The 71728-nt window shown below is 34.5% G+C and overlaps 7 protein-coding genes and 2 pseudogenes across 8 annotated transcripts in view; 4 read left to right on the top strand and 5 right to left on the bottom strand.

The window, feature by feature from the left end:
* LOC120165782 (triosephosphate isomerase, cytosolic-like) overlaps positions 1 to 1455 on the top strand; it is a 2115-nt gene extending 660 nt beyond the window's left edge. The window contains exons 4-9 of the mRNA XM_039175228.1: positions 29 to 113; positions 259 to 391; positions 484 to 578; positions 833 to 911; positions 996 to 1078; positions 1160 to 1455. Of these exons, the coding sequence (XP_039031159.1) occupies positions 29 to 113; positions 259 to 391; positions 484 to 578; positions 833 to 911; positions 996 to 1078; positions 1160 to 1207 (523 nt within the window). The 3' untranslated portion in view covers positions 1208 to 1455. The remainder of the gene's footprint in view (positions 1 to 28; positions 114 to 258; positions 392 to 483; positions 579 to 832; positions 912 to 995; positions 1079 to 1159) is intronic.
* A 977-nt stretch (positions 1456 to 2432) lies between these two features.
* LOC120165797 (flowering-promoting factor 1-like) lies at positions 2433 to 2864 on the bottom strand. Its single transcript, XM_039175238.1, has one exon. It carries the CDS (start codon positions 2862 to 2864, stop codon positions 2433 to 2435), a length of 432 nt encoding a protein of 143 aa, XP_039031169.1.
* A 1119-nt stretch (positions 2865 to 3983) lies between these two features.
* On the top strand, positions 3984 to 5776 carry LOC120165796 (annotated as a pseudogene).
* LOC120165837 (uncharacterized protein C24B11.05-like) lies at positions 5545 to 7536 on the bottom strand. Its single transcript, XM_039175276.1, has 9 exons — positions 7474 to 7536; positions 7148 to 7243; positions 6958 to 7023; positions 6773 to 6870; positions 6654 to 6691; positions 6480 to 6568; positions 6113 to 6387; positions 5946 to 6011; positions 5545 to 5800 (listed from the first exon to the last, which is right to left on the bottom strand). Exons 2-9 carry the CDS (start codon positions 7203 to 7205, stop codon positions 5642 to 5644), a joined length of 849 nt encoding a protein of 282 aa, XP_039031207.1. The 5' UTR covers positions 7206 to 7243; positions 7474 to 7536; the 3' UTR covers positions 5545 to 5641.
* A 15543-nt stretch (positions 7537 to 23079) lies between these two features.
* On the bottom strand, positions 23080 to 24046 carry LOC120165795 (annotated as a pseudogene).
* A 3460-nt stretch (positions 24047 to 27506) lies between these two features.
* On the top strand, positions 27507 to 51254 carry LOC120165774 (dnaJ homolog subfamily B member 8-like). Of its 2 annotated transcripts, XM_039175218.1 has the most exons (7): positions 27507 to 27520; positions 29848 to 29857; positions 49148 to 49503; positions 49930 to 50107; positions 50463 to 50495; positions 50644 to 50735; positions 50855 to 51254. In XM_039175218.1, the coding sequence occupies exons 3-7, from the start codon at positions 49153 to 49155 to the stop codon at positions 51062 to 51064; spliced, it is 864 nt and encodes a 287-aa protein (XP_039031149.1). In that variant the 5' UTR covers positions 27507 to 27520; positions 29848 to 29857; positions 49148 to 49152; the 3' UTR covers positions 51065 to 51254. The 2 variants fall into 2 exon arrangements, with proteins under 2 accessions (XP_039031149.1, XP_039031150.1); XM_039175219.1 differs by lacking the exons at positions 27507 to 27520; positions 29848 to 29857; positions 50463 to 50495 and having other exon boundaries at positions 48974 to 49503.
* LOC120165773 (pumilio homolog 2-like) lies at positions 42115 to 48201 on the top strand. The gene is made up of 9 exons (XM_039175217.1): positions 42115 to 43146; positions 43674 to 45181; positions 45256 to 45397; positions 45496 to 45603; positions 46110 to 46322; positions 46414 to 46524; positions 46613 to 46807; positions 47280 to 47454; positions 47862 to 48201. The coding sequence occupies exons 1-9, from the start codon at positions 42490 to 42492 to the stop codon at positions 47900 to 47902; spliced, it is 3150 nt and encodes a 1049-aa protein (XP_039031148.1). The 5' UTR covers positions 42115 to 42489; the 3' UTR covers positions 47903 to 48201.
* Positions 51255 to 52319: 1065 nt separating the features above from the next.
* LOC120165777 (DNA-directed RNA polymerase II subunit RPB7-like) lies at positions 52320 to 59685 on the bottom strand. Its single transcript, XM_039175221.1, has 6 exons — positions 59483 to 59685; positions 59145 to 59310; positions 59008 to 59058; positions 53410 to 53475; positions 53260 to 53328; positions 52320 to 52595 (listed from the first exon to the last, which is right to left on the bottom strand). The coding sequence occupies exons 1-6, from the start codon at positions 59596 to 59598 to the stop codon at positions 52533 to 52535; spliced, it is 531 nt and encodes a 176-aa protein (XP_039031152.1). The 5' UTR covers positions 59599 to 59685; the 3' UTR covers positions 52320 to 52532.
* A 1000-nt stretch (positions 59686 to 60685) lies between these two features.
* On the bottom strand, positions 60686 to 62677 carry LOC120165775 (ras-related protein Rab11C-like). The gene is made up of 3 exons (XM_039175220.1): positions 62558 to 62677; positions 62275 to 62471; positions 60686 to 61403 (listed from the first exon to the last, which is right to left on the bottom strand). The coding sequence occupies exons 2-3, from the start codon at positions 62437 to 62439 to the stop codon at positions 60918 to 60920; spliced, it is 651 nt and encodes a 216-aa protein (XP_039031151.1). The 5' UTR covers positions 62440 to 62471; positions 62558 to 62677; the 3' UTR covers positions 60686 to 60917.
* Between the last annotated feature and the right edge of the window lie 9051 nt (positions 62678 to 71728).

The raw sequence follows: 71728 nt of genomic DNA, 5'->3' as shown, positions 1-71728 counted from the left end.
TAGCAACTTATTGCTACTCTTTTGACAGTGCTGAGATGCTTGTTAATTTGGGGATTCCATGGGTTATTATTGGTCACTCTGAGAGGAGGGCTCTCTTGAATGAGTCCAATGAGGTAAACAATGCGATTAGATTCCTATCATTTCATTAGTTTCAAGGCTTGTTTTTGTTATTTGTTTTAGTGACTCGAAATAGTTATTATGATTATTACTAGTAAATTCATGTCTGCTTGTTTATGTTTTAAATGCTTGTCTCTGCAGTTTGTCGGAGACAAAGTAGCTTATGCACTTTCTCGAGGCTTGAAAGTGATTGCTTGCATTGGAGAGACTCTTGAACAGCGAGAATCAGGCTCAACCATGGCCGTTGTTGCTGCACAAACCAAAGCAATTACCGGTACTTTCTTTTGAAAAGCAATTAACCGAGTTGGATTAGAATTTTGCATTTTCTTCATTTTGATTTATTTAACTGTTAATGCTCTTTTGCAGAGAAAGTAACAAACTGGGAAAATGTTGTTCTGGCTTATGAACCTGTTTGGGCCATTGGTACCGGGAAGGTTGCGACCCCTGCTCAGGCTCAGGAAGTAAGTTGGGAGTCTATTGCAAATATCGTTTGGGACGAGTCTTCATCTTTGCATTGCATGCCTGTTAATTGTTCTGTCCTCTCATAAATGCTGATTGATTGCTATTATATAACGGTACCGATTGTAGCATATGGATTTGGGATTCATGTATCTAAGCTCTTGTCATTGTCTCTGATTGATTGCTCTTTTACTTGTGTAAAGGGTAATCGTGTCCTCTATTGTTTTACTCAGAAAACTGTGATTGTATATTCCAGGTTCATTGTGAGTTGAGGAAATGGCTTCATGACAATGTCGGTGCTGAAGTAGCTGCATCTACTAGAATCATATATGGAGGTATTTTACTTTACTGCCTATTGATCTTATCATGGTGCTATGATGATTTAATGTGATTTTGCATCCGTTGGAAAATAAATGAAGGTTCGGTTAATGGGGCTAACTGCAAGGAATTGGCTGCACAACCAGATGTCGACGGCTTTTTAGTTGGTGGAGCTTCTCTAAAGGTTAGTGATCTTTTATTTCTCCCATTATTCCACTGATTGATTCATTTATTTGATGCCTCGTCTTGACCGTGCCCACTGCAGCCCGAGTTCATCGATATCATCGAGGCAGCCGCTGTGAAAAAGAACTGAACTTGGCATCCTACTGGGAACTTATGACCTTTCTTTAGGATCGGATAACCGAGTTGCGAGTGCAATAAGCCAAAATTTAACATTTGTTTTGAAGCATAGATCCTCATTTTGGATTTTGAACCCTATATTTTCAGTTGGCCCTGATTGTCGTGGGATGAAGCGACTGCACCATCTTTGTTTTTGTAATAACCCAGTGGTCTAAGTGATTGAATCGTTTGCTCAATAAGCTACAAACAACCTTTCAAGAATAGTTGTGATGATGTTTCACTACATTTGAACTTCAAAACAACTATATGGATGGAAATGGTAATGATTTAAAACTACAAAATTTAGTACCCCATGTCATACGGATTCAACCAGTTTTTTTAAGTAATTTTGAGTGCCGCAGAATGAACACATCCATCAATTTATACATTATCATGCAACAGATCGCAAAGCAAAAAGGGATAGCAGATCAGATTAGAGAAAAAAATCTCAAACTTAAGTGCAGAAGAATACAATCAAACTCACAACGTTCCACTGATTTAGTGTGATCGCGTTAGTAGGATAAATTTAGAATAAGTCATAGTTTTAGGATAAATTTGGAATGTTCAAAACCATGAACCAAGTAATGGACAAGAACGAACATACAATTTCATGTTATGGGGGAGGGTTATATAGAAATTTTGAAATGTAAAATTATAAAATTTTTGAGATAAGAAATTAGATTATCAATTAAAATATTTAAATTATATAAAAATTGAAAATTTTGCCGGGGTAGGATTGTTGATCCATACCTGGTCTTGGGTTCATAATTAACTTTGATGGTTGAAATCCAAACAAATTTGAACCAACATAACAGTAAACATTTACTATAGCTAAGGTCCAATGAAACCATGTTCATTCCAATCGAACTACATGATCCATCGCGTGAATCTAAATGCAAAAAAGGACAAAGAATGTCAAACAGAATCGAAATAGGATAAAGAAGATTTGGGCTGCCCCTTGCAGCAATGCGGCAGCATGCATGACAAGTTTCAGCTCTGATCAGAACACACGTCTATGACTATAGACCCTTAGCATCGTAGGTCAAGGTTGACGGAAACATATCTAACGCTGACTACATATATAAGCCAACGGTCGACTAGCTGCCTGCATTGCAACAACGCTACTAAAATATAATATATCATAAAAGAGAAATAGAGACCAACTGGAAATGAGAAAGCAAAACGAATGAGATAATAACTCAAAACCCAGCATCAGTCCTTGAATCAACAACTTCAACATGAGAAGAAAGCATTTTGTAAAAGGTTTCACGTACTTCAAAGAAGGACCGGTTTTTGACGACAATGTCGTACATATGGAAGGACCTGAAATGGGCGAAGTTTGTGGGGAGTGAAATGAGGTGAGCCGAGATCTCTGATTTGTGGAATTGGAGAAGGTGAGGTTGGCTGGAGTTATTATATCGAGTCCAGCCGAGTTCAGCCAGCCGCTGCTCGAGCTCGGTATAGGATTTGATGACATGATTGGTTGGGAGGTAGACCAGGACCCGTGGTCGAGTCCCGGGTGCGGTTGAGGTCCCGGGATATATCGGATCTCTTTGCTCGAAGGATTCTCTGGTAGGATTGGATATCAAGCGAGCCACACCTTTCTTATCGAACAGCCACACACCAGACATACTTGGAGAGGCAACGTCGGGGCTGGGAGATGGCCGATGGCAGTGAAATGGGTGTCACCTTTATAGGACTATTAGGAGAACAAGTGTAAACAAGGGTATAGAGTGCGATGGATGAGTATTCTTATACTAGACTAAGCAAGGTGTACGTTGATTCCAACTCCCCCACCCAACTTCCCCAATTAAATTACATCATTTTCAACACAGCACCATAAATATATATATAGCAGGTTTAGCAGTACAGAGGTAGGCTCATGTCGGGATAGTTGATTGAACCATACACAAAAATGGATGTTTTGCTGCTTGTTAATGGATATTATATTTATTTATACGTAAAGTTAAAGGTATGTTGGTATGGATCAAAATCAGGTGTTAAGTACCCTGGTTGGCTGGTTGCACAAGCCCCATTCCAGCTTACAATCGGCTACTTAACTCACCCAACTTTTTACATGACAACATCCAATGCATGTCAAGAAGCCCACCACCGACAGGGATAGGCTAACTAAATACCAGGCTAATTAATGATATTTTAAAAAGTAAAGACCAAATCAAAGTATAGAAACTAAATCTCAATTTTGAGCATTGTAAAGGGATCGAAAAGATTAAATTTTCCTTCCAGCTGAGACAAATATATTGTGCCCCAAGCTACTTTTGCTAACGATCTAAGCTTGCCCTCCATAAAAGTCAACTTCCCCAGAAGCTTCACTTTGAAACCTCAAAGCTTGAACATTATAATTGAAGACCCACCTTCATGTTTGATTCTAGCAAAATTCTTTCAGTTTTAGCTTCTTTCATGAATTTGGCCATCAACAAGAGTTCTTTTAAGTTTCTATGGATACCCTTTTCCAAGATTTTCCTAGTTCCATGTATGGATTCAAATTTGATCGTGGTGTGTATCCAAATCACAACCTTGATAATGGATCTAAAGAGAGTCCGGAGTCTCCCGTCGATTCATCTTCGCCAATGAAATGTTCAAATACATAAGTGAGATGCTAATGGAGGAAGATCTTGAAGAAAAGGTCTGCATGTTATATAGGATTGCTTGGCTCTCCAAGCAGCTTAAAGATCCTTCTATGAAGTCGTAGGCCATGATTCTAATCTCACCCATTGCAGTAAAAAAAAAAGGTGAATTCAACTCCTTTTACAGTTGAACTTCTCTTGTTGGTTCTCTTGAAAGAACCTCTGTTTCCAGATTTACAAAGAAAAGCCATTAAAAAGCTTGGGGAAGCTAGTAAATCATCATCTGTCAATGTTGATGAGGTGTTTTCAGCTTCTAAAAGTGACCCATCAAAGTCTTCAGGGTCAAGGGGAAGGAAAAGAATATGAGCGTGAGGATGTGGAAGAAGGTAGGATCAACAACCAATCTGCACTTTCTCTTGAGGGTTCGGAGCAGTCGCAGTTGAAGATGTTCGATAATGTACTGCTTTGCAAAAGTGAAAATGAGGATTCTCCAGAGTGTTCTCTTAATTGGAACTGCAGCAGGATGGGCGGGTAAAAGGGTCTAATGACAGAGAAACGATTTGTCAGAAGAAGAAATCCGACAAGAAAAGTGAAGTGGTGGATTTATAGTCTTCTTACTCAATGTGCACAATCGTAGCCATAAATGACCAAAGGACTGCCAAAGAGCTTTTAAAACAAATAAGCCAGAACTCTTCTGATTCTGGAGATGGAACACAAAGATTGGCATAGTACTTTGCTGATGCCCTTAAGATACGTTTGGATGTCATGGGGGCACCATTTTATGCACATCTGCTGAGCGACAGGACATTGGCTGCTAATGTCTCAAAAGCTTACGGAGTTTATATTTTAGCATGCCCCTTTAAGATGTCAGATTTGTATGCAAATAAGACGATAATGGAAATGGCTGAAAAGGCAACCACCCTTCATATTGTTGGTTTTGGCATTTGCAACGGGTCTTAATGGCCTTGTTTTATCCAGCGCAGGCTGGAGAACTTTAACATCTTCGTATTACTAGTAACAAGTTTCCGCAACCAGGTTCCCAACCTGCAGAAAGGGTGGAAGAGACAGCATCGATTGAAAAGGCACCATGAGAGATTCAATGTTCCATTCGAGTACAACGTGATAGCATATAAATGGGAGACCTTCCAACTTGAGGAACTAAAGATTAAGAAAGATGAAGTGGTGGTTGTTAACTGCTTGCAATGGCTAAAGAACCTCCCAGATTACACAGTGAGACAAACCAGTGCTAGTTCTGAAACTGATCAGAGGAATGGAATAAATCCAGAGTTATTCATCCATGGGGTCACAAACGGGATATACAATGTTCCACTCTTTGTCACAAGGTTTCGAGAGGTACTCTTCCTTTTCTCTGCTCAGTTCGATATATTTGAAGGTACTGTTGGCCGGGATGATCCTTAAAGGATGATGTTCGAGAGGAAAGTACATGGGCAGGGCTCAAACAGGTTACATTGAATCAGGAGCTCATAAGAAAGTGACAGATATGGTTCGATCTAGTTATCATAGGGATTTTGTTGTAAATGTGGATGGCCACGGGACTTTACACGGACGGAAGAGGAGAGTTATCAATGCCTTTTCAGGTTGGAAACCGGTTAGAAATCAACTTCGGTGACGAGTAACAGTTCCGGCCATGAATTGCAGAATAGTCTAGAATTTGTTTTTTCATATATTCATAGATCAAATATCATATCACGATGTTTGAATATGTATCGAAATTCAGATATCATAACTAATAAAACTCCACTCTACATGTTACAAAGAGTGGTGAAAACACACCAAATGTAAGCTTTATGGTCTAAGAGCTAAGCTATAACTGTTGCCTCAACAGGTACCTCCCCAGCATGCAGAATGTTCTCAACCTTCTCATCTGCTGCTTCCCAGAGCTCCGGCAATGCTTCCCTGATATTGTGAATGCTCTCTAGTGCATAATCCACACCTTCGGTTCGTTGAGAAGTTCCCACCTATATTGGTATATTGGGAAACTGGTGAGCAAACCCTATAGTGCTTGAACTTGAATGTGAGTGTAGAATACGGACATGCCGAACACAGGCATGTTAAATAAAGCAACGCAACAAAAAAATTGCAGTTAGATAATTGGTAGCTTACCCATACGGTGTGAAGGCCCATACGTTTACCAGTCTGAATATTGCGGATGCTGTCATCGAAGAACAACTGCAAAACAAGACAATGAAACAATGATAGAAGTTCTTCAATTCACATTCCAATGGCTTGAATGCAGTCCGAAAAGTAAAGGGATCTATCAATTGATTTACCGTTTTCTTGGGGTTGATGCTGACCATCTCAAAGACTTGTTCATACGCTTTTTCTAAAGGTTTGCACACAACTTTAGGACTTGGAAGTTCAAGCTCTGAATCGGGACAAGTACTGTATGTAAGAAAGTCAAAGATTTCGGTGGAAGCATTTTCCGAAGAATCGTCTTTGTTTGTGGGATTCAGGGTCTCAAAGCATATAATCACTTCAAAACAACCCTCCAATCCCAACCTGTTAAGCACCGTGACAGCATGATTCTTGTCCGCATTCGTGAAAAATCTGTATACAAATTACAGTAACAAAAGTCACAAGGAAACCTATAAATGATCATCACGAACAATAAGTCATAGAGAAGAATCGAGATTCTTACAACTTTCCGAACAGACAGGCTAAGCAAGAGATTCCTCAAAAAAGGGTCAGGTTTTAGCAATTCATAAGGCAATCTCCCATGAACAAAACTGTATGGAAAGGAAAATGTTAGAACCTTATACCACATACAGAATCATCATTGTTCAAAAACATGAATTGGAAAAAAACCAGTACCTATGAAAATCATCGTAATCGATGTTGTAACCAATAGCCTGTAAGAAAAGGAAAGTCATAAGAATTGATCTAATTTCGTAGTTTAAACATTCTTACAAGGATGTGATGATAGGCTTTACCTTTAAGCCAGCCATTGTCGTGCCATACTGCCTGTATAAGGAAACACATAATTCAGGAACTTTTTCCTCCTCCATTCCAAGCTTCTGAATCATGTATTCTAGAAAATGGTATAAAAAAAAGGTTATGAATTTCAAGAGAAAGCAAACATTTTCACAATGTGAATGGACAAAGGTAAAAACAAAACCTTGAATGTTCTTGATAACTTCCTTGGACAAACCAGATGTCAGAGGGTAAAGCGTGTCATCTAAATCTGTAAAAAAGAAATTATTTAACGGATCAAGTAGAAATAAGTAAAACACAGGTTAGCTTAAAAGGTTCACATTTTTCATGTAATGAATTAACAACACAGATGAAGCTTCTTTAACGAAAATTACCAAACAATAGACAATCGTATGTTGGGTCAGCTCGATTGATATGATCTTCACACTCCATGTTTTATCTTCAGAAAAATACAAAAAGCACTGTCGATTCTGGAATAATCCAACAACAATGAATTAGAAACAGACAAAGATTTCATAGTCATAATCAGCATTGTCTTAAAATCCTGAGAGAGACAACACATTGCAGATCTTAGCTGAAATTAACCCAGGTAGAAGAAAAGCCGTAATCGACATGAAATAGCAAACGCAGTATTAACAGAATTTGAAGGGGGGAAAAAGGACAAAATAAAGAACAGAACAGGAAAATAATCGGACATTACCAGATCCAAAGTAATCAAACAATGCAAGGGGGAAGGAGAAGCGTTCAAGAAGGCATTAAATAGATAGCTGGATTAAAGGAGCTTTTTGGAGAAAGAAAAAGGAGGGGATTCGCGATCTACGATGGCGCATCATGTGCCGTAAGTAGGGAGATGACGTGGTCCAACCAATTTACGAAACGTTTTGACTTCGATCCCTCCTAAACGAAATATGCGCTGGTGGCGATACGTGTTAAAGAATTGTACATGCTTGGCCACATAAATCAGCATATGCTTTTTTTCAATTAATAATTTTAGTAGGACTAAAATAAAGTATTATTGGTTTTATTATTATTTAAATAATAAAATTAGTAAAAAAATTATTTAAAATATTATTATTTTTACTTAAAACATTAATTTTTTAACATTTCTGATAAAAATATTTAACAATAATAAAATTGGTAGCGTCTAATAATGTTTCCGGTCATTTTTATTAAATCCGCTAAAACGCCAATAATAACAAAATCAGTAGCGCCTAATAATGTTTCTGGTCATATTTTATCGGTTTTGTTATTTAAACAATAACAAAATCGATAACATCTTATATAACATTATATTAATATTGTCGCACGTGAGCATTTCTCGTGAACTCTTTGTTTAGTCAATCATTTATTATTACGTCTATGTTTGGTCACTTAATTATTTTTTTCAATATCGTACTCAAACCATTTTTGACTTTTTCTTTAATTATTTTTATTCGATCAATAAGATGATAACACGTATCATTATCTTATGAGAATAGTATCAAAGAAAATTTTATATGTATAGGTAAAGAGAATAGAACATGAGAAATTTCACAAAATAGTCAAAATAGTCAAAATATAATTACTCATAAAAAATAATGTGTCATCATCTTATTAATAAAGTAATTTTTTTTAAAAAAATTTGTTATTGATAATAAAAAATAACATAAAATTTTAATAAAAATAAAAATATCATGTTAAAATCATCATTAATTTTCTAACAGAGTCTGATCAAAATAATAGCGAAGCATTGGCTATGATTTAGAAAAGGGTAAACTATACCAGTAGTCTCTAATATTTTCAATTTGCCCAATTTTGAGCATTGGTTAAAAAATAGTTTTGATATCTTATATTATCAATTCGATCGATTTTAATCTCTTAATCATTAACTCCCTTTGGTTTATTAACGAATATCTAAATTGATAATTAAAATATAAAAAATTCACGTGTTTTGTTTTGACAATTAGAAAAATTGACCATGATAATCCCTTCTTCTTCGGTCCTCACTGTTCATTTTCATTAACACCTTTAGGGGTGTTTGGTTCAAATCACATAATCCCATGTTTGGTTGGTCGGAAATCTCATTCCCGGTAATGTTTTATTACTAATAGTAGATTTTTTTGGTATATTACCGGGAATGTCATTACCTCCCTTCTCTTAGGTATTGTAACATTACCGGCGTTTTAGACTAAAATGCCTTTAAATTTTTATTTTTTTTTCAAAAATATCCTTCTTCTGTGATTGAATAATAAAAATTCTACGAAGGTTAAATTACAAATTTATCCTTAAATTATTTTAGATTTACAAAAAAAAAAATCTATAATTAAAATTTTATATGAAGTTCAGGGGTTAAAATTTTTTTTTCTCTTTCATTAAACCTTTTTTATATTTTTTATTTTGTAAAAAAAAAATTATATAAATATTATGAATTTAATTTTTTAAATAAAATATATAAATATTTTACAATTTGTAATATTATACAAATATATAATAAGGGCAATTTGGTCAAATATACATTCTAATGATCTTTTATTCCTTTAACCAAATACAGTAATCTTACATTCCTGCTAAACCAACCAAACACAAAATACAACATTCACAATAATCTTATTCCCTGATAATATTTTATTCTCACTGATAATCTTACATTCAGTGAACCAAACACACTCTTAATCTTCTCTCTCTTCCGCCATTCTATAAAACAAGGTGGATGTATTAAATCCCCATGATAAGTCAAATATGTCTTATTATTTTGAAAAAAAAGATTAAATTAAATTTAATGTATTAAAGATAAAAAAAAAATTGAGACAATAATTGCTTTATGCGTTAATGCTTCGTGTTTTGCATTGATTAGTACTTAAATTATACAGTACTTTATGATCAATTACTCATTGATTAGCTATTTTAAATTGTTAACTTAGCCCTTTTCGTTCAATTTTAATGTAGAATAGTAGATTCTAAAAATGTTGTTAAAATTGATAAAATTGTATAGTTTTTTATTTTTTTTTATTCATGGTTAGATTAGTGAGCATGACTTTGGATATGACGTCGCTGACGTTACATCCAGCCAGTAACTTCTAGAAGATCCAGTCATCAGATTGCATGGAGAATGAGACTTAGCCGCATTTTTCAAATTCAAATTCGGATTTATTTTATTTTTATTTTTTAGGAATTATCTCTTTCATTTTAAATATAATTTCTTAGGGGTTTTAGAAGGCTATAAATACCCCTTGTGGTAAGCCTAAATGAATCATCCTTTTTCCTTTCTTTAGTTTAATAAAAATTATTTTCTTTTATTTTCGTTTTCTTTAATTTTCTTTCAAGTCGAGGGCAACGTGAGAATTGAAAAGCACTTAAATAACTTCGGAATAGCTCACTCAATCTGTGTGTTTATTTTCAAAATCAAAACAATTTTCAAAATTAAAGATTAACTTTGGTCAAGATGTTGTTGCGATTAAATGTGTGAGAGGAATGATCGGCTTATTGAAAGCACATTCGACTTCTTGGGAACACACTTGCCAAGATTGCCTTGCTAAGAGGCAATTGAAATCGGAATTAGTAGTTATTGAAACAACAATCCAAGTCGGTCTTCACGAACTTAAACGGTTATTTATCTATGACAATTGATGTTGATCAGATCAATTTCTGAAGTCGGAATCAAAGATTGTATTGGGTATTCAATATACAAAGAAGAGTCACGAGGATTGTCCTTGTAGACAAAGTAACCATCGTGAATCCCAAAGAGAAAATCTAATTTGATGATCCGAAGTAAATTGAGTCAAATCGAAAGCTTAAAATTGATTTTATCCTATTGAATTTTCTTTTAAAATTTCTTTTTAATCTTCTTTGAAATGTTTTTATTTTTCTTTCTTTTATTTTATTTCTCTTCATCTGTAAATCACACCATTACTCAAATTCTACTCTATCAACTTCTTGGCTCAGAGATTAAACAAAACACGAATAAATTAGGAAGTTTCTTTAGTCTCTGTGAGATCGACGCTTACTTCTCTTTTATTATGTTAATTTTCCTTTATTTATTAATTGAGAAGAATGAATTATTTTAATGCGAAAAACGACCCTCGTGCATACACTTAAAAGTCCCTTAGTTCTCCATGTCTCATTTAAAAATCTCAGGTTCTCAGCATCGGAGAGTAAAATATGTTTCACTAACCACACTTCTTGATTTTTGTTCTCTTTATTTGTTATCATGAGTTCTTTACCTGGTCTTGGAGATGATCACTCCACAGAATTATGTGTTTATTATTTTGGATTCGTGGTGCAAATAAAAAGTGATTTCAAGTCACTTCAGTACTCGTATCAGTGTGGTTACTTTGGGACTGTCGTGAAGCTCTAACCTATTTATACAGCAGGAAAAGGCTCATATTAATCAATTCGTCTGCTGTTTTCTTTATTCATAGCTCTTTCCTTTCAATTTCTTGTTCTTAGTTATGCTGAGGAAAAGGTCCAGAGTTTGAGAGTAGTGACCAACAACCAAACTTTAACGGTTGATCAGAGCTTTAATGATAGAAGAAGAACAATGACTAGTGTATCTTCCTTAATTATCAATCCATACTTTTGTTAACGAGGTGATAAAATTAATGATTAAGGAATCAAAATCGAACGGATCGATAATACAAAGAAAAGAATAAAAATGTGTAATTTTTTAAACTATCAACTCAAACCTTCGTTAGTAATAATTATCGATCGATGGGCTAAAATTAAACAGATCAATAACGTAAAAAATTAAAATCATTTTTTTAACAAATAACCAAAATTGGATGGATAAAAAATTATAAAAAAATCATCCATGTAGTTTATCTTTTAAAATAAGAGTTAAACAACCGAAATAGAAATGCAATAATAGGTAGATGACCAATTAAACAGGTTATCCTAATTTTTAAAATATATAAACAATTTGATAAAATCGAAATCTTAGCATGTGGTTGAGATGTTTCTTTTATTTAATACGAGGTTTTGTAGCCGCTACGCAGGGCTTAAGACAATTAATTATTCAGATTTTAAAAGTAGAAACGTGGGAGATTTATTGAGAAATAAGTAATATTTCATAGTGAAATTTGGAGGCAAACGCTAAGCTGTGATCGTACCCATGAATTCATCATCATTGGCCATGGCTTCCAAGGTTTGAAGCAAAAGGCCGGCTTCAACATCAATGTCCCCTTCTTCTGCTCCACAAAACACAGTAAGCTTCCCATCTACTTCGTTCCCCAACCCACTCTGTAGACACTAATTTTTCAATTTCATTTAAATTATTTTTAATTATTATTATTATTATTATTAAATAAAAATAAATAAATAATACAAACCCAAATATATTACAAAATCCGAAGCCCAATAACCAAGCCCGTTTACAACCCAGAACCCTAAACTCAACTAGGGTTTCATCCTCAGCTCCCAGCCGCCACATCTCTCAGCCGTTGGATCTCTAACGGTACACAGAAAGAACAACAAGAAGCCCTAGGGTTTCCTAACCCTAGGTTATCATCTCTCGCCGCCGCTGCTTCAAGCTCCAGCCGCCTTTGTTGCCGACGCTTCCACTACCAGGTGACCCAATCAGTTGTTGCTGACGCCGCCGCTTCAATGCTGCTGCCATGATGTTCGCAGAAGTCTCCAGAAGCACCAGGTGGATGCACACGTCACCCCCAACGGTGAGTCACCACTGGAAGTTCGGTGACTCACCAAAGTTCCCCCTCTGGACCGGTCAGAGAAGGGCTCCGTGGTGGTTATAAATGCCACCGGATCCTGCAAAAAAAAGAGGAGAGCAAGGGGACAGACAGCAACAGAAGAGAGGAAGAATCCAAGAGAGAACACACCAAGAAGAACGAGGCAACCAACAGCAAACACGAACCCACAACCAGCAGTAAACCAAAATAGATAGAAAAGAAAAGAGAGAGTGCTTACCGAGGAGACCACCGAAGACGCTAAGTGCCGCCAAAACCTTCGAAATACCGAAGGTATTACTGTAGATCTACTCCGATTAGGAGCTTTTTAGAAAAAAAACTAAGGCCGGATTTGGCCTTGGAAAGTTCAAGGCTTTATTTTGAGAGTATTTGTAATTTTTCGGCCACCGTAGGTGGTGGCCGGCGGCTGCGATCGGCGCCGGAAACGGTAGCCAACGACGACCAGTTTTCTCTTCCGGCGAGAGAAAACAAGAGCTTCTCTCTCTGTTGAGAGAGAAGCTAAATCAGAAATGAGGAAAGAATGGCTCTTAGGAGCCTGTTTTTGGGTTTATATATCATCTCCCAAACGACGTCGTTTTGGGAAGGGCATATGTGTAATTTCTTTTAGGGATAAACCCTTCCCGTAGTCCTTTTAATTTTATATCCTTACAAATTAGTCACCGAAATCAATTCTTATAAGTTTTAATTCGGTATTCAAATTTATATTTATTATAATTTAGTCCCTGACCTAATTATATATTTTAGGATAAATAATATATTTAGTCCTTGTAATTTTGTTAATTAATATTTTAATCTCAAATAGCATGTTTTACTTTATTTTAATTTGATATTCGAATTTTATATAATTTTATTTTAGTCACTATATTAATAAATGGGTAAAATAGCATGTTTAGCCACTGTAACTTTAAATAATTAAATTACGAATTAGGTATTTAACTTTAATATGTTATAATTTAGTCACTAGTTTTAATACTTTTATTTAATTACAAGTTTTATTACTTTTTATATTTAGTTTTAATATATTTTAACTTTATATGTTTAATACTTTAATTAGTATTATTATTTTATTTTTATTAATATATATATTATTTGATTAATTTTATAAATTAATAATATTTGTTTATTTTTAATATCAAAGAAAATGGCAGTCTTAAAGCAACTAGATGTCCTATTATGATCTTTTAAAAATGAATAAATATCTTACTTATAAAAACCAGAAAACACATTGTTTTATTAAGGAAAATTATTATTTTTAATATTTAAATATTAAGAAAGAACAGTCTTAAAGCAACTGGATGTCTATTTTCTGATATTTTAAATAAATATTTTTTATCAATTATATATATTAATATATTATTTTTAGATAAATGCTTTATTAATATTTATTTATTTTTTAATATTAAGAAAAGAGTTGTCTTAAAGCACCTAGAAGCCCTTTATGATATTTCTAAATAAATAAATATCTTATTTAAAAATATAGTTATATTAATAAATGTAAAATAACAAGATTATAAATTAAATATATTTTTAAATTTTTAAATTTCCAATAATATAGACAATTTACAATTAATGAGTACTAATTTTGGGCGTTGTGGGGGTGCTAATCTTTCCCCAAACGTAATCGACCACGAATCCTTTTTTATTATTAAAAAGAACGAATTTTTGGTTAAAATGCATATCAGTTTATCTTTTAACTGATGTTTTCTTAAAAACTCTTTTAAAAGATAATTTTTAGGTATTCGACCTACCTGATCCAAAAGGCCGATGGCGACTCCTTAAACATTTTAAAAATCATTTATTCACATCATTTTTTCCCGCCAAGTAAAAATTTCGTGCCCGGGCGAAAACTGGTTACGACAGCTTGGCGACTCCACTAAGGACTGGTCAAGCTTTTAAAATCAATTATAAATTGTCTCTATTAATTAGAAATTAAAAATTCATATATTTAATTTATAATTCATTCTTTTCAAAAATTTTATATATACTTATTATTGTCATAATATTTATATGTATATTATTTTTTTATATTTTTTATTTTTATTTTCAAGTATTAAATTTCATTATTTATTTGTTTGTCAAAGGTTTGAACATTTCTTCTCACACACATTACTTGCATTGCATAACATAAGTTTTATAATCAAGCTTGTCCCTTTTAAGTGGGAGTGAAAGCGACGTCTTCGTGAGAATTTATTCTCCGTGTCAGGCCTAGCAAGTAGCTTTCAGGATTCATATGCTTTATGTCTTCGTGAGAATTTATTCTCCGTGTCAGGCATAGAGAAGTGTATCCCCTCGAATTGAAATCGATCCACTTTAGTTTGTGATGGACTAGGATAGAGGTTAGCAGCCCAATGGGGCACTAACAAGGACAATTCGGGTACCTTTACTCCTAAAACTAAAACCCTGCATATAATAAACCCTAGCACTTCACCTGATCTAAGAAGTACTGAAACCCTGTCCATAGGTGTACACAAAAGAGAAATAAGCTCTAGCTTTTAATTTCTTAATTTTTTTTCTTCATAAATGCATGTGAACTAGTAATCATGCGGTTAGGTTAATTTTTCCAAACAAAGCATGGAACTAGAAAGCATGAGGTTAGGATATATTATATACCATGATAGGTAGAATATTTTCTTTTCATTAATTGGTACTTACCAATTTATTTTTCCTTTCTCATTTTTATTTTTCATACATTTTTTTTGCTTTAACTTGTATATATTGATTTCTTTTGTCTGCATTACATGATCATGACATAACCAAAGGGTGTTGACTTGAAAGACTGTTCATCAAATTGGAAAGAAATCGTAAATGAACAAAAAAATTTATGATCAAACAAAATATGATGCGGCCAAGGAAAGACATCTTGAGGAAACTCCGAGGATAGAAGCAAGCAATGCACACAGAGATCATGTTATATTAATACCAAAAGTACTCCACAAAGATCCTGCCAGATTGATACCAAAAGCAGTCTATGGAAAGAGTCTCAGTCAGGGCATTCAGAGTAGAGAAGGTTTTTATGAAGCTCAAGCATGTTATTTGATGAACTTGAATGACCAAAACAAGAAATTGAGCACAGAAGTGGAAACCATGCATGAAGATTTCCAAAAGATCAGTCAAGCTTTTCAAAATGCTGGCATAGGAGATACCCAAGAAGAGTGGATAACAGGGGTTACCAACCTGAAAAAGAACTGCAACATATATGAAGATCTAATCCAAGAACTTATTGAACAAAAAAGTTCTCTTACAAGGGAAAATGAGCAACTCTGAGAAGTGACACAGAAGATGAAGAAACACCAGAATGTCATGGAAGAAGCTGCATTCCAGACAAGCAATATGACTCATAAACTAATAAACCAAGCTGGCTTTACGAGGAATTGAAGCAGACTGATAATTCAATTGTTGAGCATGAATAGAAACTAACTTGGCTTTAGAGAAGTTAGGAGGGAAAGTTATCCCCTATATGTAAATTTTTTATAGGACTGAAAGATGTCCCCTACATATAAAAGTTTTGTTTTATGCACGGAAACTTTTGTATTCAATGAAATATGTTCTAAGATGATCACTCTTGAGTGACACCTTTTCATACATGCATTTGCATTTTGTATCTTTACATTTTCTTTTATACTTTTATGTTTGCTTTTGTATTGCATAATTTGCATTTTTATATTTACATTTGCATTTACATTTTGCATTTTTTTTCATTTTTACGTTTATATTTATATTTTCATTTTTGCATTTGCATATTTGCATAATTACATTTTATTTCAAACTATTCCACATGCATTTAATCATGACAACGTGGAATAATTCGTAGAGAATTCCATGACAGAATCAAAGTGGAGTTAACTTGGTCTTCCTAAAGAAGGATAATAGCCATGAATGAGATTTTAGCAAGGGTTGGTAGAATCGAGAAACTACAAGAGCAATTTATCGAGACACAACAAAAGATGACTGATCAAGTGAAAAAGTTCCAGGAGGATTCAAAGGAACAACTGACCAAATTGATGGACCGGGTGAATATTGTAATCCATGGAGAGAAACCCTTAGAGGATCCTGTTGTGAAAGATTTGAATGGGATTATGAATAATGTAGATGATACAATGGAAACAAATGACCAGAACTTTGCCAGGGAATGTAGAAATTCGATAAATCTCCAAAAATCGGGTATGACCCAGAAGATGAGACAAAGATCAAGTTGAATAGAAGCATAGAATAAATTTCAGTACCATTGAAGAAAGCTAAACAAAGTAAACATCTAGATCGTCAGTCACAAGGTCTTCAAGAAAGAAAAGAAAACAATTGTAATGTGACAGTGATGTCAGAGGAAATTCTACCCAAGTTTCCTTTAGTTTCATGCAGCAAGTTATATCCTGAGTTACTCAAAGCCCATCTTATTGGCCCATTTCAGGCTAAGCCTTTGTTGCCTCCTTACCCGAGATGGTATAATGAGAAAGTCTTTTGTGAATATCATGCTGGAATCCGAGGACACTCCATTGAGAATTGCGGTAACTTCAAAAGACAAGTTCAAGACCTTTTGGTTCATAAAATCATAAGAGTGGATGTTAACAGTCAATCCATTTTGATCAAACAATCGGGATTCAAACCCCAAAATGAAGTTAACACGGTCAAGGCAAATGAAGATCATACAGCAGAAGATATTGAAAAGAAAAAAAGGCAAAATTGAGGAATATGAAGTATGTATGACAAATTCAACTCCTGACACTTCTCTGATACTAAAGAATAAGAAAGAAATGAAAAGAAAGGTAATTCGAGATTGGCCCACCGGTTTAAGAACGAATGAGAAAAATATAACTCTGAAGAAACCTCAAACATTTGTATCAGATGTTCGGAGGACAAGTGAAGAAGTGGGCAATATAAAGAGTCTGATGAATACTACTCCAATCACAACTGCAAGATGCATTCAGAATCAAAACAAAACTGTCATACCAAAGGAAGATGTTCTGAATATAGAATTGAGCCCAATTTACTCGGGGAAGAAAAAGATGATGATAGAGACTGATCAGGAGGAATGAGAGATTTGTGCATCTGAAAGTTTATCCAAAGAAGTTAACACAAAAGATGATCAAGAAATGGGGGGAAAGTGAGGACAAGAACCCTGGTCCAATCACATACCCAACATTATAGGAGTAATGAGGCATGATAAATAAACAAGTGGAAGTTGATATCTACAACTGTAGTACCTTTCTACTTTCAGCATCTTGTTTGAACATGTTTTTTGTTCCTTTTTCTGCCTTTTGTACAATAAATAAATGTGTGTTGCTTTTATGGTTATGAGCAAGGAATTAAGTTTTAATCTTGAAATTCTTGAGTATCAAGTAGATTAAATATTCTTTTAATTTTTCAAGAGTTATAGATCTGTGGCAAGTGGTAAAGTTATATATTCCATATCCCATCCAATGCCAATTACTTGATCCTTACAAAACCAAATCCTGACACTACGATTATCTAAGACTATGAAGAAATATCTCTACCTATTTTTGAGAGACCAAATCCAGATGTTTACTAGTTTATGATACTATCTTCCAACACATACACGACTTCAAAAGTCACACTTTTGTCCTTCCAAATACAAAACCATCATAAACCAAATAACCTCAAAAGAACCAAGCTTTCAATTATCCGTGAATCTTCCTACAAGAAGAGACGAGATGAGGCATTATGGACCAGCTTATCAAAGATAATTTCGAGTGATTGGAGTATACTCAAAGAAGAAGAAAATGATTGATTTAAGTAAAATATATCATGCATTAATTACATTGTTTTTATGTAAATGAAAGTTAATCTTGAATATTCATCCCCCTGGAGATACATCTTTTCACAAAGACTTCTATGTATGAGACGACTGAACTTTGTGCACAGTTTAAGCATGCAAACTCATTAACATATCGCCCAAAGATGAATGATGTAACACCCCCAACCCGTATCCGATCCGGATACGAGTCCGAAGTGACACATTGACTTTTTAAACATTTATTCGTATAAAATAGTGGGTAATTTAAAAACTTTGATAACATTTAAATTATTTCCAAACGTTTACGACAGATATCAGAGTTCATACCATTTATATCTTTAGACTACATGCCAACTACACTCTGTAAACAGTACATACATTTTCTGATCTGACATTTGGTAAGGAAAACTGACCTGTCTTGCTCCGCATTACTCTTTACTCTTCTCGAAACCTACGTGTGAAACAATCACACGCTAAGTCGAAGACTTAGTGAGGCATAACGACTTATAATGCACTTCATAACATATATCAATACATGCATGTTCTGTTCTATCATGTTATACCAATTTCATGCATTCTTCGTATCATATAAGATCATATCAGATTAATTACAGTAAATACATACAGACATATAATTCATCATTAACAGTTTATCATGTAATCACATACTCTTATTGTTAACAATTTTCAATCAAACACTATACACACACAACATCATATGATTCACGTAACACATTTCAAACCACTTATAAACCCATCGTATACATATCACATTCAGTATGCTTGTTTAATCACTTTATTAGCCCATGTACACTAGTGAGAACTTAAGGTATGTGAGTACATTGAGGTTGTGCACACATATGCTGTCACCACAGCTCGATCAATGTCCCGAAGGACCAGTCCATAGAATCCGAAGAACCTAGGTAATCAGTCCATATGTCCCGAAGGACATAGGTAAACAGTCCATATGTTCCGAAGAACATAGGTAAACAGTCCATATGTCCCGAAGAACATAGGTAAACAGTCCATATGTTCTGAAGAACATAGGTAAACCCTCGACCTTGGCATGCCAACTATACCCCTAGCTCTCATATCACATAACATGGGCATTATCATTTATAACAGTTCACATTACTTATTCATATTCTTTCTCTTATAACCACATATCTTTTCTTTTCAGTCACGTATCACATGTACGTGTAATCATTGATCTCATAACATATACTTGTTTTCACATATATATTTCATATCATTTCACATATACACTTTCATATCACAGGCCATATAAGCTCATATCTTTCTCATGCAGTCACATAGTTCAGTTTCACATATGTTCATATATATACATTACATAGCACATACTTCTCATAACATTACATTCAAAAGCATGTTAACACATATAATCATGCATACATACAATTCATGTCATTCATATACGTATAATCATATATTCATGCATTCTAACAGAGGAAAAAGACTTGTCGCAAGTCTTGTTTCCATTTAGCACCATAAACTAATTAATATGCACTCACCTGGCCTCACTAGTCAATTCCAATCTCTTATCTTTCCCCTTGATCGATCTTACTTGCCAAACGTTCCGGAATTCTTTATGCGTAGAATCTACATAAATGTACATTTCGAGGTAATCATTAGATACCTACACCTTGTAATTGAATACTAGCAACTTAAACGAACTTATTAAACCAATATTAACATTTTTCTTTAGGGGGAATCGGTTCCCTACCATGGGGGTATCGATTCCCTCAAGACATTCTGGAATTCTGTCGTTTGAAGGGGTATCGGTTCCCCTTGAATGGGTACCGATTCCCCTTGCCCAGAAATCATATTTTCAACCCGAAATTACTTCATTTTCACTCAAACACTTCATATATCATCTCCTTTAATATTCCTAACTTTCATACACATACTTAAACTCATTTCTACTCCATAATCACTTCTTTAAACTCAAAATTCTATCTTCCATATAAGATTCAAAAATCATACCAAATTTTCAATGTGTTCAAAATCAAATTCTATCACTCCAAATCTCTTAATTTAACTATTGACAAGTCAAATTTAACTTCAAATTCTACTTATCAATTCCTTTCCAAAATTTCATATAAAAACTCCAAATCTTTAATCTCTCTTAACCCCTCCATCCTTTGTTTTTAAGATGATTTAAGCTTTCCTTAAGCTTAGTTATCATCTACTAATCAAAACCCAACCTTAAAATCAACAACTCATTTACAAACAAAGAAACTTACCTTTGCTTGGGCTCTTCACGTTGAAGAAGAAAGAAGAGTCAAGAGTTATCTGGAAACTCTTGTTTCTTTCACATGGATATTATAATACCCAATATCTATTATTTAATTATTACCTTTGCTCAATGACCCTTTTACCCTTTTAGTTCTCATTCACTTAATTATTCATCCTACCCAACATCTTTAATTAATTCCTTCACTTTTCGATTAATTTAATTTGATCACTGACATATTAAAATCTTACACTTTAATCACTAACCTGGTATGGAGGATGTTACAAATGAGGCTGTTGAAGGAGCAAATAAGAACATTAAGATGATCATTACAATGATCACTGAAACTTACAATGATTGGCACAAGAAGCTACCTTTTGCCTTATATACATATCGAAATACTGTTCGAACATCACTGGGGCAACACCTTATTGTTCAGTCTTATCAATTTGAGATACCATCACTTTGTATCTTAAAAGAGCTAAAATTAGAGGAGGCTGAAGGGATCCAAGCTCGGTAGATGCATCAGAAACGGATGATGAAAGATCACATCCGAGAGAGTTCCAAGAGGGTGATATAGTGTTTAAAAAGATATTGCCTATACATAAAGATTTCCGTGAGAAATGGATGTCTAATTCGGAAGGGTCAAATATTGTAAAAAATAGGCCTTTTCCGGAAGAGCATTGATTTTGACAGAAATGATGGGAAAATTCTGATATTTTTAGATAAATATTTTATTATTATTTATTTATTTTTTAATATTAAGAAAAGAGCTGTCTTAAAGCACCTAGAAGCCCTTTTTGATATTTCTAAATAAATAAATATCTTATTTAAAAATATAGTTATATTAATAAATGTAAAATAACAAGAATATAAATTAAATATATTTTTAAATTTTTAAATTTCCAATAATATAGACAATTTATAATTAATGAGTATTAATTTTGGGCGTTGTGAGAGTGTTAATCCTTCCCCAAACGTAATCGACCACAAATCCCTTTTTATTATTAAAAAGAACGAATTTTTGGTTAAAATGCAAATCAGTTTATCTTTTAACTGATGTTTTCTTAAAAACTCTTTTAAAAGATAATTTTTAGGTATTCGACCTACCTGATCCAAAAGGCCGATGGCGACTCCTTAAACATTTTAAAAATCATTTATTCACATCATTTTTCCCGCCAAGTAAAAATTTCGTGTCCGGACGAAAACCGGTTACGACACACTCTATACTGCAATCGGCCTTCCTCATCCATAATCGTTCCCATACACATCGAACCGAGGCAAACTGCTGGTGCCCGTCAGATTACTCGGAAACGACGCTGTTGTTATCACTTTCGGACTTGCTATCCACCACTCCAAGTGCCGTCTAAACTCTTCTTCAGTCTGTTCATTTCCCTTGCCATGACTCCAACTCTTTGTTCTTGTAGTTCCTTTGCTTTCATAGCTATTATTCTAGTCATTACTGCATTTCCGAAGTAATGTTGAGGTAGATTGCTCAATCTCGGCCTCGCACCAACCCATACTAGGTAGTAACTCATCTCTTCTTGGGAGCTTAATCTTCTGTTGCGGGTATAGACAGGCCCGTATTTGAGCATAGACAAGAGGGGCACTTCCCCATGTCCCTCTTGCCGGGATCTAAAATTGTAAAATTCATATATAATTAAAAAATAATAAATTATTTGTTGAGTCAATCATCTATTATTTTATTTTTTTAGGTTTTTCAATTATTATTTTTTTAAATTATACTTAATGTTATATTTTAATTTTGTTGGTTATCTATCATTAAAAAATCAAGAACGATATTGATATGATATTTTAAAATTATTTTTCTCTTTTCATTAAAATTATATTTCTTATTATTATTATTTTACTATTAGGAATGCATATTGAGCAACTGTTCACGCCCCTCATTTTTTATGGGGCTCCTAATTTTTTATATATTGTTTATTTTATAATTTAACCGTTTAATTTTCTTTAATTTTAGTTTTTTATCCTTATAATTAAGGTCCCTAATTTTTGTAATCTTACTTTTTATCTTTATAATGGAGGCCCTTAAATTTTTTTTCAATTTTATTTTTTTTACATTTATAATTGATGATCCTAAGTTTTTTAATCTCACCTTGTACCTTTATAATTAAGCTCCTGTTTTTTTTCAATATCACTTTTTACCTTTATAATTAAGGTCTCTAATTTTTTCAATCCCATTTTTTACTCATATAATTTAGGCCCCTATTTTTTTCAATCTCACTTTTTACATTTAAAATTGATTCTCCTATTTTTATAATATCACTTTTTACCTTTATAATTGGGGTCTCTAATTTTTTCAATCATACTTTTTACTTTTATAGTTTAAGCCTCTAATTTAATCATTTTTATACGATTTATTAATGTAATATTAAATTAATAATTCAACTATTAAAATATACTTTCATTTTATAAGGGTCTATATTTTAATTTCGCTCAGGGTTTCGAAAATGTTTGAAATAACTATGTATTTATTAAATAGTTTATTAAATATACTAAAAATTAACTTACAAACAAATTTATTTATTTTTTCTTGCACTTACAATTTAATTTTTTGATACTTATTATTAGAGGTCTAACTTTTATATTTATTCTAGACCACTAAAATCTCATAAACGGCCTGGTGGTAGATGGCGAAAGATGAGATGTAAGTGTTTGAAGGGACGAGATGTTGTTGGTTCCAGCCTCCGCGTTATCTTTCTCTTTGAGTTTCGCAATGCTTTTGCTTTGAGAAATGGAACACTCTTTCTTGAAGAGGAGGTTGAGTTAACTGATCTCCATCGTAGATTTGCTTGAGCAAATACCATTATCGAATCCAGAAATTTATAAATGGGATGTAAAATTTTAATTTTCTTTTTTTAAAAATAATGAGAGTGTAAAAAAAACTTTTTTTTTATTTTTCTTCAACATATTATACTAAATCACTTTTTTTCCTAAATAATGAGAAGCATAGTGCATCCGCCCTGGCAAAGACGTGGGAATCCTAATGGGATAATTGATATTATCGAAAAACGAGCATCGGAAAATCCGGGGTCGATAAGTGAATCGAACCTCTTGAAATTTCCGACCATGAATGGATGAAATGCCAAAATGATGTTACGTCAACCACTGCATGGTTGATGGTAACACCGATGAAAATACCATCGGCAAGCTCCGTCACCTGCACTCCGAGCAACGGCTCGAATATTCCATCGTAGTTGGTCATCCCATTGAGTGGGAAAAATGAATGAACAATGGAAGGGACATAAGCAGATTCAATGACGTCGGAAACGGTTACTCCATCAGCTTCGGCTTGGATGAAGAAGGCCCCAGCATTAATACAATAAATAAAAAACGAGACCGTTTCGCCGTCGAGCTCGGTGATGGCTAGCCGACCTGCGAGGGGAGGAAAGTGGTGCAGAGTGGTGGAGAGGGAAGTTTTTAAGCGGTGGAGGAAGGAGTTTGAGGGTTTGGGAAAAAGTAGTCCCTTCTGAATCCGGCCAAGTAGAAGAAGATGAAGATCCCATGGAGTTAACTCAACCCTCCCGTTCTCTCCATTGTGACCTGATGCTTTGACCAAAGTAGTCGAGATTCATCGAATTCCTCCCATATCTTCCCAGCACTGATGCTTGGCTGCTGGAGCGGTGGAGCCTGGAGTTCACCTAACCGTGGGATTTATGCTTCAACTTCTCTGCAGATGGTACACTAATTTATGATCCATTGCTTTCAATCTTGTTAAAAATAATGCACTGTTTTCACGTGAGAAACACCTGGATATTTCCACTTGTATACTTCAAGTTCATCAACACCAGATTGTTCTAAAGAAAAAGAAAACTCAATTTGTAGCTCATGTGACATTAATTGTTTGAGCAACAGGTTGGCAATGTTTAATAGATACTTGATTTGTATGTCCAAATCAATTAGTTATGACCACAACCGTATTTTACGATAAAGGCTGATGACCGGGATTACAGATCCTCGTATAACTAAAAATCCAACGTTATGGTGTGTATGAATGACAATGAAGCAACGTGAATTAAAGAATTCCAAACACTTCACCTTTTCGATCGGTATGCAGCGACATGCGAGTGAAGCCTTGTCTTTATTTTATCAATTTGTGACCACCTAAACACATCATCAGGTGAATGAAAGGTACCGTTTAGTAAGCATTGTATGGAGTGAAGACCCAACAATAATTTCATTTTCATTTTAAAACAAACACATACACAAACCAAACGACTTAGCCACTTTGGTAATAAAAGAATTATTATTATTACTTGAAGTTCTGGGTCCAAGAACCAAGAATTTTCAAGGAATTTCCCTATATGGAATCTTTGCCATACACGTCAAACCCAGGTGAACTGCTGATGGCCCTAACATTACTCCGAAAGGACCGAAACGATGCCATTCGTGGGAGCTCGAACTTGCAATTCAACACCACTTCTAAACTATTGTTCAGTTTGTTCGAGCATAATGTATTCTAACATGTTTCAATAACTAAAATAAATAAATAAATGATTTTGACTAAACTAAAGTATTGAATTCAAGCATTCTGTATGTTCATTGAGAAAACAAATAGATATATTTCTATTCCATCCCTTGAAGATTATATATAATTATAGAGATTATGGACTTAATTGTCACGGGTCTACTTAAGTAGCATTTCATCACCATACTTATTGCCTACCAAATGAATGAAAATGACAATTTCCCCACCACTTAATTCTTAATTAAACATTTTGAGCCCATAGTTTATGGAAGTTGGAGTTGCTTGGCCTACAAGGCAGGTAAAGTAGCTTAGCTTATAGTTTAGGTTTGGCTGGATTTTCCCATTTGTTCCATGGGAAATTTCCTACTTAACCTGCCCTAATTTCACCATTCAAATTGAAAAGCAAAGAACATGATTATTTATTTATTTATTTACATTTTCTAACTTGTGCTTTCTGTTCAAGTATTTGGAGTCTAAATTACGTATTTGTTTAGTATTAAATATTATTATTTAATTAAAATAAAAACAAATTATTAAATAATAATTTAAAATTCTATTCAATATTATACGCAATATTCGATCTTTGGATACATTTATTATATTTGATAGCAGTCAGTCTAGTAAATTGAAATTAAGCATGCCGCCGCGACCGCCCTATTAGCTATATAAATATATAAGATATGAATAAATTAAAGATAAGACTCTACATTTGAGAGTTATATACGAACATGTTGATTTTTTTTAACATAGGTAACTCAATTTTGTTAATAAAAATGAAGGAATCAAAATTATAACGTATTTAATTTTTTTTTTGAGATAATAGTCATAAAAAAGTTATATATAAAATAAAAATATTAAACTCAAATATACAAAGAGATTGAAACATTCCAAACATCAAAACAATCCAACAATCTTTATAAATTTTTTTGTCTCTATCGAACGGGAAGTTTTACGATGTGATAAATGAGTGGTGAACGAACTAAACAATTTGACAGACTTTTTCGCTACATAACTCTGATTATATCAGCAAATGACCATTTACAAAAGAGGGATCTGACAATACATAATAACCGACAGGTCAATCAAAAAACAAATATCATGAGAATCTTTGTGGAAGCATCAACATGACTGTAGAAGTATGCGAAAAAACTTATCGAAGACCGTGCCATAAGAGTAGAGAAAAAGTGTATTACATAAACAAAGATTTTTATCTAAAACTGAAAAATATCAAGAGAAATATAAAAACATAATATAAAAAAAATAACAATAATCACCGATGATCGATAATTAATATTAAAATTAATAATGTTGCCGGATAAAAAAAAAATTATTGTATGTTCATATATTTAAAATGTCGTATATTTTGTTTTTTTAATATTAAATTTGTTGCTAGTGTTCATGTTCATGAAATCTGGATATTCGTTAGTTTGGGTAACCAAATATAAATTATCAATTTTATTTTTATTGTAAATCAATCAATTCTATTTTTTTTTAAGAAGATAAATTTTAAATTGCATAATTTAAACTTAAAATTTTAGAGATTTAAGTGAAATAATATAAAAATCTACGAAACATGAATTTTGTTAAAATAATAATTTAATTTTAGAAAATAAGGTTGCGTTTGGTTGGAGGGAATCTCTTGGAATTGGTGGGAATTGAAATTCAATTCCACCACTTTCCCATGTTTGGTTCAAGTTTTTCAAGGGAATTGGAATCTCTGATGGAATTCAATTCCATCAAATGAGGAAAAGTGAATTCCATCTAAAAATGGATAGATTTGATCATACTACCCTCATCAATCATTTGGTAACTTATTCGTATATTGAATAAAAATATTTTTTTATTATTTTAGGTCGGGTCAGGTTTCTAATTCATTTATTCGGGTCGGATCGGGTCGGGTGAAACTTTATTTTGGTCGGGTCGGGTTCGGGTTTAGGGTGAAAAAAACCAGACCGACCCGAAAATATATATATAATTCAGGTCAGGTCGGATTAAGTCACTGTTTTTTATTAAATAAAAATATCTTTATTATTTCGGGTCGGGTCGGGTTGGATTTCTAATTCATATATTCGGGTCGGGTCGGATGAAACTTTATTTTGTTTGGGTCGGGCTTTTTAAGTGTGATATTCGGGTCGGGTCGGGTTTTTTTAAGTGTGATATTCGGGTCGGGTTCGGGTTTAGGGTGAAAAAAACCGGACCGACTCGAAAATATATATAATTCGGGTCGGGTCAGATTAAGTCACTGTTTTTATTAAATAAAAATATTTTTTTATTATTTCGGGTAGGGTCGGGTAGGATTTCTAATTCATATATTCGGGTCGGGTTGGATGAAACTTTATTTTGTTCGGGTCGGGTCGGGTTTTTTAAGTGTGATATTCGGGTCGAGTCGGGTCGAGTTTTTTTAAGTGTGATATTCGGGTCAGGTCGGGTCGGGTTCGGGTTTAGGGTGAAAAAAACCGGACCGACCCGAAAAAATATATAATTTTACCTTATATATTTAGGAATAATTACAATAATACCCCTCTATATATAATTTTTTCAATTAAGTCAATGTTTTTATTGAATAAAAATAATTTTTTTATTATTTTGAATCGTGTTGGGTCGAGTTTCTAATTCATATATTGAATAAAAATAGTTTTTGGTATATTTTTTTGGTAACTAATTAACATACTCCGATTGGAATGTATCGAAATATTTGCTCTATATTTTAGTAACTTATTAACATATTTTGATTGTGATGATTTTAACTTATAATGTTTATTAGCATGATTTTTATAATTTATTGAAATAAATAATCAACCAATAAAATGAAAATTTTATATTTTTTAATTTTTTATAATATATTACTACATGTAAGTTGTAAAATAAATTAAAATAAAACAATAAAACAAGAATGGTAATTCTGTCATTTTACATTATTGAAATTAAATTCATCTGACATGTCTGCGAACCAAACAAAATATGGAATTAGATTCCAATTGCTACATATTCCAATTCTTTCACAGATTTTAATTCCCTCATAAACATTTCAACGAACCAAACGACACCTAGAAATAAAGTGTGTGGGTAAAGTACTTATTTAAATGATATTTTACCGTACAAGCCTAACCCGTAAATATGTGAAAATTAGCGGGACGAGCATCCGGTTCGATAATTATTTTAAAAAAGTATTTGATAAATTTTAATCATATCAGGTATCATGAGTTGAATAACTTTTAATCATAACATCCTTAAAGTTAAAAAAGAAGATTTTAGGATTTTTCAAGAAAATGAAGAACAGGTTACTTGAAAAAGGAAACAACGTGTTCTGAGGTGCAACACTTTCTCTTAAGTAGAGGGGTTTGAACTGTGGTCGCCATTATCCTAACAAGTGAAAAGTAACAAAGATGAGGAGAGTAAGATCCAGGCAAATATCTAAAACTGTTCATGTAATGAAAACACACACATCCCATGCGAAAAAAGTAACCCCAAAAGGAGTAACTCACATATCTAACTAAGATGACCTTATAGTTACCATTGCTGAGATAAATAAAAATGGTTATTTTTGGAAACAATGAATTTAGGAATACGTGATAACGATGAAAAACATTTTTTTAATAAAAATCTACAAGCCTATTTAATCCTATTTTTCTCAAATTGTAACAAAACCCTAAGGGTGCGTTTAGTTCACGGAATGTAAGATTATCAGTGGGAATAAAAGATTACCAGGAAATAGGATTACTGGAAATGTTGTATTTTGTATTTGGTTGGTTTAGCAAGAATGTAAGATTACCGTGTTTGGTTAAAGGAATAAAAGATTATTGGAATGTATATTTGACCAAATTATCTTTATTATATATTTGTATAATATTACAAATTGTAAAATATTTATATATTTTCTTTAAAAAATTAAATTCATAATATTTATATAAATATTTTTACAAAATTAAAAATATAAAAAAGGTTTAATGAAAGGGTAATTTTTTTTAATCTCTGAACTTCATATAAAATTTTAATTATAGAATTTTTTTATAAATCTAAAATAAAAATTTAAGGACATTTTAGTCCAAAATACCGGTAATGTTACAATACCTAGGGATGGCAACGGGCCGGGTTCGGGCCGGGTATTGGTCCCCCCGTCCCCGTCCCCGTTAAAAAAACCCATACCCGTCCCCGCTTAAAAAACCGCGGGGATTTAAACGGGGATCCCCATTGGGTAATCGGGTAAAACCGCGGGGAAACGGATATCCCCGTTTAGCATAAACGGTTATTTAAACGGGTAATTTAATACTTCAAAATTGTATCAAATTAAAATAATTTAACATTTCAGTAAATTTAAAATAAGTTAAACGGAATCGAAACACAAACCAAAATTGGATGAGTAGTATATTACAGGGAGCTAATTAATAGAATTTTCTTATGTGATTCCAGGAATCTTATAGTAAACTAATGAAAGAATTATTGGGAAATTAAAGGCAGATAATAACAAACTCAAATCAAAATATAAAAACAAAGGGAAATGTAGTCTTAATATGAAGAAAACCAAACTGAAATAACAAAGAGCACTTCGTTGTTGTGACCCCAAATGATTGAAATAAAATTAACAATAAAGCATGATAAATGTGAATCACTCCTCCGACTCAGACTCGACATTCTAGAGCCACTCAATGAAGGGCTTGACGCCACCACCGTCATCAAACAATTGTGACCCCCAATTGCTACAATTAGACAAAAAATTATAAGTCACCAAAATTTATATAAAAAATTTAATGATATCACGTATAACTTGTATATCAATTTAGTACCTCGTCACCATCATCACGATCATATTCGATGCTTTTACAATATGCTTCGGACTCTTGTGAACAAGTTGCTGTATTTATTAATTTATATAACATATCATATCAACAATACAATTGAAAAAAAATAAACTTATAAGTAAAAGAAATGATTGATTACCTCTTATTTCGTTTATTAACCAACTTTGGGCACACATTAGCGCTTCCAACGTCTTTGGATGAAGACGACTCCGATGAGGACTCACCAATCTACCACTTGTACTAAAGGCAGACTCAGACGCAACAGTGGATATTGGAATTGCTAATATGTCTCGGGCAATTTTTTGTAATGTTGGATACTTGAAACCATTTGTTTTCCACCAAGACAAAATATCAAGCTCTGAATTTTGTGTCCTTACTTTCTCTTGAAGATAATGATCAAGCTCCGACATGATACCTACAATAATAATTTTATACATTTAAAACATAAATAAAACAATCAAAAGATAAATAAAACAAACTCATATAGTGATACCTGTATGATTATCATCTTCAATGAATGTAAAATAGTCGTTGAAAAACCCCCCCTCCACCTGAACCTCCATGTCACTAGTGTTGCGACTTGAATCAACATCCCGATTCTGTGAACTTTCATAATTACAAGTTTCATAATCTTGAAACAAACGAGGCACAAGCACCTTTAGTTTTACAATTTCAACATCAGACTTTTCAAAACCATAAATCTTCGGGAAAGCATACTCCATCATTTTGAACTTGTATCTTGGATCTAATACAACTGCAACTCCCATAACTCCATGTATAACTGACCAGTATTTATCAAACTTAACAAGCATCCTCTCCCCCATTGCTTTTATCACTTCATCTCGATCTTCACTCCACTTACTTAATGCAATTCTTATCTCACATATGGATGGGAAAAATACATTAGCTGTAGGATACTTGGTACCCGAAAACATCAAAGTCACCTTATAAAACAGTTGCAATTTTCCACAAATACTTGAAGCTAACTCCCAATCTCTATCTGTAGGTAAACTTCTATATTGTGCTTCTCGTTGCTTTAAACGTTTGAAAACATCCTTGTACACTATAGCAACACTCAACATCAAATATGTCGAGTTCCAACGTGTTTTACAATCAAGAGACAATTTTTTGAGCAATCAATTGTCAAGTGACGAGCCGCTTCTTCAAACTTTTCTATTCTTTTTTGTGTTGCGCTCCAAAAATAAACACTATCCCTAATTCTCTCAATTCCATCCCCAATAACAGATAAACCATCTTGAACTATCAAGTTCAAGATGTGTGCACAACATCTCATATGAAATAATTCTCCTCCTAAAATCAACGAGTTCAAAGACAACTTGTCTAATAATAATGAATCATCAGATCATTTGTGCTACAATTATCAACTGTAACTGTTGATATTTTTCTATCAATGTTCCAATCACATAGAGATTCATACAACACATCAGCAAGAACTTCAGCAGTATGAGGACAAGGCACGTATATAAACCTAGTAAATAAGTAATTAGAATCAATTTAGTTCTTATATTTAGTACCTAGCTAGCAAAGGTAAGTTTAAAGTACCTCATTATTCGGCTTTGCATCTCCCAATTATCATCGATCAAATGCGATGTGATTGACATGAAACCTTTTTTTTGATTACTTGATGTCCACATATCTGTCGTAATGGCAATCTTGCTTCGATTCTTCTCCAATAGACTGAAATAAATACAACATACAAATTAGAAACTAAATAAATACAAGATACAAATTAGAAACTGATTAAACAAATAAACATACCGCATTGTTTTTTCTTTCTCGAAGTCATAAATCTTGAGAATATCATTTTTTAAGGTATTCCTAGATGGAACCTTAAATAAAGGTTGAAGACCAACCACAAACTTTCGAAATCCATGATGTTCCACCATTACAAGTGGATATTCATGCACTATTACCATCTCTGCAAGATCTTTTCTTGATTTTTTGGGGTCAAAATTTAAGCATGATATTTTTGTTTGTCCATCCGTTGTTTTTTGCCCCATCCCAATCACTTGTTGACGTATATCTCTACAAGTTCGCCTTGGACAACTCTTGAAATGATCATGCAAGTGTCGTGTCCCATTCTTACTATTTGCTCCTAATTTTTTCTTGCAATAACGACACTCTGCCTTATCCTCACCGTTAACATTCACCTTCTCAAAGTGATTCCATACAACTGAAGTAAGTTTTCGCTTTTTACTATTTGTACCAACATTGCTATCATCGATTTGTGTTTGTTCTTCTTCTATCGGTGAAATGGATGGGCCTTGGTTATTTCGCATCGGAGATGATTGAGTCATGTTATTGCTTTCAACTTGTGATTGTGCTTGTGCTTGTGCCCATTCTTTAGAATTATCATCTATGGAACGCTGACCTTCCATTACTGCTATGAAACAACCTTCATTAAGAAAAGTGCAAGTGCATATACCTCACTGTAAAAGATAATTCATTGCAAATAAATGGAGTAAAATAAGTATTTGCTTCCAATAAGATAAGGTAAGCTGCTGTTGATGCACTATTAATTATATCAAAGCATACATGACCAATGCATTTAAATGTCAAAATCCTCCCATATAGGTGTGAGCATGGCATAACTGTATGATAAATCAATCTGAAAACAGCATCATATCTGCCACATGCAATGTTCGACAAAACAAAATACCAGTATTACAAGATATATGCAACATCACGGTACCAAAAGTGATTATAGAAGGGTGAGTTCACTTGCCATAAGGTTAGCCAAGGCTAATAATCAAACCTTGAGACGTATGATAAGAACGGAAAGAGAGTTCCCTTAGCAGCCACCCAGTTAGTAAGCTAGTTGTGGAAGATAAAAAAATATTGCAATGTTACATAGACCGGTTCTATGCGACAAAATTGATTCAATGGTCAAAAGGAAAACAACTCAACTAGTTCGATACTTGCATGAATTAATTCACAATTCAATTCGTACAGAGTTATTATATGACTACAAATGATGCATTCTGGCTAGCCGCATAAGAGATGTTTCTTAATGGAAATTATCACTTTATATACTTGACCACCCCTTGTATTCATTTTAAGAGAAAGTAAGATGGGAAAGCTCCGAATCATCCAAATATGACCTACAGTCAATGTATAGCAGTATGCCATTAACATCCATGTAAAACGAAAGTTAGGTGAAACAACACCAAGATATTATACAGTTCTAGAAAGTCGCAAGAAACAATGTCTCATAACTTGAAAAAATACATTGATGTAAATAACTAAATTGTAGATTTTCAGATAGCAATTAAATGCTTAAAAAAAATCAAAATCTACCCTCCCAACATCCCACAGACTCTCTAAACATTATAGATTTTCTGATAGAAATGTTGCATAGCCAGAAGGTATTCTGGCTCTTGAAAGATCAGCTTATTTTTTCACAGGAAATCAAGTCATTGTCATAAAACTCGTACAATGATAAACCTGAAAACCTTTTGAGCAACATAGCCACAACATTCTCTCTATTCTATTCTTTATGGATTAAATTGAATAACAAGAAATATGCAATTAAGCTGTTGACGTACAACAGAGCATGTATAAAACATCTCAAGCATGCATGTATTTAACTCATATAACAATGCTTAAAGTGCAATTGTTGCACATGCTGTAGGCAGTCAAGAAGTTTATGAACACCAAATAACACCTTAAAAATTGCTGAACCAGGGGTCAGACACCAGCAAAAGCAATGCCCAACCAAAAATGCACATCAGGAAAAACTCCTCGTCAGTTATAAAATCATGTTCGAGTGTTATGATTCTGGACTCGATTATTAGGTTCAGTGAAATTTTTATGAGGTCAATGATAAGAAGCAGTCATCAGCAATGGGCACTTAAATTTCAAATTATCCTAAACAAAAACCAAACAATATAATTGTTCAACCAAATCATCTATTATGACGCCATAGAATAAGTGTGTTTCATCAAACAAGATGGAAAAAGTCCAAGATAAATAGACAGGTAATGCATAAAATCCCCAGCTATCCAGTGCAATGAAAATACAAATTTCCTAATGGAAAATTGATAATAACTTGCTGTAAAATCACCTCAAAAGAAGGGAAGAAAGGCAGATCACAATCTCAAATCCGTCTGAAAAACGGGACAAGAAAACAAAACAAAAAAGAATTGAATTATCCTATAAAAAAAGAAAAGAGATCTTGAATTGGGCTATCAAAACAGTAATGAATAAGAAAATTTGAGAGGAGAAAACGCACCATAAACAAACGGCAGAGTGAAACCCTAAAGAAAAAAAATCTTGAGAAAATATGAAATACAAAGAAAAGGGTTATGGTGCTGAGAGCCTTACTGCCTTAGCGGGTCCGTAGACTTCAACTTATTGGGCTATTTGAGTTTGAAACAAATTAAGTATGAATACCCGGGTATCGGGTCGGGTATCGGGCCGGGTAATCGGGCCGGGTAATCGGGTAATCGGGGCGGGGATTACTAAACCCGTCCCCGTCCCCGTCCCCATTTAAAAAACTCGGTTTTTCCCCGTCCCCGTCCCCGTCCCCGTTTATCATCCCCGAACCCGCCCCATTTAATTCGGTTTTCGGGTTTTCCCGTCGGGTTCGGTTTTTTTTGCCATCCCTAACAATACCTAAGGGAAGGGAGGTAATGACATTCCCGGTAATATACCACAAAAAATCTACTATTGGTAATAAAACATTATACCGGGAATGAGATTCCCGGCCAACCAAACATGAGAATGTGGGGATTCCCACAATCTTGAACCAAACACCCCCTAAAATGGGCTTTTCTACCTAAAAATCACCCTATTTTTTTTAATTTTCCCGATGTAACACCATTTTTTCAATATTTTCCAAACTAGCACTCATTCGGTTGATATGGAAGGAAGGCGCGTTTCTGGGAGCGCACTTTAATGGGATTTTTGCTGACAAGGCGGAAGACGAGTTTCAGGGGACGTGTCTTCCATGTGTTTTTACTGACTGGGCTGCCACACGGGAGAAGCGCTTTGCAGGGGTGTGCGTATTCGCAGGATTCTGGTGTCACGTCGGAAGGTGTGTTTTCGAGGGGCGCCTTCCATTAATAGGGAAATTAATTCTCACTCGTTTTTCCACCTAAACCCCCTCATCATCCCCTATATAAATCCCCTTAACCCCCTTATTCTTCGCACCAAATCATTCTTTTTCTCTAATATAACTCAAATCACTATCTTATTTGAGTTAAAAATTTCATAATAGTTAGTAAGAAATTTATTTTTAAATTAGTATATTTTCTTTAAAAAGTTATTACATTTTTTTTTATAAATAATTATTTAAAAATAATGTTATATTTTTATTAAAATAATATTTATATAATTATTATATATTTAAATTTATTAATTAATTATTTGTGCTAATTATATTTGTTTGCCTACAGTTATAATGGAAAGCGAGATGCTGCTGTGATTGGATGCAAATCATATCTCAAGACATTTTAGTGATATGGTAATATTTTTTTTTGAAATTTATGTAAATTTTTAATATTTTTTTTAATTTAAACTTTTCATGAATTTATATTAATTTTAAATTTTTGGAATGTTTATTAATTAGGAAAATGCTTGTATTTTGGAAATATTTATTTGAAACACGAAGATACTAACACCAACACGTATTTTATAGTATCTGTCTACAGTCGGGTTCGGGTATAGTACGAAAGTTATTGGAGGTTGCAAAATTGAACCCACCCTAATTTCCGCATTAATTGAGAGGTGGAGACCAGAGACACACACATTTCATCTTCCACGTGGAAAGTGCACAATTACACTGGAGGATGTCTTAATGCATTTGAGGTTTCCCGTTGATGAAAATGTTATGTGTGGTGTTGCCGATGGTGATTGGAAGCCACTATGCATGGAGTATCTTGGAGCTTCTCAGTTAGATTTCAATGGAGTTCGGATATCTTTATCATGGCTAATAACCAATTTTGAAGATATGAATGAAAATGCTTTTGAGGGTGAAGCAAAAGCATGTGTTCGAGTATATATACTACGAATCATTAGAGGAATATTGATACCTGAAAAATATCGCAACCAGATGCATTGTATGTGGATGTGTCATCTTATTGATTTTGATGAAGCAATAATATACATTTAAAGCGTCGTAGTTTTGGCATTTCTCTTTAGAGAAATGTGACGTGAAACGAATTATGGTAAAACTACTATCGATGGATGTCTTCTGCTTCTCCAATCATGCGTGTGGTTCCACATGCCTTTCTTATGCCCGATCATTTATGAGCCATATGTATTCCCGTTATTATTAAGGTAATTTCAAAACTAAATTTTTATTTAAATATTTTTTAATTAAATAAGGACATAATGTTTATATTATATTAAATAGGTGGTCGATGAGAAGAAAGAATCATAGAGATATCCATAGTGAACTAGAGGATATCCATTTAATTATTGATCAAAAAGTTGGGTCTGAGGTACGTCTTTAAATATGAAGAATTTAATTTAAAATGCTTGATATAATTAGAATATTATATTGATAAGAATTATATATTTATGTTTCAGTTTCAGTGGATACCTTATGCAAGCGATGAAATAAAGACTTGCATCCTACCCCACTTGAGTGGGCCATTAGATGTTTGGATGTCAGTTGTGCCTCTGATATGTATGCTATTGTTGAGTGGCATTCGATTGATTGTGTGCTCTGTCAGTTTTGTTGTACGCAATATATTCCTGAAGCACCTATCAATTTAGACAATATGCATAACATAGATAGACGATGAAAACAATAGGTCAACTGAGTGGTAAAGCCTAGAGACTGGATTACGATTTGGGAGAACCGGTATCAACGCTTGCCCCTTAGACAATTTTACGCTGAAACTGATCAGATGGTTACGGATGACTATCTGCAATGGTTTAATGAAAGTGAAAAGTCATTCCTACTTTCGGAAGAAGCACAGGGGGTGAGAATTCATATGCGCCGAAATAGACATCAACCGTCACAATATCATCGTCCCCTGACTCGTGGACGGAGAGCAGCCGCTACCGGTTCGGCATCTGTTGCACCACCAGAACCATCACAACATCTACATCTCCACCGATTATGAGCTCACAGGGGTACATGCCTAGTACACCAATTCAGATGCCACCTTCGCAAGGGTATATGCCCAGCCCAACAGTTCATATGCCACCACTGCAGGGTTATATTCCTAGCCCACAAGGGTACATACCCAGCCCGCAAGGTTACATTCCTAGCTCGCAGGGTTTTATGACACCCATGGAGGTGCGCATACGACTATGCTTAATGATCCAGCATATGGTTCATATGCATCTTATTTGGCTGGTAGTTCTCCTCCTCAACAAACACCTCCACCTCCATATGGATCACAGACGTCGATGTCAATATTTTCACAGTTTTCTCAATTTTCTTTGAGCGGTGGGATAGTTAGTAATACTCCTCTAGGGTCGTTATTTTATACAGACCCTTTATTGTCATCCATGCTAAATGAACAAAATGTCGATGATGATGATTATGATAGTGAAGATGAGAAGAATGAAGAGGAAGTTATACGAAGAAATCCTCAGCGAAATAGAGAACCACTGTCATGTGGAACTCATTCAAGAAGACAACATCGTTGATCCATTGAAAGATAATATTAATAGTTGCATTTCAAATTTTTATGTAATTTTCTAATGTTTTTTAAATGTTTAATGTTTGTTAAATGTTTTTAAAATTCAAATTCAACTTAATATTCCAATTAAAATTTAAAATTGTATTTGAAGTTCAAAGTCAACTTCATATTCCGATTAAAGTTCACAATGAAAGTGACATTACAATTGAAACTTAAATTACATTGCTTTGTAAAAATTATTTCAAAAGTATTTCCACAATAAGACTCAATTTTACAGTAGAATGATGAGTAAATTTCACTTTTTAAATTTAAATAATAATTAATATATTCAATTGAATGATTCATATTTGAATTACTAAATCGAATATAATCTTAAAATTTGTACAAACTTTTCAAACAATTTTTGGTATATCAAAATATCGAAGTGTTTTCAACAGCTTCTAATCCCATAAAACATAATAGGTTTTGACGTGAATAATGCCCCGTCAGGGGACATCACACATAATAGGACAATTATAACATATTCTCTGGCAAAAAGGAAATGCACGTCCCACAATAAGCGCTTTTACCACATTGTTACGTCCCATCAAACATAATAGGTGTTGATGTGAATAATGCCCCGCTGGGGGACAACAAATAGGAAATTATAACTTGATGAACTGCAGAGAATCTATGATAAAAAGGCAAAACACGTTCCACAAGAAGTGCTTTCTGCATTTTAAGAGAATCTCTTGAACATTGCCGCGTCCCTTCAAACATAATAGGTGTTGACGTGAATAGTGCCCCACCGGGGGACATCGCACATAATAGGGTAATTATAACATATTCTCTGACAAAAAGAAAATGTGCTCCCCCCAATAATCGCTTTAACCATATTATTGCTTCCCATCAAACATAATAGGTGTTGACGTGAATAGTGCCCCGTCGGGGGATATCACACATAGTAGGGCAATTACAAACCTATTTTCTGACAAAAAGGAAAGGTGTATCCCACAAGAAGCGCTTTCATGTGAATAATGCCCCGATTATGGAGAAATTCTCAAACTCTCAAACCTATATTCTCAAACTCTCAAACCTATATTCTCTGAAAATGAGTCTCTTTATGTTGTTGTTTACTATGATGGAGAAATTCAGGAATCTGAAGAGGGGGTTGTTTTTAAATCAGATCATTATATCCCCTTAACCTTAAAGAGAAACATCATTCTTAAGGAGTCAATCACAAAAAATTTGTTGAAAAATCGTGTTGCAAGTATGAGAATACCATATTCACTTCAGAATAGATTTCCTACTGAACTTTTTCCAGTCACATATACATCATTTCAGCTTTCCAATGATGATGATGTTACTATGATGGTTGATGCTCATGTGAGAAGTTCACAATCTCTTATTGAAATGTATGCCACTTTTATTGAGGTTTGTGCTTCTCGTGGTCTGTCATATTCCTCTCACTATGGCTTGGCGTATCAAGCTGATCAAGTTGACAGCCCGACTCAACTGATCTGTAATGATTTCACATCATTAATGGCAAATCCAACGCCAATTGTCATGCCATCAAGTTCAATAGGAAGGCATTCATCAGCAACTACTTATGATCTCAACCCACGCGGCTTCACCAATAATCCATATGACAACATCTCTTCTACTTCAAGGGGTAGACATTCATCTACTACCGTTTTTGACTTGAACATGGAAATACCATCGACACATCAATATGTTCACAACCCATATGGTACAATGTCTTCAAGTTCAAGAGGAGGACATACAAGTGGAAACTTCTTTGACCTCAACATTGGATTATCCAAGGAACCCTCATCTCCACCATAAGAACCTCTTCGTGAGCCAGGTGCAGATGGTGCTGAAACGAGATTATTCGTTGAACCTGACTCACTACAATTTAACATACACTATGATGATGATGCTGATGAAGTTCCCATAAATATAGCACCTATCGAACTTTCTGCACATATGTATGGGGCTGACTATGATGTAATGTACGGGCCTGAATTTCCGGATCTCCCTAATGTTTGCAACTATGGATTTCACTCATCAGTCAATGATGGTGACTTATATATTGGAATGGAGTTCTCATCGAAAGAGGAAGCAATGATGGCAATTAATAATTATAATATTCGTAACTCAGTTCACTCCCGAGTTTATTGATCTACCACGGAGAAATATGTTTACTGCTATGTCCAAGGTGATAACGAATATAAGTGGATGGTTCGTGTATCAAAAAGGAAGAGGAATAACAACTTATGGGAACTAACAAGATACAACGGTCCTTATACGTGTTGTGTAAGAGGTATCAACCATGACCATCCCAACTTGGACTCGAACATTATTTTCCAAACTATCATGCCAATTGTGAAGTAAAACTCTCATATAGCTGTTGCAGTGTTGATTTCTGCTATACATTCACAATATGGGTACACTGTCTCCTACAAAAAAACTTGGACGGAAAAACAGAATGTCATTGTCAAACTTCATGTCGAATGGGATTCCTCTTACAATGAGTAGCCCAGTTGGTTTCAAGTTATGCAAAGACTTAATCTCGGGACAATTGTTGAGTTCAAAAATCAACATCATTATATGAATGATCGAGTGGTTCGTGATCGATGCCAATTCTATAGTGGTTTTTGGACTTACCCTTAGTGTATTAATGTAGTGAAGTACTATAAACCAGTTATCCAAATTGATGGTACTTTCTTGTATGAGAAATACAAACAAGTTTTATATTGGTTGTGGTCCAAGATGGTAACCGCAATATTATTCTTGTTGTGTTTTCCCTTGTTGAAGGAGAAGACACTGAGTCTTGGGTTTTTTCCCTAAAAAAATACGTTTACATGTTGTCACAAGGGAATATGTATGCATCATTTCAGACCGAGGAGCTGGGATCAAAGCAACAATGGACTCTTTGGGTCCAAGGTGGAAACCCCTACATGTTTAACATCGTTATTGTGTCCGTCATATTGCTACAAACTATTATGGAAAATACAAGAAGAATGATGAACGTCAGTTATTCGTACACATGAGTATGTTAATTTTTTTTCATTTTTTTAATCATTTCCATATTGCTTATTTATACTTCATATTAACTATTATATATTCCTTATGGCTTAGGTTACAAACTCTTACCTCAAATGTTTGAGTCTATGCTACAAGAATTGTTTGGCAAAAATAAAAAGGGGTGCGAGTACATTATGGACATCAACAAAGAAATGTGGACAAATGCTTATGACGGGGGTATCGCTATGGTCATATGACAACCACCTTGGCTGAAACAATCAATTCAAACTTAAAGAAGGCGTGTCATTTACCAGTCTTGACGTTAGTCAAAACGACTTATTTTCGTTTGGGTCAACTATTTGTAAAGCTCGGGGGACAAGCTCTTACTTGGATGCAGAGCGATCATAATTATCACTGAAGACTAAAAGCTGATTTACATAAAAAAGTGACAGTATCAAATGAGATGGTGGCTACAAATTTTTCTCGCACCCGTGAATTATTTCGTGTTACCGAAATGCCACATCCTCTTTAAGGGATTGAAGCTAACTCTTTCAGAGTTAATCTACAAGAGAGGTGGTGTGATTATGGTTTCTTTCAAGCACTCAAATATTCATGTTCTCATGTCATAGCATCTTTCTCACATTCTCATTTGGACTAAAAAGGTTATGTTGATCCCGTATACCAACTTTCACAAGTATTCAAGGTATATGAGTTTGAGTTTCCCCCATGATTCAAACTTGGCTTAAATTTGTACCAGATCTGTTGCTATTGAGAGACTCAGATCGTCTAAAATTCACTTGAATTCATTGTGATATGGATATTCGGGAGAGGTCAACATAACAAAAAAGACGTAGGCATTGCAGAAACATCGGACACAATAGGAAAAAATGTCCAACTCTTTTATCATCACTTAACCGTTTACCCTTACTTATGTAATTGCATTTTCTATTTCAATGTATGTATTTGTTTCTAATATTTCAATGTAATTGCATTTTCTACAATTTCCTAATGTATGTGTATTTCCTACATAAATTAACCTACACAACCCTTGACCACTCTCACATTAAAAAACCCTAAACCACTTTAACCTACAAAATCCTTCACCGCTTTCACCTTAACGAACACTATACCATTTTAACCTAAAATCACTCAAACCTAAATAAAAAATTAAAAAATACATTCGACCATTCTTAAATCATAACCAAAACCCTTTACCAAATAAATTATAAAATTCTAATAACCTTAAACCACTATCACCTTTAACCCTTAACCCTAAACCTTAAACCCTAAACTAAAACCCTAATTCAAAACCAGATAAAAACGATCCCCCAAAAGAGCTTTCAAAAGGTGCATCCCCTGAAACGCTCTTTTCACCGTGACATCACATCAGTTGGAAGATGCTCCCCTTAAAACGTACCTTACCTCCACATCAGCAAATACCGCGAAGGCGCCCCTCGGAAACGCGCCTTCGCTCCACATAAGATGAATATGTGCTAGTTTGGGAAATATTGGAAAAAGAGTGTTATATCAGAAATATTAAAAAAATATGGTGCTTTTTAGGTAGAAAAGCCCTAAAAGGGTTCTTGTAAGAAACAATCGCCACTTGATTTGATCTCAGCCGTCTACTACTTCTCTATATATGTTTCAACTTCTTTCACTCCCTTCATTGATCTTAGCTTCCAAATTTTTTTTTTTAAAAAAAAAGAGAAAGCTTTCTTCTATCGTCAAACTATCCTGCTTTGTTTTTAGCTCTATTTTTTTTACTTTTGTTTCTTTTTTTAACTAGGAAATGATGGCTTTCTTATATGGTTATTGTTGGCTGATTTATCATATTTAAATTTGAGGTAAATATAAAATTTGGATTTTGGGGGGCTTTGTTATTCTTGTTTTCTTAGTTTGATTATTGGGGAGGTAGTTCCCCCCCCCTTCTGTTTTGAGCTTAAAGAGATTAAAGTTTTGATGGTTGACACATTTGGTAGCTGAAAGTGAGAATCTTTAGCTTGTATACTGATTTTAGGGGTATTGGTGTATGAAAAATAGGACTTTTTGTGTGTAGAGGCTGATAATTGATTTTGGGAGCTTTGATAAGAGGATAATGATCGTTTAGGGTTTTTGGAGAATGTTATCTGAATTGGATAGGAGACCAATGATAGGAAATAGTGAAGGATCATTTGGGGATGATTTGGAAAACGAGATAGGATTTTTAATCCGTGAGCAGCATAGTAGGCAAGAGGCTGATGAACTTGAACGCGAGCTACACTTGTATAGAAGTGGCTCTGCACCTCCTACTGTCGAGGGTTCACTGAGTGCGGTCGGGGGTTTGTTTGGGGGTGGAGCTGCTGCCGGTACTGGCGGCAGTTTCGCTGCGACCTCATTTTCAGCTTTCGCTGGAGGTAAAAATGGAAATGGATTTGCATCTGAGGAAGAACTCAGGTCTGATCCAGCTTACCATTCATACTACTACTCAAATGTTAATCTTAACCCAAGGCTCCCACCTCCTTTGTTTTCCAAGGAGGATTGGAAGTTTGCAAAGAGGTTGAAGGGAGATAGTTTGGCTATTGGAGGGATTGGAGAGAGGAGGAAAGTGAATAGGGCTGATAATGGTAGCAGTAGGTCGTTGTTTTCGATGCCACCAGGGTTTGATTCCAGGAAACAAGAGAATGAAGTCGAGGCGGAGAAAGTGCATAGCTCCGCAGACTGGGGTGAGGATGGACTCATTGGTTTGACCGGTGTTGGACTTGGAAGCAAACAGAAAAGCTTCGCCGAGATTTTTCAGGTTATAACTTATGGTAGCTTAACATTTTTTTCATAAATTCCAATTCTTTTTAGGGTTCTGATTCTGTATAGTCTCTGCCATTGTTGCTAGCCTGATAATAATTTGCTTATCTGAAGATTGTCCATCTATGAGTTATTTGTAGTGACTTTCTCCACTTAATTTTATGTTTTAGACGTGCATTATGTTGAATATCTTTGCGGTGCATGCTATTTTGTTTGAAAATGTACTTAATGACGTGTGTTTTAAATAATATCTACGATGACTGATGTGCCATATACTATGTGTAATACTTAGTAGGCATATATGTGATTATTTTGTGTCTTGGTTTGTAAATAGCTAGGTTTTTTAATGCCTCTCCTAGGTCTCAAAATGCTTCAAAATCTTCTCATTTAAATTTTCATCTTGATCCTCATTCCTTAACTTTTTATGTAACTATTCTACCAAGTTCATTTTGTTAATGTTTCATAAACCCCTCTGGCTTTTCCTTTTTCTTTTGTGCAGTGATCTAATATCTAGAATCTTTGCAGGATGATTTGGGAGTCAGTGCTCCAGGCATGAGGATACCATCTCGTCCTGCCAGTCGTAATGCTTTTGATGAGAACTTTGAGAATGTAGGTTCTGCTGAATCTGAGCTGGCTCAATTGCGGCGTCAACTGACTTCTGCAGATCCTTTAAGGTCAAGTGGAAGTGGCCAGGGATTGTCTGCTGTCCACAACATTGGGCCGCCCTCTTCATACACTTATGCTGCTGTTGTAGGTGCTTCGATGTCTAGGAGTATTACTCCTGATCCCCAAGTTGTAGCAGGGGCTCCTAGTCCATGTCTGACACCAATTGGTGGAGGCAGAGTTGGCAACTCTGAGAAAAGAAACATGAATAGTCCAAGCACATTTGGTGGTGGCTCATCTGTTGTCAATGGGTCTGATGATCTCGTGGCTGCTTTATCAGGCATGAACCTGTCATCAAATGGTGTCATAGATGAAGATAATCAGTTAGCTTCACAGATTGAACAAGATGTTGGAAATCACCAGAATTATCTATTTGGTTTGCAAGATGGTCAGAATCAAATCAAACAGCAGGCATACTTGAAGAAATCAGCATCTGATCATTTACATATGCCTTCATCTAAGAGTAATGGGAGCAGATCTGTACTCCAGAAATCTGCTGTTCCATCAAACAATTCTTACTTGAAAGGATCACCTACATCTTCTCTCAATGGAAATAGCAGCTTACCTTCTCAGTATCAGCACATTGATGGTGCAAATGCATCATTTTCAAATTATGGGTTAAGTGGTTATCCTGCTTTGGCCAGTATGATGCCTAGCCAACTTGTGGCCAGCAATCTGCCACCATTGTATGAAAATGTTGCTGCTGCATCTGCTATGGCTGGCCCTGGAATGGACTCCAGAGTGCTTGGGGGAGCTTTCGGTTCTGGACAAAACATTTCAAATGCTGCATCCGAGTCCCATAATCTTGGTAGAGTTGGAAGCCCAATAGCCAGGAATGCTCTGAATGCAACTTTTATTGATCCTTTTCATCTTCAGTATCTAAGGACATCTGAATTTGCTGCAGCACAGCAGGCAGCTCTTAGTGACCCCACCATGGATAGGAATTTCCTTGGTAATTCATACATGAACTTGCTTGAACTTCAAAAAGCTTATCTTGGAGCTCTACTATCACCCCAGAAATCCCAGTATGGTGTTCCATTGAGTGCTAAACCTGGTAGTTCTAATCTCAATGGTTTTTATGGAAATACGACCTTTGGAGCTGTCATGTCTTATCCTGGAAGCCCATTAGCAAGTGCTGTTATTCCCAATTCCACTGTTGGACCTGGTAGTCCTATTAGACACACTGATCTGAATATGCGTTTTCCTTCTGGGATGAGGAACCTAGCTGGGGGTGTCATGGGACCCTGGCATTTGGATTCAGGATGTAATGTTGATGAAAGCTTTGCCTCCTCCCTACTTGAAGAGTTCAAGAGCAATAAAATTAAGTGTTTTGAACTTTCAGAGCTTGCCGGTCATGTTGTTGAGTTCAGGTATGCTTGTAGATTATATCATGTTTTATGTTGTTATACTGTCTTCCTGACATTTAAATGCTTTTAATGAGCAGCGCGGATCAATATGGCAGCCGCTTTATTCAACAAAAACTTGAAACAGCCACAACTGAAGAGAAAACTATGGTTTATGAGGAAATCATGCCGCAAGCTCTTGCTTTGATGACTGACGTGTTCGGTAATTATGTCATTCAAAAGGTATCATATCAGCCTCTTGATCTGTTTCTTATCTGCTTAATATTACAAAATTTTATGTTTTTTTTGTCTTTACCCAATGCGACCTTAAATTCGTACAGTTTTTTGAGCATGGACTTCCAAGCCAGAGAAGAGAACTTGCTGGCAAGCTATTTGGTCATGTTTTAACACTTGGTCTTCAAATGTATGGGTGTCGGGTGATCCAGAAGGTATTATATGGTTGTTATTTTTCTTGATTTCATTTCATTCATTTTTTTCCCAGAAGGTATTATATGGTTGTTATTTTTCTTGATTTCATTTCATGCATTTTTTCAATTTGGTTTGCGCATAATCATCTGGTTACTTATTGAACAGCTTCTGTTGATTCTTTTCATTTACCAATCTCCTCATAATTGCAGTTTCTTGACAATTTATGAGTTCCTCTCTAAATGATTCCACCACTTTTTTATATTTGACATGTGGAAATGTGTCCTAGTCTGATAGAGTTTTACTTTCCTTTTCATGCAGAATTGATTTAGATCTTTATTTATGTTTACTTTGTAATTATGGGCCATGTATATGTTTTAACAATAAAACTTAACTTCGTCATCTGCTTATCTTGCTTTTGTATGGATTTCATAGAAGTGCTCATGCTAATTGATATGATTCTAAATGCTTACACCAAGAATACTGCTTTGCATTTCGACAATTATGTATGATTTGTTTAACATTCAAGGCCATAGAAGTTGTTGATCTGGATCAGAAGATTAAAATGGTTCAAGAGCTTGATGGTAGTGTGATGCGTTGTGTACGTGATCAAAATGGCAACCATGTCATCCAAAAATTTATCGAATGTGTTCCTGAGGAGAACATTCAATTTATAGTTACAACGTTTTTTGATCAAGTTGTGACCTTTTCTGCTCATCCATATGGGTGCCGAGTGATACAGGTTCGGAACCTCTTTTTGCCCCTTAGAACTTCCTATGCTAAGAATGATCAATGCGTGTTCTGTACTAATTTCTTTTTCTTTAAAACTGCAGAGAATACTGGAGCACTGCAAGGACCCAAAAACGCAGAATAAGGTTATGGATGAGATTTTAGGATCTGTTAGCATGTTGGCCCAAGACCAGTACGGGAATTATGTGGTTCAGGTTTTGGTTCTTTTCTGGGAACTTATATTTTGCGCGTTATAGGTTTGGTGGTGCATGGACTGACCTTTTCATTCAAATAACACCACAGCATGTACTGGAGCACGGAAAACCTCATGAGCGCTCAATTATAATCCAGGAGCTTGCTGGAAAGATTGTCCAGATGAGTCAGCAGAAGTTTGCCTCTAATGTTGTTGAGAAGTGCTTAACTTTTGGTGGTCCTTCTGAACGTCAGCTATTGGTGAATGAAATGCTTGGTTCTACTGATGAGAATGAGCCTCTTCAGGTTTGTTCGTTTTGTGCTGATATATCACCTGTGAATTGCTATACTTTTCTGATTTTTAAGTTCTCAACAATGGAAAATATTTTTAAGTTCTCAACATTGGAAAATAAATGTCCAAAATAACTACACCTGGTTTATAGATCATTGGAGAAAATCCATGAATCATGAGCTTTGTTTTGGCTGAATATGGTGGTCTTCCTTGTTGGTGAGAATTATCCGTTAGTTCATTCATGTTTGTAAGCTGGGTGTGTATGCTGAGCAATTGGATTTTCATGTACAGTCGGGAATGCTGCGAATGTTTATGGGAGCTCTTATAATTTGCTTATTACTGTTTTCTCAGGATGCAATATGATGTGAAGACTCCGACTAGAATAGTCTGTCTGAAAATTGATTGCATTGTTTTCAAGAAATAGTTTTTCCGCTACTCTCTATAATTCCATGTCATTTTTATTGACACCCATTTGTCTGGTTACAGGCAATGATGAAAGATCAATTTGCAAACTACGTTGTACAGAAAGTACTGGAGACTTGTGATGACCAGCAACGTGAGCTGATCCTCTCTCGAATTAAGGTCCATTTAAATGCATTGAAGAAGTACACTTATGGGAAACATATTGTTGCACGCGTAGAGAAACTTGTTGCTGCTGGGGGTACCGTTTCTTCTTTGTCTTCTGTTACTGCTTATTAGTTTTTTTTTATATCTGTTCATGCATGGTGTAAATGAGTTTCTTAGAGCATTCACCAATGTCGAATTATTCCACCCACAACTCTTGTAACTACAATCCTTGAATTATTCAATCACTTGAAAGTATGGTTCAGCAAAATTTTCATGTGCCTTATTTCATTCAAGATTTTCATTGGTTCAATTACATTATAGTAATTGTAGGAGATATGCTCTCTCAGTACATCTGTAATTTACCATTATGATGATGAAACCATATGAATTTGATCTAAAGCATGCATATGGCTATCGACGTTGAACTCACTTTTTCTCTTCTTTTTGATCCTTATTCTGTATGTCGGAACCTTCTAATACACAGTTTTGCTTAATTTTCAGAAAGGAGAATTGCTGCTCAGTTCCCCCACCCTGCTGCTTAGTTGGTGTAGGAAATAATGTGTTTGTACAGCTAACAGAAACTATTACGAGAGCTTCCTCTATCTTTAGAGATATGCTTCTACCTATCGTTTTAGACAGGTAAGATCTGTATGGAAATAAAAAAATTGTTGCTTGTACTGGAAGAACTGTACATTTTGTAGCTTAAGATGTATACGAAGAATCGAGCAAACCCGAGGTTTCAGTTGTTGAATACGACTGGTGCCCCCATGCAGAGGAGACGAAATATTATAGGCGTTATTACGGGTGTAAAAATTTTAAATGGCGAGTTAGTTCATATGATCCCCGAGACTGTACAAAATGTTGGTTTGTGGAGAGCTTTGATGTTTAGGCGAGGCCACTGTTTTTCCCTCGATGTATGCTTAATGACATTTTTACTTCTTTATGCACTTTGTTTCTTGCTGCACCAGCTTGCTCACGTCTATCTATATTGGTTTTTATTTGGTATAGTGATCAGGGGTAGGACAATTATCTAATTCAAATATGTTAAAAAGAATGAAAATTCCCACCGACACTTGAATTGTTGATAACAAAGGTGAATTGAAAGTTTGAAAGGGCTAATCAACCCGAGGAATGTAACGAGTAATAGACAAACAGACGATGAACCATAAAGAACTTGAGTGTTGCGATTTGACCGTCATTTCTGCAACTTGGGTCGGCTATTACCTACAAGCTCATGAGATCTTTGCAAATTGCAATTAAACATGGCAGAGTCTTCTGAATTCTAAGCACCCTTCAACATGAAACTTTAAAACATTAATCAAATGACAACGGCCAAGAAATTTTTCACTAATTCACCATTTTCTTCCATTCTAGTTCCATGATCAGAGGTTCACATACCATTTCTTTCAAGCATTCATTGTGGATAAATCTTTGAAGCAATCTTTAATGGACCAAGATTAGGACAAAAGACGCTTTGCTGTTGAATGTACAAGAACCATGGCCGGCAGTAGTGGCGTTGTGTATGTAAGGACCTATCTTTCCATTCTGGACAAAAAATATGAATAAAACGAGGGTGTTTTAGTATTTTCATTCCCTTTTGTTACTGTCTAAAGTGACGGCCTTTTTGAACCGTTGATATAGTTATCATCAGAAGCCATGGTCCAGTTCCACGCCATCCACATCCCACCACAACTTCCCTTACAACCCAATTTCAGAGCAGGAGAACAGAGCTTTTGCATCCAAAAACCAGAATTTTATGAATATCAAATACACTTTAGAAGAGGGTTAATCCATGAATACGCATGCATTGTATCGTTCTTTAACACCGAATGCTCTTATCTGTGTCCCTTACTTTTCTCCAAGATCATTCCTTACCGTTCAAAAGCAAGCAAATTTATCAATACCCAGTTTCAGATATTGCCAAGGCGGTGGCTTTGGCTTTGGCTTTGGCTTTACACCAAGACCGTTTGCACCACTTCTTTTCAGGTATTATAAGAGAAGAAATGCGTGTACCCTTTTGAGAGCGAGCTGGAGAGAGTCTCCTTACGAAGTTTTGGGTGTTTCTGCTTCTGCAACTCCAGATGAAATCAAAAGGGCTTATAGGAAACTTGCTTTGAAGTATCACCCTGATGTCAACAAAGAGGTAATTCTGTCAAATAGACATTAAAATTCCCATTGCCCTGTATTTATTATTGGAAGGTTAATAGAGGTTGAAACAATGGAACCAAACCACGTAGTATCATGTTTCTCGGGCCTTTTTTCTCATAACTATTGTTCAACTATCTTCCTAGTTCAGACTTCAGTGTTTCAGGTTTCACAAATAAATCAATTGCTCTCCAGGCACTAGAAAACCCTTAGCTTTGACCTTTGAGAAGATATAGGGCATCTCAGAATTAGGGATTTTTAAGTGATTGAAAGCAATGTTTATCATATGATAGTTCCAAGTTTGTTGTTTATGACTTTATGCATTTCTATCATTCTTCCTTCATAGTTTGATTGCCTTTCTAAGCTTCAATGCTTTGGTTTTTATGTATATGGCTTTGGTATATCGAGTAATTCTGGTTTACAGGCAAATGCACAAGAGAAATTTATGAGGATTAAGCATGCGTATAATACGTTGCTGAACTCTGAATCTAGGAGAAGATACAACCCTGGTCCTGGTGGTAACCGAACATCTGATTTTTCGTACTCTGGAACTCAAAGAAGCCAGAGCTCGAACACCCAAGATGAAGAATTCTATGGATTTGGTAACATCCTCTACACCTACCTGAAGCTAATTAGTTGTTTTTAGCACTGGAGGATCATATTCTTATAGCGTGTGTGTCCAACGTTCACACTTAACCATTTAAGAGTTAGTATTTCGTTTCTATATGTTCTTGCTGTTTGATTGATGATGTTGGTGGTCCATGCCATGCATTGCTTACTCTAAATGAGCACATGGCATCCTTTGAACTCTTTTAAACTTTCTTTTATGACCATCTCTGAATGGGAAAAACCATCTAATCGCCGATGAAAGGATACCTACAATTTATATGTTTCGTTATATTTCTAGGAGTGAGACTTACTTTTTGTTATTCTTATACTTAACGCTTCATGCTGCAGGTAATTTTTTGAGGGATGTTCAAATTACGCTAGGTAGATTTGTACTCTCTGTTGAGATTATGAGGCTGATAAGAGAGAATTGCAATTCTAAATCTTGTCTAGCATCCGTTTTATCTTCTCCCTCTAAATGGCTACTAGTACTCACTTCTCCATATAGCTCATAGTTCGATTTGTGTTGCAGAGGACTTCTTTAGAGACCTTCAAGAAGAATTTCGGAATTGGGAAGCAAGTGCATCACAAGAAAAGCCGAAAAGCTTGTGGGAGGAATTAGCGGTATGATGTTACTCTTTCTAGCAGTTCTGATGTATGTAAAAAGCTTACTTACACTCATTCAAGCTTAGTTCGTAACAAAAGAATAATTTTGCTTAACTAGTTGAATTAACCCTTAGCAGGCGATCGGAGAGGAATTTGTTGAATTTCTGGAGAAAGAGCTCAACATATCTGATGATGAAGCTGAAGAAAACAGCAGAAATGACTTCAGTAATCCTGAGAAAACAGGAGGCGGTTTTCAAAATGAAGCTAACAAGAGTAGCAGCATCGAGGAGAACATCGATGAAATAGAAGCTACTCTTGCTAAGCTGAAAAAGGAGCTAGGTTTGTAACAAGGAATTGCAGCATTATATTGCCCCGGTGCAAGTCGAGCTGTTCTGCAAGCTTACCATGCTGGGAAGTGAATTACAGTATAGCATCCGAATATTTCCGACACTCAACAAGATCCTTCTATATACGAAATATTGATTGATATTTGTTCTTGGAGTAATAGTAGAAATAAAAAGAAGCCTTTTCTCTTGACTATTTCCCTCTCAAACAATTTGATTTTATTTTGTTGATGAACTGGTAGCAGATAGCAGCATGGTGGTGATTGACCGTTGCATGGCGGGGCTAGTTCCAAGCTAGTTTATTTGTAATCCGACCATTTCAATTCCCTACCAGTTTAATGTTCACTATAGGATCATACAACAAACTCATCTCATTAACTATCAACGTCCATCTCTTTTGTCGTGATCCTATAATGGACAATTACACTTAATCAATCCTTTTACCTCGTTTGAAATTCTTTGTTTCGAATCTATGATGTTCTTACTCCAGTATTAACAGGGGCATAAATGAATTGAACTTGAACGAATAAAATTGTTTTTGTGTTTGTTTATCTTTTAATACTATTATCCATATCTCTATCCCCTAGTAACTCTCCTGTGAGGAATCAATCTGGCTGTGAAGACAGGAAGCAAAGAGCTTCACACCTGATAAATGGAAAAAGAAGTGATGATATTAAGTCGTTCCCTTGGAAATAACATGGTATGGTGATCAACACCACTTAGTAGAAACTTCATGTCACAGAAGAGAACAGCATGCTCAGCAGCTTAAAATGAAAGGCCAACATGATGAGGATGAAGCGAGTAGAAACTTGAAGTGGAGTTAAGGAAGAAAGCCCTTGAATCACTCAAAGCAAAGAGGGGCATTAGTCTGCAGATGAATCATCTTTGTACATTTATGCTATAGCCTTTTTGTTTGACTTAATCTCGTACATACTGATTTATTACAATTCCTAATCATCTACCGGTTTGGAAAACTGTTTCATTAGAGGAATGTTATGATCTTGGAATTTGAAAATGAAACATCAACCCTACACCTTCAAACTATAATCTATATTTGGTAACATTCGGTGAGTTGATTTGAGTTTGTTTAAAAGGACAATCTACCCAAATTATCCACTGATTTTCTTCTATTTATCTGTCCATTTGGACCAACTTCACAATAGGTGTATAAGACACGGAGGGTCTCATTCAGGTTAATCATTCTGCATCAGACCAACCACTCACGGATCCCAGGGGTGTCAAATGAGACCCGATTAGAGAAGAAGAAAAAACTGTATCTCAATGAGCAGATAACTTTAATCTCAGACATTACAGGCTCTGTAGACCAACTTAATGGAGGCATTCAAAGATTACACTTGAAATTAAATACAATTAAACCCATGTTTACAGAGAAAATGAAAATTTGAAGCTTTTCCGGCATCAACCACTGTTATAGAAACGGTCTTATGATCTGAGATTATCCAACATCGGATTAAGCTGTGGTGGGATCATTAATCACACCCAAGAAATCGTCCTTTATGGTTCCAATACAGAACTGCAAAACAAAAACAAAAAACATCAATCTTAATAGTCACCACTGTAAAATGATATCAGGATATGGTTCTTCAAATATATGCAAAGACTCAACTCTGGTCAGAAAGTCTCGGATGAATGTGACAAAATCTAAAGAAATTTTAACAAATGTGCACACAAAATACTGGCACACATAGCTGCCTACATGTTCAAATATAGAACTGAAATCGGTTTATCTTTGACCCCAAGGCACAGACACGTGATTTACCCGGTTTCAGACCATGCAGAAGAATAATGAGCAATAATCACAAAGGAAATATAAAAAAATCTCAATGTACACTTAAGTGCATAACTTTCCATAGTACCATAATAAATGCAACTGATATATGACACCGGTAAATGTTATCTTAATCCAAGTGTGACTGCTAGAAACTAGTATGGTGCAGTATATCCAACTTTTTTAAAAAAAGTTCCATGCATTTGAAAGATTCTTGAAGAGTCCAAGCATTGTAGCTACCAATTCTGAGCGAGCTTAAAAGACTCTACATTAGCTTGCATCTACATCTCTAAGTATATCTTATCAACTAAAGCCCTTAACATGTTAAGAATGCGATTCATGGCACAAATAAGTTCAGGAAATATGGGTGAAGATAATAATGAAGAAGAAGAAAGGGTCAAGTTCATACTATTTCGGTAGCATCTACTCGAGTTCCAATTATCTTCAAGCGAACTTCACTGTCCTTTTGAATCTTAACCTGTAAAAATATAAACAAAAAGGTCAGAAGTCATTCTCACGTCAGAAAATTAAAAATTACTTTGCCTTAACTTAAGCATACCGATCCATCAGAGGTAGTATAATTCGGTATATCTCCAGACTGAAACTCCATATCATCTAGGATAAACTTTTTTTTTTTGATAAAAGTTGGAGGTCTCATTAAAAACCCCCCTTCATAATTGATCCTTTCCGAGAGGTAAGGAACAACCAGTGAAAGGAGGAAAAGAGTACCTCATTTTATTGATATAAAATTCGTACGCCAAAATGCATTCGAATTACAATAGATAAGACTATCCCCTAAGAATACCAAAAAACATCCTCAATAAAACTAACCAGTCAACCAACCCCTTCTTTAGCTAACTTATCGGCCCCCCAATTACAACCTCTAGGAATTAACTTAACTATCAACACCCTAGACAATACAAAAAACTCAATATCCTTAATTAAATTACTAAAATACACAGGTGCCGAAGAAGGCGAGTGAATCCAATCAACAACTGTTTTGCAGTCAGTTTCCAGAATCAATATTCCTTTATTAGACCAAACCGAGGAAAAGAAAATTTCAGTTGCTTTCCTAATTGCCTTCAATTCTGCCAAAGGAGGAGGACCAGATCCAACACATTCTGAAAACAACGTCAAAGTGGAACCATTTGAATCTGTAAGAATTCCCCCAATGCCACCAGCCAACCCATCCTTTGTGACAGCACCATCAACATTGAATTTGTAGAAATCCGTAGGAGGAGAAAGCCGTTTTTGAACTGCTCTATTCTTTACCTTTGAGCACTTAAAACCATCTGCTAAAGTAGGATCCGCCATTAATAAGTCAACTGAGATCGAAACTTGTTGAAACTTGGCAAGAAACCACTTAACTAATCTAAATCTTACAATAAAGAAGAGAGAAGACTTGTCAAGAACTTTATCGTCGAAAACAATTGAATTCCTATGTTTCCAAATAGACCAAAGAACAACACTCGGGATAAGTTTCCAGATCACAGAATTGGCCATCAAATCAGGCCAAGAAGTAATGAATGATGGAAGATCAGAAGACATAACTGTACAGATATCCCAAAAGCTGAAAAAAGTATTCCAAATCTCAGTAGTAAGTGAACAAAAAATAAACAGATGATGGGCAGACTTGTAACATCCGCAATACCGGGTTAGTGACTAAATTGAAAAGTTTCAGAATTTGGTGACTAAAGTAGAAGAATGAAATAATTCAATGATTATTGGAAATATATGATGAAGATTATTTAGTAATTATTAAAGGAAATTAAGGGTATTATGGTCTTTTTCCTTTAAAAGATATTTTTTTTCCTTTTACAAGCGTGGAAAAAAACGTGGGAAGAGAGCTATCTGGAAGCTTTCTTCTTCTTGCTTTCTCTTCTTCACGTGGGGCTTAGCTACAATAGGTAAGTTGGGTTTTTATAGTTAATTACTGTAAATATTAAGTGGATTTTGATTCTTTGGGTATTAAATAAGCTTAAGGAAAGCTTATATGGGATTTAAACAATAAGATAAAGGAATTAAGAAGGAATTTGCAATATGAGTTTTAAGATGGAATTTTGATATGGTATGGTTGTTGAAGTTTTATGGATGAATTTGACTTGTCATCAATCTAATTAAGAAGTATGAAGTGTTAGAATTGGAATTAGAACACATTGAAAATTTAATATGGTTCTTGAATGCCATGTAAATGATGGAATTTTGGGTTTAAAGAAATGATTATGGAATAGAAATGAGTTTAAATATGTGTATGGAAGTTAGGAATATTAAAGGAAGTAAAATATGAAGGTTTAAGCTGAAATGAAGTGAATTTCGAGCTCAAAATAGGATTTATGGGCTAGGGGAATCGATACCCATTCAAGGGGAATCGATACCCTCTCAAACGACAGAATTCCAGAATGTCATGAGGGTATCGATACCCCGAGTAGGGAATCGATACCCCCTAAAGGAAAATTGTAAATATTGGTTTAATAAGCTCGTTTAAGTTGCTAGTATCAAATTACAAGGTGTAGGTATCTAATAATTGTCTTAAAATGTATAATTATGTAGATTCAGAGCCTAAACGAGTTCCGGAATCATTGACAAGTAAGATCGATAAAAAGGGAAGATAAGAGATTGGAATGGACTAGTGAGGCCAGGTGAGTGCATATTAGTATTATATGATGTTAAATGGAAATAAGACTTGCGACAAGTCTATTTCCATAATAAAATGCATGAATTCATAAATAGAAGTATATATGTGTATGATTTATATGTGTTGACATGTTATTGTATATATGTATTATATGGTTGATGTGAATATGTGATCTGTTATGATGATATAAACCATATGATATGATAATAAATTATATGAATATAAAAGATAAGTTATGTGATAAGATCTTTGATATATATATATATAAATGAAATGTTACTACGTGAATACATGTTATGAGATAATTTAAGTAATAATATGAGAATATGGTAAAAGTGAGTTTATGAGAAAGGATATGAACTAAGTAAGCAAATGTTACATAAATAATATATTAACTAGGAGACTTGAACTTCAGTGATACTATGAGCATATAAGATAAGATAGAGGAGAAAGATTCATATGCTTAAATAAAATTATGATACATTAGTTGTATAATAGAAGCTATGGAGTGATATGAAATGATTATAGGAGTTGTACGGAATTGAATTAAGTAAATAGATTAAATTGTACATAAAAGAAATAATAGAAGTAATATATTCAGGTTTATAAGTATAATGTAGGTTAGGTAATGTAAGTGTATACTAAAAAATACAGAATAAGGTAGATGATATGATATTAGATATATGTTTACACATACATGTGGTATGTGACAGAAGAGAAGAAACATGTGATTATGAGATCAATGATTACACGTACATATGATACGTGACTGAAAAGAAAAGATATGTGTTTATAAGAGAAAGAATATGAATAAGTAATGTGAAATGTTATAAATGATAATGCCCATGTTATGTGATATGAGAGCTAGGGGTATAGTTGGCATGCCAAGGGTCGAGGGTTTACCTATGTTCTTCGGGACATATGGACTGTTTACCTATGTTCTTCGAGACATATGGACTGTTTACCTATGTTCTTCGGGACATATGGACTGATTACCTAGGTTCTTCGAAATCTATGGACTGGTCCTTCGGGACATTTATACGAGCTGTTGTGACAGCATAGTGGTGCACAACCTCAATGTACTCACATACCTTAAGTTCTCAAAAGTATACATTGTCTTTACAGAGAGTAAATAAATAAATTGATTTGCTACTATGTATGTTTTGTTGTGAAGTAGTATATGTGTTCCATGGTATGTAGAGAAATGTTCGATATATATATTTATACGATAAAAAGGTATTAAAAGTACTTGTATTATCTTATGTTATCATGTATACTGAATTATATGTGACACGATTGAATTCATAGATTGAATGTTTATATTTCTGAGAAATGCATTATTATTATGTTTTTGCTTCACTAAGTCTTCGACTTAGCGTGTGATTGTTTCACACGTAGGGTACAGAAGCAAGAAGAGAAGAGAAGAAGAGTAATACAGGTCAACATCTCCCATACAAGATTTCAGATCAGAAAATAGATGAGTTAAATGATTTTTGTTATTTTGAATATAGTTGGCATGTACTAATTGATTGAGTTAAATATGCTCTGATCGATTTTGATTATTGTGGTCAAATTACGTAACTAAACTGCTTTTACTCTAAGGAAAGTTTTAAATTTTCTTTGAATTTTGTCAAGAGTCAAAGTTTGAAAAGTCAATGTGACACCTCGGACTCGTATCCGGGTCGGGTACGGGTTGGGGTGTTACAAGACTCCTCATGCTGATTACATAACGGGTAAAGATCACCATCAGATAAAAGAACCCTTCTTTTCTTCAACTCTGATTTGACAACCAATTTTTGATGAGTAACTTGCCAAAGAAATGTTTCAACTCTAGGAGGAACCATCCCCAACCACACATGATTTTTCCAAATAGGGTTTTCCAGATGATCCTTCCCAATAGCCTTTCTGCAGGATCTCACCGAAAATAGTCCATCACCATTCCCAGTCCAGGATAGGAAATCATCAACTGCCTCGGATAACTCTATGTTATTCAATTTAATCATTAGCTCCAACCATTGTTCCAATTCCCAGTCATACAAATTTCTTCTAGTTCGAATATTCCAAGACCAACCATTAGAATCATAACTTCCAAAATTGACCACCTTCCCTTTTTTATTTAAAGACAATGCAAAAATTCTTGGAAATTGAATTTCCAACGGGGAATTGTCAACCCAAACATCATTCCAAAAGGATATTGACTTACCATTCCCCACTTGAAGCCTTGAATGAGATCTCAAATTTTCTCCAATTGGATCATGCTTTAAGAAGTTGTTTACAATTCCTTTCCATATCCAAGAGTCATGGAGAGAATACACCCTACTAACTGACATAGACAGACTGTCTTCATTGTGTTTGCTACAGATCAGATTTTTCCACAAGGATTCTTTCTCGTTTGCAAACTTCCATATCCATTTTCCCAACAATGCCCGATTAGTAAGATTCAAATCCAAAACCCCCAATCCTCCGTATTCAATTAGGGTACAAACCATTTGCCAATTTACCTAAAGTATACGACTCTTCTCTGACCCATCACCCCACAGGAATTTAGCCATCATGGAATTCAGTTTCTGACTTACTTTGCTCGGCAACTTAAAAATAGATAGAAAAAAAATCAGAAAAGAAGACAATACCGACTTCAAGAGCACCAATCTGCCAGCTAAGATAGTAAATTAGCTTTTCACCCTGCCAATTTTTTGTGGAACCTTTGGATAATAGGATCCCACAGGATAAGAGAGTTCTTCTTTGCTCCAAGAGAAATCCATAAATATTCCGTAGGGAAAGACCCATTGAACACACTATGGATAAAGCCCACTCTTTCAAAATGTCTTCTTCCATATTAATTCCGTACAGATGACTTTTCGAGAGATTTAAATTAAGACCAGCCATCAAGCTGAAAATTCTCAAGACTCTTTTCACATTTCTAATTTGGCCGAGGGAAGCGCGACAGAAAATGATAAGATTGTCTGCGAACTGAAAATGTGTCAAATGGCAAGGGTTTTCTGCCCCTCCAATAGAGAAGCCATAGAAAAGGCCCATCCAGTAATTCTGAAATCTGAGTAGCATATGACAAAGCGTAAATGACAGAAACTTTACTACAATAAAAAAGTAATAAAAATACCATCAAGATACAAAAGTTTCCTATATTAGATTTAAGTGATAGGCATGCTTAAGGGAAAAGAAGCTACTTCTTCACATATCATGCATTAATCTTCACCCGGATTGCAAAGTACACAAAAGTGAATCTCATAAAACGAAACTCGTGTTTCCTCGTATGTTGTCATAGAAACAGAAAATCGCTCCCCAACAAGGGAACTAGTTCAGTAAAGACATCAACGGGATACTTTCAATTCTACTAATTCAAATACTATTTGCTTCCTTAAGTTTCTACTTCATCTCAAATCAAGATACAAAACATAACACTGAAAAAGAACGAAAACTTGTGCCTCGGAAACAAGTCAACAACGCATGGCATACAACCGAAGTGAAAGATGTATATTCTAACGGATGTTTAACAAGACATACATGGTTAGAAACGAAAATTTGGACCGGGCCGGCTTCTGCAGAAAATCCCATCTGTATGAGAAGCCACAAACATTAGTTACAACCATTAAAAAAATTTGACAGAAACCAATTGTTAAACAATCCAAAGGAATACATGCCTTGTTCACCATCGAAACAGCGGCTTCCGAGATCTCCCCTTTAAATGGTCTGAACACAACACATTGATATTTGACAGGGAATGTCACAAATCCTGTCCCGTCTTGAATCAAACCTTTACCGACGTTTTCTATACCCGTTATTGCAACCACAAATCCATGTCTTCCACTGCAAAAGAATTACCAAAGTTACCGATTTTATCCCCAAAACTTATTCTTGATTCTTCCAACAAAACCAATCAATCCATAAGAACCCTATTTGGAAAACTAAAACCCAACACAAGTGAAAAAATTATTATTTTTTGTCCGATTCGTTGAGAAGTTGTGAAGGAAAGAAGAACCTGCAAGTGCCCTCGACATCTTTCATGAGTTTGGAAACGAGGTTTTCTCGTAGGTTACGAACGAAGTGGCGTGGGTGCAGCTGCATGTTCCTCTCCAAAACTATGGGAAAAAACATTGTTTTTTCTTCGTCTTTTCGATTGAGAACCAAAGTTTTAAAACAGAACAGATTGATGAGGTTAAAGTTGGGCGGATGTTTATTTGTAAATGTGTTTCGTTCCCTTCTATTTATTTATTTGGGGTTCCCGGAAGGCTTCCGTTTTAAGGCCTTGAGCTCGGGCTGCTTACTTATTTACTGGGTTCTTAATTGCTACTAGATTATATATATTTAGGGTTCTCCTAGAATTATGGTTTAATTTGTAAATTACTCTACAAAGTTTGAAATATTTTAATTACTCTACAAAGTTTGAAATATTTTAATTAAGTTATCAAAAACATCAATATTGTACTAATCAGTCCTTCCACTAAGTTAGACACTAAATATCATATTGATTTATCATCAAGTATAACCAAAACACGTATATCAAGTTTTAAACATATATAACTAATGATGGGAAATTTTATATTTATTAAATAAATTAATACAATTTTAACATATCTTCTATCAATATGTTAACATCTAACTTAAACGGCTGTCAAATTTTTAACAAAAATGGACAAGTTTGGAACATATGAATAGTTGACTATTTTGTAACTTTTAATAGTCGAAGAACTCAATAAAATACCATACTATAATTAGGAAACCATCTTATAATTAGGAAACCATCTTATAAGTTTTAATAATCAAGATACTCAACAAAACAACATTATATAATCGAATGACCATCGTGTATTTTACCCTTAAATTAAATTCAGATTAATACTTAATAATGTTTACATTTATAGTGGACTCGAGTAATTTAATATTATTATGTAAAACAATTATTAAACCATTAAAAATTTTAAGAACTAATGTAAAATCTAAAATAATTTAGAGAAGACCTGCCTATTAAAAGTACAATTATTTACATTTATCTTTTAAAAACCTTAAATGAATTAATTTGATTCGTTTTGTATTGTCCCATCATTGTTTCTACCATCGGTATTACCTTCTTAATTCAACTCGTGTTTCAATTGCTGCATTTGGACTGTCAACTGAGCCATTGATCTGTTTTGTACATTTCAGTTCTCATAAAACCATACACATTACATAACCCATAATCATGTTTAAAAACACAAGGAAAACAACACTTTTATTACAAGTCAGTGACTGATCAAAATAAAACAATTTAAACCTTTGTTTTCTAAAAGCAACTTCCAAATTCCAACCTCCCATCATCCACTTTTGAACAAAACATGTCATTAAAAAAGGAAGAATAAAAGCCTTTACGAGCTGCTAACAAATGGATTTGTTTAAAAATATCACAATTAAGTGAAAATAATATTACCTTTGTTTCTTCAAGTAGAACAACATCCTTTCTTGGTGTTCCCTGATGCATCAGCCACATCAATGGTTGTTCCCTGGCCGGGAATTGCGGCATTAGCTTTGGCTTCCTGTGCTGCCAATGCCTTTTTGCTTACGATATGGTAGACCTCGGTCAATATGGTTTGGAATGCCTTCTCGATGTTGGTGGCATCCAACGCTGATGTTTCGAGAAAAGAAAGCCCATCCTTCTCGGCCAGGTTTTGACCGTCCTGTTCGGAAACGGCTCTGAGATGGTTCAAGTCGGACTTATTTCCGGCCATCATGAGGACGATGTTGGAATCTGCATGGTTCCTTAATTCACGCAGCCACCTCTGAACATTATCAAAGGTTTGCCTCTTGGTTATGTCATAGACGAGAATTGCACCAACGGCTCCTCTGTAGTAAGCACTAGTGATAGCTCGATATCTCTCCTGACCTGCTGTATCCCATATCTGTGCCTTCACACTCTTTCCCTCCACCTATATTATGATAATGAAGTGAAATTAATACCAAAATACAAACCAAACAGTTCATCAATCTCCACTAACATAATTACTAGTGAACAAAGAAATCAAGAAGGTTCTGATAAATATATCATTCTGGCAAATGAAGAAAATGTTGATTATATCATGGGCCATGAACAACAAAAACAACATACTCCCCATTAATGAGAATGGGGATAGGGCAGCATAATAACAGCCTGGATTAATATAATAACTAAAATTTCAATCCAATGAAATAACAAGAGAGTAATGCTTTTTGACATAAACATAGACATCAAACAAGGATTCTTTAGAGGTAATGAAGAGTCCACACAAATCTACCAATCTTTCCATCAAAATAAATAGAAAAATGTTTTGAATGGATCGAATCTTCCATATTTCTTATATGTAGAATTTGTAACGGGAAATAGAAATGAAACAGCCATCTCAGCTCAACATGTTATTCATGAAATAAAAAATTAAAGAAAAACATGAAAGCGCCTTTGATGATTACTGTCAGATCATTCATTCTCCTTCTTTTTTTTTTACTGCATACCATTCAAAATGAACTTCCAAGCTAAAATCAAGTTGCAAGAGAACGCAATCAGATTCTTCATGTGGTATTATAATAATTTTTTACGTAATAAATGTTTAATTAGGCATAAAAATTCACAGTAAACTTCATCATGCAGTCTTTTCCCTCGATACTAAATCAGATCATAAAGTAGTCTAATATACTTCAAAATACCAACGATGAAGAGAATGATCAAATTCTAGAAACTTCAAGACTAATTAATTCTCAGCATAGAATTAAAACAAAAACACGAGGATCAATCAAAGAGGTGTCGATTGAATGGATGAAAAAAACCTGCAGATTTCTCGTAGCAAACTCGACACCGATAGTGGATTTAGATTCCAAACAGAACTCGTTTCTGGTGTACCTAGAAAGGATATTTGATTTTCCAACTCCAGAATCGCCGATCAAGACGATCTTGAAAAGGTACTCGTACTCATGATCTACTCTATGCGCCATTTCCTATGTCTTTTATCTCTTCCCTCTCAAACCTGCAAGATCCAAACACCAAATAAATCAAAAAGAAAAACTGAAAAAAACGGAGGAGAAGAGATTGATATGGAATCTTGAAAATTACCCGAAGCGGATGTAGATCGAGAAGAGAGAATTTTCAAAATGAATGAAATACGATAGTTTTGGGGAAAATTAAAAAGGGACGGCGCAAGGCCAAGCCGGGAGTGCTTCGTTTTTTTATTTTAGGGTACATTTAGTGTTTAGTACTTAAACTATTAGTTTTGATCCGTTTTAGTATCTAAACTTTTAATTTTTTCAAAACAATACCTAAAGTTTAGTTTTTGTTTCATTTTAGTATCCGTTCAAAATTTAACGTTAAATTTAAAAAAAATGAAAGTTTAGGTACTAAAAAGGGCCAAAACTAATAGTTTATGTACTAAACGTGTTAAGTTCTTAACAACAAGGTACTATAATGAAATAAAAACTAAATGTTATGTATGATTTTAAAAAAATTGAAAGTTTAATTACTAAAATAGAACAAAACTGATAGTTTATATATTAAATCTGTAGTTTACCCTTTATTTTAAAACGATTAAATTTTTGGAGGTAAAATATACCAAATTACCGATGGTCCCGATTAGAAGATATTATTTTGTCGAGTCGCTTAATTATTAAAAGTTAAAAAACCATCTCTTGAATATAGTGTGTTGTTTTCTTAAGTCTCACTACTATTAATAGTTATAAAATGGTTATTCAACTATTCATATATTTCAAACTCGTACTTTTTTGTTAAAAAATTGGCGGTCATCTGAACTGGACATTAAGATGCTGATTAAGATATGATAAGATGCTTTCAAACACTGACACGACGTCACGATATTTCAAACACTAGTTCGACGATATTATACAAACGAAGAGTTAATCCACAAAATATAATACAAACAACTATAGGATAAGATTTTATTATATCTTAGTCAACATATTAATGTCTAGTTCAGATGATTGCCAGTATTTTAACAGAAAAATATGAGTTTGGAACGTATTAATAGTCAGATAATCAATTTCATATTATTAATAGTAAGAAACTCAACAAAATAACACACTATCAAAATATCATTTTATAAATTTTAATAGGTAAGTAACTCAACAAAACAATTCCCTATAACCTCGTTCATTTGCATACTTTACCCTAAATTTTGAATAAAATATATTTGTTTTACGGTTTTCGCCATTTTGGGTGGATGAAACGGTGGCGTCGTAATTGCAATCGTGTAAAATAGACAAAATTGAAATGTCAAAAATGAATTGGAGCAGGCTGGCTGGCTGGCGTGGTTAATGATTCGCAGTTGATAAAGCTAGCCACTCATTTCATAACTTTGAAGCGGAGCAATCTGTGGTTTAAGAAGTTTTTTAGCCAAAAATGTTTATGGCTCTGACATCAGCCCTTTTCACTTTCTTCTTGGGAACAGTGACAGTTAGCACCCCATTCTCCATGGAAGCCATGATCTGATCCGTCTGGGCATTCTTAGGCAGGCTAAACTTCCTACTGCTCCCTTCCGCCTTCCTCTCCCCGCTTATCTGCAGCATCCTGTCGTCCGCCACCTCCACTATGACCTCTTCTTGCTTAAAACCAGGACATCGACCTTGAACACGTGAGCTTCCGGTGTTTCTTCCCGATCAATCCCTGGAGTTCGTGTCGTCTGCAAAGAGGAAGCAAGTTCTCGAAAGGGAACCGGGGATCGAGAGAGGATGAATCGTAGAAGTTGTTGCGTCGATAGCCGAAGTTGCTTGGAATCCGAGACATTTTCAGAAATGAAATAACCTTGTTACCAATAAAAACTCAGAAAGCTTTGTATGCTTGTTTTGGAACCCTTGCTTGTTATGTCTGGTGAATCAGAGAACCTGAGGTGAATCAGAGGAATAGGATTCTAGCATTCACAAGATTTTTTCCGGGACATTTTTCCAGGGTTTTGTGTTAATCAGAAACTGAAAAGACACTTCCATTTACCACATTAGTGAATGTTCAATTCTATACATGGGCTTTTTACATACACAAGCAGAGGACTCAAGAACTTAATTTGACTTAAATTTATCAGTAGGAGTATGATAGAATATTTTTTTACAAAATTTAAATTTCATTACAGATAAAATTAATAAATTTGTTGTTATTCAATTTTTTGTATATTTAAATCAATTGTTTAGAGATATAATATTGGGTAAAATTGGAGAGTTACCTAGTAGTCTTAGCTGATAATGTGTTTTGCGTAGGGTTATTATGACTTTTCGTAGATTAATAGTCTAGATAGATTTGATCCTTAGATTTTAGATTTTGTTATGGTCGATCATGTAGTCCTATCAAAGGTTTTGTTTGCATATTGTAATTAATTCAAAGGTTTGTCTCTAGAGAATACGAGTTCCTCAGGAACTCTAATGAGCAAGGGAGATTTACTTAGAGGTTTCAGTTGGTGAAGAAAGGGAATAGTTTTCAAAGGTGACCTTTGGAGGTATAACAATTGTCTCCTATTGTTAAGGGAATATAAAAAAGTGACATGATCTAAGACTTTTGGCACAATTCTGTAGTTTTTTTATTTTTTGGAGTAAATGTTGGACTAGTTGTTGAGTTAATCGATTGACGGAATCGGCCAAGAGGGGGTGAATTGACAATAAAAAATTTGGTGGAAGCTTTTGCAGAAAATTGAAAGAAATTGCACAGCGATTTAGAGTGGTTCGACTTTCTCAACCAAAGTCTATGTCTACTACCTTAGCTATCCACACTAAGGATTTTCCACAAATTCACTAATTTGTCTTTCTTTTGAGGACAAAGAGTAACCTTACAAACCCTCAAGAATTATACCCCAAATTCTTGAGAACACTCTCTCCCAAAGAGAACAATACAAATTTGCAAACTTATAAGGAAATCCTCACAAGGTAGATTGTTTGCACAATTCTAGAACAAAGAAAAGAACACTAAAAAATGAATACAATTGAGCACAATAAGTGTTCTTGAAAGCAAAATGAATATTGAATGAAAAATAGGCTTGAAATGCTCAAACTTGAGGTTTGATGCTTTCTCTTTGATTCTCTCTCTTTGATTCTCTCTTGATTCTAGTTTTTCTTGTTATTGATCAATGGCTTCTAAGCTTGCTTAAATACACCTTGAATCACTTCTGAACGTTGGGAATCATTAATGAAGATAATATAGCCGTTTTAGTGTGAAATCAATTAATAAAACAGTTTGGAGCGTGGGGGGAATCGGTACCCCTCATAGGGAATCGGTTCCCTAAGTGTAAAATTCAAATATTTCGACCGTTGAATAGTGGGGGGAATTGGTTCCCTCTAAGCATACTGGAATTCTCGGAGCCAAACCATTCAGGGGGGAATCAGTTCCCTCTGAGCAATCTGGAATTTTTGGCTTTTGAAACGGTTCGAAATACTTTGTAAAATTATTTTGAAATTGTTTTAAGATTAAAACTTAATTTTACACTTGAGTAAGGATTAAAAATGACTTTTGAAAGATTTAGAGTAATGTTTTGATATTAGAATAATTATATCGAATATACTTAGAAAATCTTTTTGGAAAATATTAAAATTCATTTAACTTAATTTGTTATATCGAAATATCAAAATATTTTCAACAATCTCCCCCTTTTTGATATAACAAAACATTTTAGTAATTTTAAGATTTTGAAATCAAGTTTTGAAATTACTCCCCCTTACTCTAACACTTCTCCTATTTAAAATATTTAACACTTAACACTTCTCCCCCTTTTTGTTAAATCAAAAAGACATTTTAAAAGAATTTAAACAAGGTTTTCAAATCATTTAGCCAATTTGATTATATATAGTTTAAGCTGCTAAGATCATAATCAAGGGAAACGTTAGCCATTAGTTTCATAATCAATATTCATAAACAATGTGACATGACAAAATTGTCATATTTCTAACATGATGTAAATGATGCAATAAATTTAACTAAACCAAATATATAAATTCAAACATCCAAACAAATCCAAAGTCTAACAATCTTCAAAATCAAACATTCCAAAATATTCAAAATGTTGAAACAATAATCTTTTAGTTCAAAATTCTAAAGCTAAACACAGAATTAAACATCCGGATCGGGAGGAGGAAAACGAGCTCGCATAGCGGCCATCTCATGTGAGAGTGCATCAATATGTTCATTCATCGAAGCGTTGTTTGTGCGCATCTCTCGGAGAATTTCTAATTGTTGAGCTCCCATTGTGGATAAATGTGACTCTATCGAAGTAAAGCGTGAATCCATGGTAGCATATCGAAAATCGAATGTCTCCATAAAAGATTGAAAATATGGAAGCATTTGATGCGTTTGTTGTGTTTGCTCCTCGGACTGCTCCTCGGGTTGTTCAGGCTCATCTTCGGCTTCATCGATGTCTCGCATTAATTGTTCAAGCTCGGGATCGTCGTCAGCTTCTGGTGGAGCTCGTGGAGAACTAGCTCCCGGAGTACTTTCAGAAGATCGAACCCATTCACCGGTTTCCTTATCCTTTATCCATCCCGCTCTCGTTAAGGAAAGAATATTAATTTGTTTCTTTAGAGGAAATGAGGCATCTAGACCAACACTAAGCCCGGCTTTAGAAAATATATTACTCAAAATGCAACCTTAAACTAGAGATGAACAAAGTTTCTTGTTAGGAACAAGATTTACGGTTTCAACAATTTCAGCAAAAATGATCTGAGGTAGGTTTATTTTAATACTATTTTTGAAACAATGTAACCACCAAATATCCAAGGCTCTAAGAGTAGAATAACGACCTCCGGATGGTCGAAACCACCAAGATTTCATTAGATGAAGAAAACGTTCATGAAGGTTTAAGACACTCGCACTATCCCTTCTTTTATAACGAGAACCTAAAATTTGTTTTTCATTTGAAATACCATCGTTATCTAATCCTAATGCCTTGGCTATGTAAGCCGAGTTAATATGTAAGAATTGTCCTAGGAGGTAGGAACGAACTTCTATGGTCTCAGTTTGAGCTCGGTTTTTGATACAAACGGCATTAGAATAAAAGATGCGAACAAGTTGATAGTAAGCTATAGGTTCAAGGTCACAAAGTTTATCGAATTTCCACTCTTGTAAAAGAGGAAGATATTTAAAATTAATATCTAACATAGTTTGACGAGAAGGGATACGTTATTCTCTAATTTTGTAAGAGTCGAAATATTGATAATACCAAAAACGATGATTTCTGGGACCAGGATGATTGAAGCATGAATTTTGAATAGTTAAATTGGGATCAACTGGATTAGGATTAGGAATTGGAATTTCAGGAATAGGAGGAGGATTTGGAGGTGGATTTGGTTGACGGTGTGAGCAACTAGATGATAACCTAGCACGTTTAGGATTGGACATGGTTTAGGAAATCGAAATAGAATGGATAACCTGCAATTTAGAAAACACGTGTATGCAATTCAATCAATCCCAAAACTCAATTGAGTCCTCAATATTTCAAGGTTCTCTAAATCAATCCTAATGGGCAAAGTTTTTGAAAACTATTGAAAATAAGATTTTGAAAAACAATATATGTATAGTTTTCATAACAACAACATAATTCAATTAAAACACAATAATTTGAAAAACATTTTTTTTATTTCGAAAATTTCAAAATTTTTGGAAAATTCTTATGTTTTTGATGAAATTAGTTGTAATATCTAGTTTCTAATCACTAAACAATCAATGCCCGATCACTATTTCTATCTAGAACTAATTAAAACTAGTCCTATGTTCAAAATTAATGAAATAGAGTGTTTAGAAAAATTTACCTTGAAAGATGAGATTGAGTGGATTTTGATGTTGTTTGCACGATTTTAATGATGCTAGCAAGTTTAGAAGATGATATTTGAAGAGAATTCCGATTAAAAACGTTGTTTTGAGGCAAGAATGGAGATAGGGAGAGTAGAAAGGGGAAACAGCGGAAGAGAAGAGGGTTTGAGCAAAATATGAGGTTCTGCCCGATAAAACCAGAACCCCAGGGGGTATCGATTCCCCTGTGGGGGGAACCGGTTCCCCTTCAAAGGGGGAATCGGTTCCCTCATGGGGGTATCGATTCCCTCTGCACTAAAATGCTAAAATATGATTTTAAACACACAAATGCTAAATTAATTTTCTCTAGTGGTATTGACAACTCATAATTGAAAATTAATTATGTTCAAACAATCAAATTAATCTTTAAACGATATTTGAACATAAAATTAATTTTTCATCAAGAATCATAAACTCCCCCTAACTAATAGCAATGAATGCAATAAAAAATTAGCATTTTTTATTTAGTCTTAAAAGTGCTTAAATTATTTTAAACACTAAGTGAAGATAGGTTGGTCAAACCTAATTCTCTCCTAAGTGTCCAAAATATTTCCTTGTCTAAAGGTTTTGTAAAGATATCCGCTAATTGGTGCAAAGTATCAACAAATTCTAGAACTACATCTTCCTTAGTGACATGGTCTCTAATGAAGTGATGTCTTATTTCAATGTGCTTAGTTCTAGAGTGTTGGATGGGATTTTTAGTGAGACAAATAACACTAGTATTGTCACACTTGATAGGAATGGTACCTACTTCAATTCTATAATCAAAAAGTTGTTGTTTCATCCATAAAACTTGTGCACAACAACTACCAGCTAAAATGTATTCGGCTTCAGTGGTAGATAATGCAACACAATTTTGTTTCTTTGAAAACCAAGAAATCAGCATATTTCCAAGGAATTGGCAAGTACCGGAGGTGCTTTTCCTATCTAATTTGCATCCTCCATAATCCGCATCAGAAAAGTCATGCAAGCTAAAGCTAGAGTCTCTAGGATACCAAAGTCCTAAACTAGGAGTGTCCTTAAGGTATCTAAAGATTCTCTTAACAGCTAGTAAATATGATTCCTTAGGACATGATTGAAATCTAGTACATAGGCAAACACTAAACATAATGTCCGGTCTACTTGCAGTTAGATAAAGAAAAAAGCCAATCATTGACCTATATAATTTAACATCTACAGATTTACCTCCTTCATCTAAGTCAAGCTTTGTTGAAGAGCTCATTGGAGTGTCGTGAGGTTTGCCATTTTCTAGTCCAAATTTTTTTAGCATATCTTTGACGTACTTAGCTTGATTGATGAAGATGCCATCTTTTCTTTGCTTGATTTGGAGTCCCAAGAAAAATGAGAGCTCCCCCATCATGCTCATCTCAACCTCACTTTGTATTAGCTTAGAAAATTCTTGGCAAAGAACATCATTAGTAGAACCAAATATTATATCATCAACATAAATTTGAACTACTAATAAATCTTTACCTTTATGCTTTAAAAACATCGTAGTGTCAACCTTCCCTTTTGAAAAATCTTTTTCAATTAAAAAATTTGACAATCTTTCATACCAAGCTCTAGGAGCTTGTTTTAAACCATAAAGCGCTTTTGTCAATTTAAGAACATGATCCGGAAATTTTGAATCTTCAAAACCTGGAGGTTGTTCCACATACACTTCTTCATTTATAAAACCATTTAAAAATGCACTTTTAACATCCATTTGATATAATTTAAATTCATGAAAACATGCAAATGCTAGTAACATTCTAATTGCTTCCATCCTAGCTACGGGAGCGTATGTTTCATCATAGTCTATGCCCTCTTCTTGAGTATACCCTTGAGCAATAAGTCTAACCTTGTTTCTCACTATATTACCACTCTCATCAAGCTTATTCCTAAATACTCATCTAGTACCTACAGTAGATTTATTACTAGGCCTTTCAACTAATGTCCATACTTTACTTCTCTCAAATTGATTTAACTCTTCTTGCATAGCCATAATCTAATGTTTATCATTTAATGCTTCTTTAATATTCTTAGGCTCTATGCATGAGATAAATGCAACATAATTACAAATATTTCTAAGAGAAGATCGAGTTGTTACCTCTTTGGATGGATCACCTATAATCTCACCATCCTTGACATAGTTGTACTCTCTTGGATAAGATACTTCCCTTTCTTCAATGGTTGGATTTTCAAGAGGATCATGAGTTTCCTCATTTTTTGTTTCTTCCTTTGATGATGGTTCTCCAACGTCATTTCTAACATCATTTGTATTTATAACACCTACATCATCATTCACACAAGAATTCTTCCTCGGAAGGGGATTATCATCGAAAACAACATATATAGACTCTTCTACAACTAAAGTTCTTTTATTAAATACTCGATAAGCTTTAGAATTTAAGGAATAACCCAGAAAAATTCCTTCATCACTTTTAGCATCAAATTTGCCAAGGTTTTCTTTACCGTTGTTTAAAACAAAACATTTACATCCAAAAGGATGAAAATAGCTAATGTTAGGCTTTTTATTTTTGAAAATTTCATATGGAGTTTTCTTTAAAATAGGCATAATCATTACTCGATTTACAACATAACAAGCGATATTTGTGGTTTCCGCCCAAAAATATTTTGGCAAATTATTTTCACAAAGCATGGTTCTAGCCATTTCTTCTAAAGTTCGATTTTTCCACTCAACAACTCCATTTTGTTGAGGGGTTCTAGGTGCTGAAAAATTGTGACTAATACCATTAGAATTATAAAACTCAGTAAATCCAAGATTTTCAAATTCAGTGCCATGATCACTCCTAACACTAGTTATAGAGTAACCTTTATCGTTTTGGATTACTTTTGAAAATATGATGAATTTTTCTAATGCTTCATCTTTAGTACTTAGGAATATAACCCAAGTATATCTAGAATAGTCATCTACCAAGACAAATGCATATTGTTTTCCACCCAAGCTAGTAGTCCTAGTTGGCCCAAAAAGATCTATATGGATCAATTATAATACTCTACTAGTTGATACATCATTAATGGATTTAAAAGAAACTCACTTTTGTTTTCCTTTAGCACAAGCATCACAGATTTTATCATTATCAAATTTAAGCTTAGGCAACCCTCAAACTAAATCACCTTGAATTAGCCGTTGCAAAACACTCATACTAGCATGTCCTAGTCTCCTATGCCATAACCAATTATCATGTTCATCCTTAACAACTAGGCACAAATTAGTCATATCAATAGAATCTAAATGCACCATGTATATGTTTCCTATTCTATAACCAACAAGCATAATCTGATTAGATGCAATGTCAATGACTTTACAACCATTAATAGCAAACATGACATTGAATCCCTTATCACAAAATTGACTAATACTCAATAGATTATGCTTTAATCTATTCACATATAAAACATTCTTAATTTGTATAGAAGAGGTATTACCAATAGTACCAATACCTTCAATGT

The sequence above is a fragment of the Hibiscus syriacus genome, unplaced genomic scaffold (genome assembly GCF_006381635.1).
Source record: "Hibiscus syriacus cultivar Baekdansim isolate YM2019G1 unplaced genomic scaffold, ASM638163v2 tig00111614_pilon, whole genome shotgun sequence".
NCBI lineage: Eukaryota > Viridiplantae > Streptophyta > Magnoliopsida > Malvales > Malvaceae > Hibiscus > Hibiscus syriacus.
Note: the sequence above shows the minus strand (reverse complement) of the source record. Positions and strands in the feature narration are given on the sequence as shown.

Bases quoted from the DNA above. Each gene is read 5' to 3' on its own strand.
- LOC120165775 (XM_039175220.1), bottom strand. From the start codon at position 62,439: ATGGCGCATAGAGTAGATCATGAGTACGAGTACCTTTTCAAGATCGTC. The intron at 61,404-62,274 runs GTTTTTTTCATC...ATCATAATATAG, and splicing joins TTGCTACGAGAAATCTGCAG to GTGGAGGGAAAGAGTGTGAA.
- LOC120165773 (XM_039175217.1), top strand. From the start codon at position 42,490: ATGTTATCTGAATTGGATAGGAGACCAATGATAGGAAATAGTGAAGGA. The intron at 43,147-43,673 runs GTTATAACTTAT...GAATCTTTGCAG, and splicing joins GCTTCGCCGAGATTTTTCAG to GATGATTTGGGAGTCAGTGC. The intron at 45,398-45,495 runs GTATCATATCAG...AAATTCGTACAG, and splicing joins GTAATTATGTCATTCAAAAG to TTTTTTGAGCATGGACTTCC.
- LOC120165837 (XM_039175276.1), bottom strand. From the start codon at position 7,205: ATGGAGTGTGAAGATCATATCAATCGAGCTGACCCAACATACGATTGT. The intron at 7,024-7,147 runs GTAATTTTCGTT...TCTTTTTTACAG, and splicing joins ATACGATTGTCTATTGTTTG to ATTTAGATGACACGCTTTAC. The intron at 6,012-6,112 runs GTAAATCAATTG...CTTGTTTTGCAG, and splicing joins GCATCAACCCCAAGAAAACG to TTGTTCTTCGATGACAGCAT.
- LOC120165797 (XM_039175238.1), bottom strand. From the start codon at position 2,864: ATGTCTGGTGTGTGGCTGTTCGATAAGAAAGGTGTGGCTCGCTTGATA.
- LOC120165774 (XM_039175218.1), top strand. From the start codon at position 49,153: ATGAATACGCATGCATTGTATCGTTCTTTAACACCGAATGCTCTTATC. The intron at 49,504-49,929 runs GTAATTCTGTCA...TCTGGTTTACAG, and splicing joins ACCCTGATGTCAACAAAGAG to GCAAATGCACAAGAGAAATT. The intron at 50,736-50,854 runs GTATGATGTTAC...AACCCTTAGCAG, and splicing joins GCTTGTGGGAGGAATTAGCG to GCGATCGGAGAGGAATTTGT.
- LOC120165777 (XM_039175221.1), bottom strand. From the start codon at position 59,598: ATGTTTTTTCCCATAGTTTTGGAGAGGAACATGCAGCTGCACCCACGC. The intron at 59,311-59,482 runs GTTCTTCTTTCC...ATTCTTTTGCAG, and splicing joins GATGTCGAGGGCACTTGCAG to TGGAAGACATGGATTTGTGG. The intron at 52,596-53,259 runs GTATGAACTTGA...TTTGTTTTGCAG, and splicing joins GAGTAGATGCTACCGAAATA to TTCTGTATTGGAACCATAAA.